This window comes from Apteryx rowi, unplaced genomic scaffold (assembly GCF_003343035.1).
Source record: "Apteryx rowi isolate R43461 unplaced genomic scaffold, aptRow1 scaffold_123, whole genome shotgun sequence".
NCBI lineage: Eukaryota > Metazoa > Chordata > Aves > Apterygiformes > Apterygidae > Apteryx > Apteryx rowi.
In genome coordinates, this window is record NW_020447453.1 from 1,402,764 (window position 1) to 1,474,852 (window position 72,089).

At 41.5% G+C, this 72,089-nt stretch overlaps 2 protein-coding genes across 2 annotated transcripts in view; one reads left to right on the forward strand and one right to left on the reverse strand.

The window, feature by feature from the left end:
• Positions 1 to 8,386: 8,386 nt before the first annotated feature.
• On the forward strand, positions 8,387 to 37,238 carry GAS6 (growth arrest specific 6). The gene is given in 14 exon segments (XM_026055341.1): positions 8,387 to 8,546; positions 15,026 to 15,148; positions 16,702 to 16,821; positions 19,025 to 19,150; positions 20,337 to 20,458; positions 21,240 to 21,358; positions 21,737 to 21,926; positions 27,646 to 27,810; positions 29,359 to 29,526; position 30,548; positions 31,059 to 31,231; positions 32,065 to 32,293; positions 36,353 to 36,496; positions 37,165 to 37,238. Coding segments are annotated over 14 exon segments (1,863 nt in total). The 3' UTR covers positions 37,188 to 37,238.
• Positions 37,239 to 41,232: 3,994 nt separating this feature from the next.
• TMEM255B (transmembrane protein 255B) overlaps positions 41,233 to 72,089 on the reverse strand; it is an 86,112-nt gene continuing 55,255 nt past the window's right edge. The window contains exons 6-10 of the mRNA XM_026055385.1: positions 61,708 to 61,788; positions 57,664 to 57,749; positions 54,180 to 54,339; positions 47,364 to 47,507; positions 41,233 to 41,439 (exon numbers count right to left, since the gene is read on the reverse strand). Coding sequence (XP_025911170.1) covers positions 41,272 to 41,439; positions 47,364 to 47,507; positions 54,180 to 54,339; positions 57,664 to 57,749; positions 61,708 to 61,788 — 639 coding nt within the window. The 3' untranslated portion in view covers positions 41,233 to 41,271. The remainder of the gene's footprint in view (positions 41,440 to 47,363; positions 47,508 to 54,179; positions 54,340 to 57,663; positions 57,750 to 61,707; positions 61,789 to 72,089) is intronic.

Here is a 72,089-nt window from a genome sequence, read left to right on the forward strand (position 1 = left end):
TTCTTCTCTTAACCCGGCCTGCACAGCAGTTTGTGCAACCRCATGGACTTATTTAAGGAACTGATCTAAAGGAAAAGTAACCCAACGAGAAAAATGATTGTTCTGCAGCTGGATCAGTTCCCCTATTCAGTTTGCTACACAGCTTTACAAAGGGTTGTGCCAGCACAGTGGAAAGGAAGGAATGTGGATGGGGTGGAAAGGCCAGGTGCAAAGGGAGAAGCAAAAAGCATTGTCACAGCTCAGGCTGCTGAAGAAATGAATGAAGAAGCAAGGTTTAGAGAATCTGATTGGAGCTTCGGAGCAAGTCTCCCTTCCATATTTCTACCCTTATCACTATTTTGTTATGACTTGTGGTTCTAGAGGCTCTCTAAACAGCCAGCATGCATGCAGGTTGTGAACTTGCCTTTTTAATTGTTGTTTTGGATTTTTTCCCTCTTCTGTTGAGTATCAGCAGTGGAAAGCAGTGGAAGACTAAAGTTGGGAAGTAAGGAGGAGACCCAGGAAGGGGGGCAAGAGTTGATGTTGTCTTCACTCTGTGTCCTTTTGTGCCACCTGCCAGGACAGAAGGACGCATAAATGAGATAAAAGGAGAATGGTCATTGTGGCACTGTACAAAATCACGTGCATCTGGGGAGCTACTGCATTTGGCTCACTCCTGGAACAGTGAGTCCTAGTTCAATTCCAGAAACTGTTCAGGATAGTAACAGAAAAGCAAAAGTTACTTTGTTACTAAAATAGTGGACCAGAATTTTAAGATCAGRTTCTGTCACAAGGTCCTAGTGTTGTCTCTCATATCACTGCTCTGTTCTTCTCTTATCTATCCACCCTGAGGCGAAATCTAGCAATGTCTTAAAATTGCTGAATATTGTGACTATGAGTTCTTTAAAAAAAAAAAAAAAAAGTCTTCACAAAATTGTCAGAAACAATTTACAAATTATCAAGGGAAAGATAAAATCTTTCTTCACTTAAGTGGATAAATTGTTAACCTATGAGAGAAATCACAAACATTTAAATTGCATTAGATGGGATATACAATCTGTTTAAATATGGCCTAAATAAGTGCAAAAAGTAATGACACAATGTATGAGATTGGAGGAAGATAGCCTTTTACACCTAGCATAACTAGGTGTATTTCAGATAGTTTTGCTTAATATACCTGAAATTTCTCAGCAAGTGTTAGTTTAATTGCACTTGCAGTATTGTAATTATTGCAGCCAGTAAGGAGTCAAGCAAGCAACATCGAGTGAAGATATGACATCAGACTGGGATCCTCTTTTCAAAATGCAGATTAATACAGGAGGAAAAGTAGCCTTTAAATCTTGAAGCAATGGAGGAAACCTCAAGGCACTTGTAAATGGATTGGATAAGCATAACTTAAAAACATGCAACCAGCTCATTGGGATCACACTACAAGTGATTTTTGTTGGAATATTTGCGCCTCAGCATCAGTTACATCCATTTCATATTGTTATTGTCCAATCAAGTCCTGCCTTGGACTGCATACAGAAACCAGCTCTCTGTGCTCCCTGTGTCTTCGCAAATGTAAAGTATCTGTGTTTTGCTCAGCCATGACATACAAGAACATGTTTTTTTCCTCTTTCCTTTCATTACATTTTCCCCCTAATTGTGCACTGTAATTTCTGGTGGGTTTTTCTCATCTCAGTGCAAAATTTTTTGATGAAATGACACTCAATATGCTGTTGGGAAATAGTCCAGCCTCTCAGAGGGTGAGGAGAGCTACAATGATAATTACTTCTGTTTTCAGTCTTCAGGATTCTGTGGAGATGCCTAGTCTTCATGAAACAGGGGAACAACTGCTATAAAGGGTGATTTTTAAATGCATCTTCTAGCAAAGATTGTAGCATTTGGAAAGATCAACAACTCAGTGAAAGCAACTCAGTCATAGTCTGTGTGCATCAGAGTAGCTAGACCGTGTGAAATGGATACTCTGCAAATGGACACAAAGTCCAGATACTACCCAAAACAACTATGACTTTGGTGGTAGGAGATGAGACTTCAAGGCTGCTGTTGGATATTGACATGGTCTGCTCAGTTATCGAAAGCCCCACTTGCCAAATTATGGGGAGAAATTCTGTTTGCTCTTTGCTTGTGGGTGCACATTGCCCCTAAACAAAACAGGAAGCAAACAAACTTGGCACTGTAGAAATCCTCACGAGGAGAAGCGAAGCTTGTGCAAGAAACTCTGCATTGAGTTGAGCGGAACTTCTATAACGATAGGTTTAAAATTCTGAATTGTAGGACTATTTAAGAACATTGTATGGGAGGAAGGCCTAATCATTCAAAATGAGACTTGCAGTGCATGAAAAGCCTTGGGCCGAGTTTAAAAAAAAAAGGATAGAAAGCTCTTGAGCGTTAATGTGACTTGCATTCCCAAAGGATAACAGTTAAACAACCCAAATCAAATAGTAAGTTACAGCCAATTAAGATCAGTAGTAGCTATTTCTTTGCTAGGATAGGGCAGGCCTGCAGCGTGGAAACATGAAGTGTATTTGTTAACAAGGTCATGCTATGCCTAAAATGAACATTCAGTCCCTAAGGAAAGAGGRAAAGGGAGAGTCATTGTGTGTCTATGAGAAAAGAGCATCATGTGGGAGTTGTCACTCCACTGTAATAAGTAACAAATTGACATATACATCAATTATGAGTTACTCTGCAGACGCTGTGGATCTACAGAAGCAGCAATTGTGCTGAAGGCAAATGAAATTTTTACTAGTAGGGAAAGCCCTGTGCTCTGACACAAGCTTTGTGTTTCTGTATTTTATTTCTGGAGGGAACTGTTCTATTTCTAAAGCAGAGCTGCAAAGGCAAAGTTAGTTGGACTTGTGCCCGTTTATGCCTCTCCATAGTGTCTGAAGAAGGCCTGAAAGTGTGTGCTACGATGGGGTGTTTGTTGGTTTTGTTTTTGTAACACTATCAACTTGGGTGTTGTCAGAGACTGAGTAGCCTGTCTGCACTAAGAAAATACTTTTTAGAAATTACTGTTACTAATACAAGTCTATTAGATCCTCTGGTGTTAGCGGTATGGCAGCCCTTGCATAGATTACATTTTTTATCAGCTGTCAGTAGAGCTCAAACAAGATGTTGATTAGATTCAGTGCTGATCAGGATTACCTGACCTGGTACTCAAGCAAAACAAACAGAAGCAGTTGGCAGACCCTTTTGGCTGAGGTTTCTAGTGTTGCCAATCACTTTAAGCAACAGTGAGAACATTTTCCTAGTGTAGACAGGGTCTTTGTTATGTTTTTACAAGGGCTATTTATATACAGTGACTCATGTTAGGACTGGCCTGATTTGGTTTTCTTCCATCTTCTCTGAAAATGTGGCAGAACAAATGCATACTCAGTATAATTTCACTAATTTCTGGATTGTACCACTGAGGGTGAGCTTGGCCATAGAGTTTAGAATAGATTGCGAGTGTAGTTACATGATACATTTCCTCTGGCAGGGAAGTTGGTGTAAGAACTTCTGCCCCTTCAACTCTACAGCCCTGTCGTGCATTCTTACCTTTATGTTTCTGTCCTCCTCTGTTGTGTCAATATGGGGTATCATGGGGGTGCCTCCACAGAAATTATTCTTAACTGGCTCACTCAACCATTCATGTTTGAAAGAATAAACAAATCCAAAACCCACAGCCTGGGGGACTGGTTTTTTTTTTGTTTGTTTCGTTTTGTTTTTTATGACACTTTTAAACTTAAGCTCTCTCTTCATTTTAGATATCCACACAAAGTTTTGTAATGACTGTGTTCTAAGGGGTAGGAATGAGCTGTGGGTGGAGGTGGGAGAGAAACTCCTTAACCTCCTGAAAAAGTGTTTTGTTTTTCTTGCTGAGATAAAAGCAAGTACTCTTAGATCTTGCTCTGTTGAATGCTGGAAACCCAGTAATTTTATTTAATGCATCAAAAGACTCACCTAGCATGTGTGTCTGTGTGGAAGGGATGGCAGTTGTAATGCCTTAAATCTTCTCTGTTAAAAGGACAGTTCTGTCTCCTGGACAGCAAAAAAAAGGTCTCTTGAACTGAGCTGAAAGAAGCAAGCAAGGACCTGTCTGGAGGGACTGGCCTCATGCCATATTTTCCACTTCACTGGAAGGGTGGAGACTTGTAGATGCAAGGCACTTCCTGGTCTCTCCTATTTGTCCTTCTCTTCCTGAGTTCTCCACTGAGTTGTACTTCTGATGGCATTTGCCACATTGTATGTAACTTAAAGTGCATGCAGGTCTGTAGTCTTCTGGTTTCCTGATGCCTGATGAAAACTGAGACTTCTGACATCACACAGTCATGCTGGTTGATACGTGGGAACCAGGCAGAGAGAAGGTGTGCTGAGTCACAAGAAGCAGAGATGGAAATGCTTTAAAGTTATTTTGATAGGAGCAGACAGAGAGGTTCAGATTGTCCAAATCAGTTCTCTTGAAGGCTGCTTTCTGGTGGAGGTTGGTGCTCCTGTCAGGTCTAGGCTACAGCGTATTTGTCCTCCTCATTTGCTCTAAGCTGTTATTGCTGGATGGAACGATTATAAAGTTTGGTGACATCAGTGTCTACAAGAGCCTGTCTAGAAGATGTTTATGTCCAATACATATTCATTTATAGCTTTTTATCAAAAAAGCCAGTTTCTTGTACTTTTATTTCCRGCAGTGATTATGATAGTAAATCTAAAGGCGAAGGGTTCACAGCCTGAAGTTTAAGGTGACTAGGTGAGAAATGAGCAAAATAGTAACTGAATATTTTGCCATGCTTTTTGATGTTCTGACCTTTTTGTTAGCAAGCCTCAAAGCATTTCTGTTGGCATTTTTGTTGGATCCTGAAAATGGGATGGAAGACTTCTGATAGAAGGAAGACAAGTCTGAGACTTTTAATAAGGACCTGATCCTGTATAGGGCTGAGGTTTCATCTTCCCCGAGATCTATGTGTCATTAAGACTTAGTAATGCACAGAAATCTGCAAAAAGGCATTGTAGGGTTGAGTGCTCACACTGGAAATCATGCATGTCTGGCTATCTTTCTGTGCAGCCTAGGTGCAACTTGAATTTCTAACTGGGTAAACTTCTGATCAGTGTTTTTTGAAAAGTGGCTGCTACTTTGACTTTAATCAAGTTCCTTTTCTCAAGAAAACCAGAGATATTTCATCTTCATTCTTGATTAATCTGTTTGGCTAAATGGAAATATGTTGGCATTATAGTTTTAGAAGCCTGTTGTAATGAAAATTGGTAAGGGAGAAAAGTGAAAAGTTTATCATACARCAGTGAATAATGTTAGAACCTGTGATTACTGTGTTTTGTTTTAAAATTTACATTAATAGTCTCTTGTTTAAATTGCTCCGTTACCTACCTCATGAAATGAAGCTCATGGTGGTACAGTGTCTTGGAGTTTCACTCTCCTGCTCTTTGAGCAAGTCAGGAGTAATAGCAGAGGCACTATGGGTGTTCTGTTGGCTGACTCCGTAAACTGGCATTATAGGTGTTATACCCCGAGTTTGTGTTTAGAAGGCCGTTTGTGCATGCAACCAAAATAGCTAATTACCTTAATTGTTCATTTAAAAATAAACTTATACAATTTTTCTAGCACTCAGCTCCTTCATCACAGGTAAAAGAGAAAATGGAGTTTTATGTCTTTGCTATCATCAACTTTGAGCAATTAGGTTGGCAGCCATGAATATAAAAGCTCCTGTTTCTTGACCTTTCAGTGCAGAAAAAGTTGTTCTTGCAGTGTTTGGATTAGCCTGGTATTGGTAGTTAAATACATCCGCACATTTTTGGGACATATATTGAATGAAGGGGAAATAATGAAAAAAAAAACCTTTGGAATATTTCATCACGTGCAGCTATCTTTTTCTCCTTAAGTGCTGGCTGAAGTTCAGATTGTGGTTATAGCACAGCTGGATACTCATTTGAGTACTCAGACTGTTTAGATTTACTTTTATTTTGATGKTTTTTTTGCCTTATCCTTTCCAAAGCTAGAAAACAAAAAAAAAAAAAAAAAAGTTGAGGGGGACCTTCACAAGTTCTTTGCTCCTCAGTCAGTTGTTAACCCAAAAAGACATGACAAAACTCAATCTCCAGAAATAGTAAGCCTATTGCCCTCTTGTCAGAACTGAAAATTTGGTTAAGTGTGAACTACATCTTCAGCTTCTTTTTATTGTAGCTGTCATGATTTATGCTGAATGTTTACATGGTGAATTTCAGTTACTGGAGCATATTTGCCAAAAGCAATTGATTTTTTTCTGGAGAATGACAGCAATGCAAAACTATTTTAGGTTGTATGACCTTGTCAACCGGTTGATTGCATTAGACAGTCCAGGGTGAATTGACTCATAGTGTGTGCTTGTCTGTGTGGTATGCACATGTCTGTATCCTATGTGAGCTTATTCACACATTTGTAATAAGACATAGTTTCTAATCTTGCACGTTATACAGCCCAAATTAATTTTGTGGAAGACAGGGTATTTACCATCCCAATCTCATTGCAGATATGCTATTATGTAGGAATTGCTCATGTTGTGCGGAAGAGAATTATAGTATGCATAAACTTTCATAATTAGTTGAGAAATGGTTTAATTTAACAGAAAAGTTAGGCACTGATACAATCCACAAGTTTTCCCTCATTGCACACGTTGTTTTTTTTTTTCAAGAATGTGCTTTAATGGTCAGTTTAGGCCAATCTCCCACCCTTTCATGCATTTTCCTGGCCTTTTTCTGTGTTGGTGCAAGCAACGTGCAGCTGGCAAGATCTCACCTGGCTGAAGATTTTTCTAGTGTGAAAGATTAGATCCATATCGTATCAGCAAACTGTTGGTCTGACCATATGGCTACACTGTGTTGACCCAAGGCGGGAAACAGTAATGAGTGGCTGTGGACCATGAAAAGGGTGGGAATGCCTTTTTCAGTTCAGTTTTAGATCAAGGGAAGGTGGTTGTGAAACTGCACTTTTAATCTTTCTCAGGCAATTTTTGCCCATATAAAACTGTTTTAAGATATAGTTAGACCTTTCTGAAACAAGCAGCTATGATGATCTCTGCTTTCCGCTCACTTGCAAGCTCTCAGTATTCCCTTCTTTGGATRGGCGGTGTTCATAATGTGAGGTAGTGGGCAGTATGGCAGTGGGTACTATTAGAGTTGTAGCGTGCTCGTTGTTACAAAAGCAAAATGTCACCTTCTAGTTTAGTGGTTATGGTGCTGCCAGTGTTCTGCATCAGTAGAAGAACTCCAAGGAGGCACTAGGTGACTAAGTGATTCTGTACTTTCCCTCTAGTTTTGTGTCCCTAGATTCCTCTTCCTTCCTCTACCTCATACCATGATCAGCACCTTTACCTCTTGGATAGTGGGTAAGTGGCTTCATGCTCGGTCACTGCCAGTGCCACTTGACAGGTCAGCTGTCAAAAAAATGCATATTGAGATTGGAGCAAATGTTAACTTTCCTCTCTCATGAGACCGAGTGCATCTGCAATATTGTGTGTCCTCCAGCTCTGAATCAAAGCAATTAAGATTTCTGTGTTTGAATCTTCTTACACAGCCACTGTGGAAGACCACCAAACTAACAACAGCTGTTAAATATTAATAGAATAACAACAGAAACAAATATTATTCCAGTAAATCTTTGTGTTTTTTTTTCTCCTACAGGAATATTTTTACCCGAGATACTTGGGTGAGTTGCAGCTCTTACTTTCCCTTTGTGGCAGTGCTGGTATGTGGCAGTGCCAATGTGTGGTGCCTAATACTGGAGCTTGTTACAGCTAAAGTCTCTTCTAAGGAATGTGATGGAAATTGCAATAAAAATGCATTTCTAACTTCTAAAATAGACTGTATGTTCCGTATGTGATTTTGAGGTGTGGTTTTTTTACTTATGCATAGATTTTCACACAGAGATTCGTTATATGTTTTCTGCATGTTAAAATGTGTATTAATGTTGCATTTATATCTGTAGCTTGCAGCATTTGTGGACAATATGAAGTCTTCTACCTTTTTCCCTTTGTAATCAGCTGAGCTATTGACTAATCTCCTTATTAAAAAATACTTTTACTGATGATTGATCCATTGGCTTATTGTATTGACTATATCACTGTCATGCCACCATAGTTTTCTATTTGTGTTTAATATGTAGGACTTAAGATCGCAAATGTCAACAATTTTAGAAAACTCCATGTGCTTTTTAGATTTAAAAGAGATTGTTGCTATTTTGTGGGTCAAATTTGAGTAGCTACTAACACGCTTTTAGAATCATAGTAGCATCTGGTAAAATGATTGTGCTCTCTGGACGGCTTATAATTCTACTGTATGTCAGAGCTAAAACTTTATATGAGCTGATGAATTTTAAGGCATCTGGGAGACTATGATATTGCAGAGGTTTTGCACCCAGTCTCCAAAACTTTGCTTAATGAAACATCAGCAGGCCAGGTGTCAGTTTATATGCTTTAAACAGCTGCCATGTAATCATAATAATAATAATAATAATTTCATTTTCTGTTCTTCAGCTTGTATTCAGAAATATGGGTCACTGCATTCAAGAAGGACAGATTTCCTTACATGCGTTCATAGTAAGCATTTTTGTATTGTATATTGTAGTTAAATGTATCTGTCATTCTATTTGAAGTAGTGGAACCACCTCAGTCATTTCCATTTTTCATAGTATTTTAGTACTGTCCTTCCTGTTCTCTGTGCTCAAGACTCCATGTTACTTGTCCTATCTAGCTGAGCAACATAACAAGACTTTGTCCTTTTTAGAATGTATTGTCTTCTATCTGTCTTCTTTCAGTGATTTGGTATTTTAGGATGTAAGGCATTTCTTTCCCACCACTTTCCTAAGGTCTGAATGATCTGAGAAGCAAGAGGGACAAGGAATAGGTTTTACCAAAAGGTTGTACAACATACTTGATCCTTCATTTTATTTTTTCTTGAATGCTAACTTCAGCTTGCCCTGTTAAGTAACCTTAAAAAAAGCTTATAGTTATACCCAGGTTTGTGCAGGATTTTGACAGCTTTCTGTAAGGAGGTCAGGTTCACCTATCATGTGATCATGGTTTCAATATTACCACCTTTAAAAATTCGGCTTATAATCACTTTGAAAGTCAGTCTGATGTCTGTGTAGAAGGGGGAGGGGTATTTGTTCATCACTAACACTAGAGATCAGAATTTAGTTAACTCTTTTAATACCTTTGCAGTTCCTTCTTGAAGCTTAGCAGTGCTAAAGATAAAAAGCTTCATAAACATTTCTGTTATTAAAGATGTTATTAAAGACGCTAAATATGTTCTGGGAGCAGATCAGTTAAAATGGGGGGAAAAAATCATGTGTATATATATATATATWTTTTTCATTTTTACCCCTCTGGCTCAATATCTTACCATGATCAAGTTTGATTAGTCATGTGTTCACACCAGTGCTACCAAAACAGGATGAGGATTAGTCATGCTTTCATGTTTAAACTACATTACAGCAACCTTCATTTGAAGAGTGAATTCCAAGGTTAATAAGCAGAATGTCAAGACTTGCCCTCATAATGCAGAAATATCACTTACAGATGTTAGAGTCCTCTGAACTGGGAATTCTCAGACCTGTGGTACTTGTGTCAGCTGTGGTATGCAAGCTACTTCAAAGTGGGAAGTGAGGCTGAATGCTTCCTTTTGCCTGTGGGTGTGGCATGGCAAAGAGGTGTGAGTTGCTGCTGAAAAATGGTGGTATCAACTGGAAACACTTGCTCCGAATAGCTAATCAGTGTTTTAGAAATGCAAGTCTAATGGGTAATGGTGTTCTCTGTGTACTGAAAAAAATAAAAGCTGAATAATAGTTTTTAGGAATTTGGCCCATTGCAGATGCAGTGGTTTGGCAATAAAATGACTATTTTCTCCCATTAAAATATGAAAATATTTTTAAATGGCTGAGTTTTGGCTAGCTGTTGTTAGTTCACAGGAGAAGTAAAGGAGAAGCAGCCTGAAGTGTGCTTGAAAGAATTTCAAACTTTGTGCTTAACCGATTCCTGAGTGTCCCTTAATTTTTCACAGATCCTGCCAAAAGGCTATGTAGCTCTGTGGGGCTGTACCTGCAAGACTCATTTAAGTTTTATATTTCTTAAGAGTCTCCTTCTCCTCTCAAAACAAGGTAGTAGAAGACTTTCTTAATGTGGCATACAAAGACATAGCAGAATCCAAGGACTGGAGGGTGATATGAGCCAAGTTTATACTGGAAATAAGGTACAAATTTTAACCATGATGTTGATCAGAGAGCTTAGTGAGGAATTTGAGAATTCTCTTTTTCATAAGGTCTTTAAGTCAGGGTTGCGCGTAGGATTCAGCTCCAGATTCAGATATCTAGATGCAAATGCCTGCATGAGAAGTAGGTCCCATTACAATCAATGGAGAGCTAGTCTGTATTCAGTGGGTTCTGGAGTGATTCAGTTTATCGAGTTGTATCTGCTTTAGGGAGAACTGAATCGCCTTATGGACCCTATTTATTGTACTGACTAGATCTCCACTGACTGCAGTGAGAGTTTAGACACCCGCTTTAGACATAGATGCCTATGTTTTGGTCTGCAGATCTGGATCTTTTTCTAAAAGAGATGCTGTAGGCCAGATGGAAGTTAGGGATTTGGTTCTGAGAGAGCTTGATAAGTTCTACAGGATTTTTTTGAAATAAAATTGCATGTGGCCTTAAAAAACACAATAGGGTCCTTACGTTGTGTGTCTGTTTTTTTTAATAGTGAGTGTTGTAATCTTCACAACCCACTGTTTTTCCAGTGAAGTTTTAATTTGCCCTGTTCGTGAATATCAAAAAATAAATTCACAATACAGAGTAATGAACTAGAAGCAGCAGTGTGTTCAGGTAAAATCTTGTTCCCGTACAAACTTCAAAATGGATCTGATAGTCCAATTCTCTTGTCTGCATTTATGAGCTATATCCATGCATGTCACATTTTTTATTATTTTTAGTGCTTTTACTGTCATGTAAATGAATGGAAACAAAAGCTACATTTTCTCTTACAGTGGTGTAAATCAGAGCAACTTTAGTGCAGCTGGTGGAATTACACAGTTGTGAAGCCACCAGGAGAGTGTAAGGCTGCCTCCCATATTGTTAAACTCCCATGGTGAGAGGAGCAAACCATTAGCATTGTGTTGATGCAGTAGAAATGCCTGTGGTTATTCCTGCCATCTATCATGGTTTGTGATAGGGTAGTATTCTGCTGGGCAATATTTTTTTTCCATCTCGCTCTGCAAGACACATAAGGATGCAGTCTGAGGAAAAGAATCAGAGGCCTGAGGATCCATCAGATAAGTTGTACATGACCCTGTTGACTTGTTTTGGCTACTGAGTGACTTTGAAAACATTTCCATGTCTGGGAGGCTTAGTTTGTGCTGCTCCAAAAAAGGCTTGGTTTAGTGTACATAAATCATTATTTACTGTATACAAATTGTGGACTGTCTAAAAAAAGAAACACGCCGATCAGACCTGGCCTTCCTCGGCTTATCTCCACCACTACTCCTTCCCCAACCCCCCTGTGTTGTCTCAACTGAGCAGAGATATTTCTGGAGATACGCTGGCAGGTGCATGTTATAGACAGCCCACATAGCTGTGTTTTCTTTTGTGTGGCCAGTCTTCTGCCTTGTCTGTGGCTTTGCCCCAACTCTGCACAGCTGGAATGGTGGGGAAGGAAGATAATTAGGCCTTGTTCATGGTGAGTGGATAGTTATTTCTGTGGGGCTTTTAGTAAGAATTGTGTATCCATGCTTTTCCTACAGAGTTTTCTCAGGCATTAGTTTTTGAGCATCAAGACAAGATACTGAAAATACATATTTCTTTGGCAGGGTGCTGGTCAAATTCCATTCCTGAGCAGCCCTCTAGTTCCATCTTCCCTTGCCCACAATAGAATATTTTGCTGAGGCTCAGGATCTTCCCTGTGGCATAGCACTAGCTAGAGGTTGAAGCTGTGCTAGATACAGAAGACAAAAACCTGAAGTGTGAGAGGAGCTGGAACCATCCTGTGTTTTGGCTGAGGTGGATGAAATCACAACTAGAAATGCAATTTCTTTCACTTGTGGAGATGTTATCTTTTATGACCTTTTATAGAGCTCCTTTCTTCTCTTCCTGCTTTGCCCTCCTTGACTTAGCCCACCATATTCATTGATAGCCATTGCGAATCATCCATTGATTTCTGTCACCCGTTAGTCCTCTTTAGAAAAACAATGAGGTCTTTATTAAAAACATACTCATAGTGGACAAGTGTGTTTGTGATAATTGTTGAACTTGCACTAGACAGTCCTCATGTTAGAAGCTCAATTAAATACCCTACAGAGAAAGGCGTAAACAAAACTTTCATATTGTTTATTGTGATACTCCGTGGTAGGCTGGATAAACTGCAGCACTCTGTACTGCTAACTTCAGTCTTCAGGTACTTCATGGCTGCAAGGATGACAAACAGCATAGGTTCATGTGATTGAGAAAGAGCCATCCACTGTGGGTTGCATTAGTAAGAAATGTACAGTGCAGCCTGAGATTCTTGACTGTTTTTTTTCCTGATAACTATAATACAAATGCTATACAATGTTACCGTATATTCTCTTGCCTTATTTTTATGCCTAACGTAGCACCAGTCTTAGGTGGCACTGCTATCTAGAAATGTTTTTCATGTTCACATCTAAATCAGTAACTGCAAGCAATAGTACTGTAAGCACTATGTAAGTGCATCAAAGGAAGTTGCTTCTCTCTGCACTCACAGAAATGTTAAAGTTTTTTCAAAGCAGCCTGTCATGAAGGTGACTTTCAGGGTCACATAGAGGAAGTTAAGAGAAATGTAGAAATAATATAATCCTGACAAAAGTAGGAGTTAATTCAGGTCTTAACTTTTCTTAATCTGAGAAATCTGACTAGGCTGCTAAGCTAAAAACAATTCCTCTCCTTGCACACCTCCCTGCTGCCCCATATGCCCATCAGTTCACAAATCATGTTTCAGAAAGTAATTAGGAGTGTGAACTGAGTGCTGGTTTCAGCAGAACCACTGTATGAAAAGGCATCCTTCCTGCTGCTCACTTAGTGTGTATCCACTGAGCACCTTCTGCCTGCAGCAAGTGTGGCCTGTGATACTTCATCTAGGTATCCTTGCAGTGATTTTGATTTGCTATGAGCAAAAAATGTGGTGTATTTCTGGGTAAGTTTTCAGTTTTTCCTTTATAATGCGACTAATAATTAGTCAATRCTTAGCAGTATGAAAGAAGTGCATAAAGTTGCCAGTGTAAGTACATAAGGCTGCCAATGTTGCACATACATTAATAACATCTTTTAAATATTGTTTTGACTGTATAGTGTTTTATACTGTATTAGTTTCTCTGATCATTTTACAGCAGGAATGAGTCAGAAGTCTGTGATTATTTTATCATTTAAATCAGTATATTTTGTCTGAGCAGGGAACATAGTTCTTGGTCTGATGCATAGGACTGTTGCTAATCAAGGGCTCTGACTTTACCTGTCTGATCATTTTTTGTAAACTCCTCCTTTTGGACTCCTTCTGGACTGAACTGGGGTTCTGCTGATTTGTGAGGATGTATTGCCGAGATTGTAGGATTGGAGAAGGCATTGTTAATCATCATAATTCTTTCTCCAAAGACTGCTAGCTGCAGCAGCTGCAACAGCTCCTGTATGATGCACCAAAAGGACTGGGTAGAATCATTGCTTTGTGGCTGTGCCATCCCCACTCCAACATAGTTGGCCAGGCAAAATAAACTGCCAGGTGTGTTTATTAGAAGAGAAGCCTGGGCATCATGTGTTTATGTCTTAGGACTTCCTCCTTCAGTGCATCCTGTATGCTGGTGTGCACTGAGAACCATTTGAACCTGATCAGAGCCTTCACAAATTAAATGAATGTAGGGGGCTAAGTTGAGATGTGAAATTACTAGCAAAGAAACCCTAAACCCATCCTGATGTGAAGAGGAAGTCAGTGAAAAGTAACACTTAGCAGTATGTTACCATGTTTTGTATAAGTTGACATTTATGGCAGAATGGACTGTGATTAAAGTTCCCCCAAATATAGAAGGCCTGCAGAAAGCCCCCTCTCTTTCCTGAACCCCACACCTGTATAGCAGCAAACAACATGATAGCTACCAACTCTTTTTTTTTTTTTTTTTTATGGAGAAGAGGGTATTCCCTGATCCTTCATTTGACTATCTCTGCAAAACACTGTCTCTAGAGTTGGATGCGTAAATTCCACTCTCTGAGCAGTTACATAATAGTTTGATGTTTGTTCCCCCAACCATTCCCCAAATCCAGTGACTACTCTCTTGCACTATACTATTGCTGATCTGGGGCACCAAAGTTCACAGTGAAGATGAAGGAGGCATGGGTTGTCCCTTCCCATGGAGAATGCCCATTGCCACCTTTTGGAACTTGGCTTAAAAATCAGTGGCAGAACCTCTGTGCCACTGGAATTTACTCTCTGTTGGCCCAGTAGGGGCCTTGTGCTGTCTGTAAACTGGTCTAGTTGTTTGATTCTTATGCTGTTAACACATTGGTATTTCTTTTTTATTTTCATTCTACATACCAGAAATGACTACATGGACAGCTCTGTCAAAAATATCAAATACAGCCCTTTGCTAACAGCAAACCTATCGACCCTGATGAGATCCTCAGCTAAACTACCAAGAGTAATTGAAAAGAATATCCATCCTTCCTTGAGTACTGAATTGCTGGCTTCTTTCTATTTTCTTCAAAACTGGAGAGAGTTTCATTTTCTTAAAAATTAGCTGCTTTGAGTTGTTTTCAGGATGTTCCCTTCAAATAGGGTGTAGTAGTTCACTCCCTTTTGTAATGATGTGGATTCCAGCACATGTACTGTGCCACATTCTTGGCATAGCTTGTTCAGCATGTGAGTACGATGAATTAGCTCCCAGTTTTGCCAGGTATGAGTATTTTTGATAGTGATTCCATTACTGTTTAAGTGTCTTGACTTTAACAAAAGAGTGGGACATCTGGCTGTCAGTGACTTCAATGTATTACTCTGTTTTGTTTCTTTTTTTTATTGCTTATTTAAATCAGATTTGCCAAACCAGTGTTCTCCTGATCCTTGTCACAAAGAGGGGACTGTCAGATGCGAAGATCTTAAGGGAGACTTCTATTGTGAATGCAAACCTGGCTGGCAGGGAAAAACATGTGAAAAAGGTAATTGAGGTTTTGTTATCTTTGATACTGGTCACAAAGATGTATTATTTTTGCTGTATTTTTAAATGATCACTGATACTGTGCTGAACAATTCAAAAGTCATGGTATTGAATCTGGATTACACAATGCTCATATTTTTACCCTTCTGAGCATCATATAACTATGTAATGTCAACTTAAAAAAAAATAAACTTCATGCATCTCAGCCTGTTTTTGCTGAGGCGATCTAAGAAGTTATGCCCCAACTCTCTGTCCCACCCCTCTGAAAGGGACAGTAGAAATTAAGACGTACTGACTTTTCAAAGGTAATTTCTTCAACTGCTACTGCTAACCCTGATGTAACAGATTACACATTGCAGAGCCTGAGAAGCTGGCCCATGCTCCTTTCTGACACCACTGCAATGGAACAGTAACTTTTAGCAGACAGTTGGGTTCTGACGTTGTTGACACCCAAATAGACAAAATTAGTATGTTAAAGCCTCCTTGCTAGTAAGGCCTTATTCCAAGTCCAGTTATATATTACTGCATGCTCCCATTGATTCCAAAGGGATTTCAGGCAGAAACTACTCATTTGTGCGAGAAGTTTCTGGCCCCAAGAGGACTTTGTGTCCTTTATGGATTATTGAAGTTCTTCCTCTTGTTTAGTATTTTCTGTTTTTCTGTGTGCAAGGCTTCCTACCAGGGCTACTGCTGTTCTGCCTGCCAGAACTAAGTAATTGCCAGAAATCACGTTCAGCCAGTCCAGGATTGTGGCAACCAAGACAGCAGGAGAACCAAAACCTGTATTTCTGCTGTGAAATTGTGGGAAAATGATGGGATCACTCTCAAGCAGCTTATTTAGGCATTTGTGATAGTTGGCTGATCAGTATACGAACAGCTCTGAGAGCTCAGCAACTGATCAGTCTGAAGTATGTCCCCTCTTTTTCTTATAAAATGCCATGAAATTTGCTGTTCTACCAATTAGCTAACTCTAGTTTCCCATATACAAGCAGGATAAAATGACCAGGTAGGGCTCACAGAGGGTGAAATCCAGGCTCTACTGAATTTAACAGACTTTTACTGTTAATTTCAGTGGAGCAGTTTCACTCACAGTGCTCAGTACCTGTGAATTTATTGTTTTTATGTTCTGATGAGCTCTGCAGTAGTAGGGATATTTTGTTCTTGTTTTATTCAAAGCTTTCATCCCAAGCTTACTGGTCTTGGTAGGATTTTAAAAGTTAGTTATAATATCTCTTTCTCTAGAAAAGCAAGAGGTCTGCTTTTGCAGATGGGCTCCTCCTCTTCACCTCCACAGTGACTAAAAATACTCTTCTACATGCTCATAATTGTGAGGGAGATTCTCAGTTCAATTACCTCTTTGACCTTTTTATTATTAAATGAACTAACATACTTGCAGTGATTGAATGAAATCTTTGTACTTTTTTATATTGTTATGTTGCAGATGTAATAATGTTTCTTGTCTGGACTTTTTCCTTCCCAGTTCCTATCCCATTGCCACTCTCCAGATTATTTACAGAGCTGAAAAGCTGACTGTAACACTTTCTTTTGATGTAGATATTGATGAATGCAGTGTGCAACATGGTGGCTGTAACCAGATCTGCCTCAACAAGATAGGCAGCTACCGTTGTTCATGCTACAGCGGTTATGTTCTTAGAGACAGCAAAACATGTGAAGGTAAGCATTCCCCGGCCTCTCAGTTTGTTTCAGCTGATTCAGCAAATTCTTAGTGATCTGGGATTGTATTTCAGAGTGCTGGATTGCACTGAGTGGCCCTGGTCTCCTTCCTGCCTAGCCCTGCTCCTGGTGGTGGTTATTATTAGCTGCACTCTGCTGTGGTTGTAGTCGGTGCTCCAGCCAGCCCTGCATGCCTGGGCTTGTCAGTGGTCACACCGCACTGCTCTCCAACATCATAACACAGGCATGATTCACAGAGGATTTATGGCYTGGATTGGGCTAAATTGGTCCAGCTGATCAGGCCTCATATCCTGACATTGAAAGGAGGAAGGGCTGGCCAGAYGCATTGTTATGATTCTTTCCAGTCTCACTGTGTTGTAGTATATGAGCTGGTTGTTTTTCTTTTGTGCGTTCCTTACTTTAATTTATTTTTTCTAAATTTGGATATGTGCAGCAGCTTATAAATTCAGATGGGTAAAGTGCAGAGAATAGAGCTTTTATTTCTTCTGGAAGACTGTAATTGAATATTAATAGCTGTAGAAAGGCTCTAGTGAAGGGAGGCAACTATTTTACATAACAGTTGAGAACAGAAAGTGAGGATCAGAAGTATCTGATTGAAACTGTGGAGTGAATTTATATCAACAAAACTTAAGCAACTGAGATTTTAAAAATGCTTCTTTTGCATGTTGAGACATAGACTCATTAATGGTCATGGCTGGCTGTTAATGTTATGTGAATCTCATGGAAAAAAAACAAGCAAATCTGCCTATACACCTTTTGCAGATGGTATGATGACATAGTTCTAAACAGCTTAGCCACCTCAGCTGAACAACATATTAATGCTACCAGAAAAAAGGCAAATAGCAGGATTGTATTTCCGTGCCCCTTCCCCTGTTTAAAGTGATAATTGTAAAGTTTATGTGGTGTCCCTTTCTAATGAGAACAGCCACTTAGAAGAGCCAAGAGTGAGGCTGACATCTTCACCTTTGAATGGTCCTCTGGTGTCAGTTGGCACGGATAGGTGGACACTGAATGTGGGTTTGACTCACAATTATATTTATTAGTTGTGGTGTGTACATATATTTGTATAACATTTTAGTACTGTTTATTAGAACACTGTGACACAGGACAAGAGGCAGTGGGCATAAATGGAAACACAGGGAATTCCATCTGAACATAAGGAAAAAACTTTTATACTATGAGTTTGAACACTGGCACAGGTTGTCCAGAGAAGCTGTGGAGTCTCCATCCTTGGAGATATTCAAAATCTGGCTGGACACAGTCCTGCTGTGGCTGACCCTGCTTGAGCAGGGAGATTGAACTAGATGTCTCCAAAGGTCCCTTCCAGCCTCGACTATTCTGTGATTTACATATACACACTAAAAGGTTCATTCTGTCTGTTGGTTTGTAGACTAGGCTTTGTAACCTACTCGGCTACACAGACTAGTTCACTCGTACATGGCAAAATTACCAACTGTAACATATAATTGTAGTATTAACATGTATTAGAAAGCAGAAGTAAATATTAAACTCTCTCGTAATATTCTGCAAATGTTTTGTCAACACCAGGATTTTGCTAGGTATTAGTTAACATGGTAGAAAAACATTTTTTGGTTTTATGGACAGCTAGTGCCAGCCCATCAACTGTCTCTGTAGAGAAATCCCACAATGTATCTCTTACAAGACTTCTTTGTGGCAAATTAGGCTGCTTCAACTCTCCTTTATCACTGCAGATCAGCAGATTTAGGTCTTGATTTAGTAAATGTGAAAAAGGATTGTTTGGTTGTCTGAGGAAGAAGAACAAAATTCTGTGGTTGTTAAGTGTTCCTTTTGTGTTATGTTAAAAATCAGACTGCTTTTGTCATTTCCTGATTTCTGCTCTTTATCCTGGACTTTGTGCCCCTGAACAGAGTGGCTTTTTGGATTTTATTTATTTTATTTTTTTACAGTTTTTCTTCTGGTTCACTTTGCATTGTTTTTTTCTAAAAGTGGTTAATGACTTAAAGAGAGAAACAACTGATTTTGGAAACCTGAAATCGTTTCTTATAGCTAGCTAACACTGAAGGTAGATTCTTAAAGATATTAGTTTTTCAGTTATGAAAATAATAGTCACATCACTTGACCCCGAGCCCACTCCACTGTGTGAACTCTGAAGTGATTATGTTCATCTGAAGGGGTATTGTTTAATTGTTTGGTTTTGCAGACATAGATGAATGCACAGCATCAGCAGACATCTGTGGAGAAGCTCGCTGTAAAAATTTAATAAGCTCATACAAATGTCTTTGTGATGCAGGCTACAAATATGATGAGTTGAGAAAGACTTGTCAAGGTAAGATCATGAAGTAATATCATGTTAGCATTTATCACATGCTTTAAAGCTATAAAAACACAGAAGTTTAACTGTACACTTTATTAAAAGTTTTTTTTCATCTTGCTTAGACACTAGACTTCTGTTGCCTTTCACTAGTTGTGAGCAAATACATTAAGTTTGCAGTCATCTTTTTTGGCTTGAATCAAGCTGTACAAGCTGGAGTCACTGAGATTTCTTGAATTTATGACAAGTACAAGATCTGGTAGAAGCTCAGAAGCATCTGTGCATATTGCTGTCTCTCTTTGTAGGACATGAAAAGTAACAGAGCAGTAGCTGTTGTTCTTTCAAAACCTGTCATATGGTATTTCTCTGAACTAGGAGCTTAATATGCATGGGACTATGTACAGTTCTGCTGGCTACATAGCCTGCAAGCTTTCTCAACTGAGTAAGTTTTGAAAGTATTCCAAAACTAGCATTGCTCCCTGCCTTTTTCTAAGTTAGTGTAATGACTTGAATCACACATCCACCAGCCCTATGGGGCTTGAGGTGTTTATCTGAGCCTGAAGAGATCTCTGTGGGCCATCACAATTTTTTTCCTGCATTTGTTTATAAAGTGGCTGAAAACATGCCAAAGAAAAAGAATGTGCTAAGAAGAAAGAAAAAAAGCAGAAAGAAAAAAGAAGAAAAAAAAAGAAGAAGAAAGAAAAAGAAAAAGAAAATAATGAATGAGAAATTCAGCTATTGCTTGTCTATTAAGGATCCAGTGCTGCTGAGTAGCAATGAAGCAAGCAGCGCAAGCAGTCCCTGCTACCCTGAGTTGAAGGAGCAGGAGCCAGTCAGCATAGGAGTAGCAGAAGGGGTCTGAAGGGAGGAAGTCTTGTCTAGAAGTTAAAGCCTAGGGCTCTGAACCAGCAGACCAGAAGATGAGTTTCTCTTCCAGCCTTCCCACTGACTTGCTGTGTAGCTCTGGACAGCTTAAATCTGTGTGTGAAAACAGATTTGTGCAGATGCTAATACTAGCTCTTCCCTCCTGTAAGGATGTGGTACAGGGTAAGTACTGGCTATGGAGTACTTGGGCACATTCAAATGGAAGGTGCAGCAAAACAGCACCAATAACTTTTTTTTTTTTTTTTGCTACAGATGATTCATGTTTAAACAAACAAAATTTCTGTTTTCTCCTCTCTCCTTTGCTGGTTTTCTGCAGATATAGATGAATGTGAAGAGCAGCTCTGTGAACAGACCTGTGTTAACTTGCCAGGAAGTTACACCTGTCACTGTGATGGCAGAGGGGGAGTAAAACTTTCCCAAGACATGAACACCTGTGAGGTAAGTTAGTCTTTTTCCAGTAACTGCAGAGCAGACCTTTCTTTTATACTGCAATTAAGAATAATTGGTGAAGCTCTGCACCAAAGCCATTCGAGCTGAGTGAGTAGTAGAAGAGAACTGTACTGCTAAGGTCATGCAAGCTGGGAAGGAGGCTCTACTGAGGACAGTAGCTCTCCTGAGAAGGAGGATCTCATTAACATTGTACAGGGGGATGTTCACTTGAAGTTTCTCAAGCTCTTCTCCTATCCTATTCTGAAAAGACCATGGCAGTGATAGCACTGCCTGTCCCCCATTTGGCTGTGAGTTACCCCTGGCTGCACAAGCTTTTCTATATTAGACCCAGTAAGACGGTGCGGAGGTCTCAGGGCATATGGTGTAAGTTACAGAACAGCACTTGCGCTTTACACTTTCATGCTTCAGTCATTTGAGGTGGGTGGGCTTCAGTGGCACAGGCTGCTTCTGCATAAACCAACCAATAGCAGGTTCTTAGCACATTTTTTGTTGCAAGTACTACGCTGCAGTAGAAGATGTGCTGTACCTTATGAGAATGGTTTCATTTTGCAATGGGAAACATTCTTCCATGGTGGATGAATAGGAGTGAGGAGAGAAAGAAGGAGGAAATGTCCTCAGGATTGAAATGACTGTCTTTTGAGAGTATAACCATTAAAGTGCCCTAAACTACTATATGTGTAGCGACTATATGTTTGAAAGAAAAAAAAAAAAGGCATACTGTTCGATTCTCTTCTTTCTGTTGTGTGAGGAAAATATGTTTTGATTATAGAACATTATACCATGTGTGCCTTTTGCTGTTGCAAAAAGTATTAAATCGTTATACCTGGGGAGGATGTTCAGTGGAACCCCTGTTATCAGACTGCGTTTTAAAAGGAAACAACCGACAAGGTGAGGACAATTTTGAATGGCAGCTTTAATGTATGCAATGCAGTTAAGTTGTTAAAATAACACTTACTACTATGATCATCATTATTTGTTTGGATTATGGAGTCCTGTTATGCTAAACATTATCCAAACCAGTAATTGAGAGACTCAGTCTTGACCACAGAGCTCCTAAGATAATTGCTGAAGTACAGTAATGTATTCTTTAGTCATGACTTCATGTTAAAATCCCTCTTCAAGCTGAAGTCTTTCAGAARTGCATTAAAAGCTAGTGCATTTTAACAGTGCTTTATAACTATTAGAATTGATGCTATCTGTATGGAAGTACTTTGTGGTTTCTGAACTCTGCATAACTAATTTATTTCTTGACACCTGTGTGGTCAGACTTGTGGCTGAGTTCGACTTTAGAACGTTTGATCCTGAAGGTATCCTTTTCTTTGCTGGAGGCCATCAAGACAGCACATGGGTAGTCTTGGCTTTGCGCAAAGGACGGTTAGAGCTGCAGCTGAAATACAATGGGATAGGCCGCGTGACCAGCAGTGGACCACTTATCAACCATGGCATGTGGCAAACAGTGAGTATAGACCACTTCTGCGATCTTACGCTTTCTTTGCATGTTCCTGCTGGGCTCTGTCAAGTGTAGCAAGCTTTTGTGTATTTGTATTTTCGAGAAGATGCCTTTTCAACCTATTATTTCAGTGGTCAGAGCTTTTGCTTGCATGCTGGTATAATATACGTTCTATGGTATAAATAACAGTATAGTGTATTTCTTCTAACAAATTGAATTATTCTTTACATCCAGGGTAAACTAGAGTGCATCACTAGTTTGCACAATGCTAGCATAAATAGAGCAGGCACAGTGCCTCCTCTGAGACGGATCGGTGCTAAGTTGGCTTTAACTGTTCAAGAAGACACCCTCTGGGTGGGTGTAGGAAGGGAGGAAGAGGGAAAAAGCTCTTTAGTTTTTCATTTAAGAAAGTTTCCAAGGCTGGTTTGTTTGATGTGTGGTGTGTTTGGTTTGGGTTTTTTTTGTTGTTGGTTTTCTTGTTTTTTGTTTTGTTTTGTTTTTTCACAGGGCTCTGTTCTGGCCTGTGATTTCTTATGCTATAGTATCCTTTCTTAAACTCTGAAGGCTTATTTAAATACAAAATAGTCCATGTAAAGTCCCGTGTAAAGACATAGTCTATTAGAAAATAAATGGATCTCTGCTTACTAGAAACATAATCCCAGCAATCTCACAAGATGTGCTCCATTTTGGAGCTTGTATGGATTCATGTTCTTGACACTCTCTCAGAATGTCTCCTGATGATTAGGGAAGTATCATATACTTGGGTGTTGCCGTTGGTGACAGGATCACTAAAACCTCCTGCAGTATGATCTATAATAGGTTAGGATTTTATATATGCATCTTCTCACTTGTGCCTTTCCCCTCCACACTTTCATTTTTCCATACTTAATTTTTACTATTAGATCTTTTGATCGTTAGTTAAGTTGATGTGTTTTGGGAAATGGATGAGAAGTTCTGAGTTAACTTACATATGAGAGAAACACAGATATTGGTAACTGTGGAATTATTTCTGTTTTAAACCTTTTTTAGTGTAAAAATTTCAGAATTGTATGTTTAAAAAAAAAAGCAAGGTGGAAAATTTTTTTTTCCCTAATGAACAGATAGATTGTCCTTGAGTGCATGTATTGTCAACTGCTGACATTTGGTAATATTTCCAGTACATGAAGTGATGTTTAATTCAGTTCCTTACTGTCAATGAAACAAATAATTTTGGATTTCAAATGCAGAGTGGTAGAGGTTCACCGAAGCTACAGGTAAAATGTATAATGTGCCGTATCTTTACAGGTAGGAATAGCCTCAAGCCAGTTCTTACTAAATTAAAGATTCTTTCTGCTAATCTGAAATACAGTGATCTCTAATTGCCTGCAGGGGGAGGATGGTATGGCCTGGCCTTTAGAGTTGTGCAGGAAGAAGTAAAAACTGGAATTGATGCCACTGGGCTGATTTGGCAGTCACATAAAACAGTTATTGTCTGGTTAAACCATTTAACATAGGAGTGTAACATAATTATTAAGTGCCAGACCTTTCTGTGAAGTAATTGCAAACTTTCCTGTATCAGTTTTGGGGGAGATGTCTGGAATTTGTTTTCTTTCTTTAAGTAATACAGGCATGTTCAAACGCATAGGAGTTACAGGGTAAACAGTGCAAAGGCTGTGTTCGCTTCCTGCAGGCAGAGAAGGCAATATGATAAAAGTGCTTATTGCCTAAAGGTGATATTTACAATTGCCAGTCTCCTGCCATTCAACTAGGGGTCTTATCCCCGTGTACCACTGTCACCAAGAAATTGCCTGTTTGAGATCAGACTGCTTGCTGCAGCAGGTACTGTCTGTGCATGGTTTTTTTAGACATTGTATAAATCCACTGGAAACTCTTTTCAAGACTCTGTGCAGCTTCTGGGGACAGTGCAGACCAAGCTGCAGATGCTGTGACAGCAGCACCTGCCCTGAGTGGTGTTAGAAGAGAGCAGCCACACCGAAGGGGGGCAGAGGTGCCGCATTGCTGCCACTGCCATCAGCAGTGCTGCCATCAGCATAGGCTGGGCAGGGCCTCGCAGCTGCCAAAAGATGTAGTATGGTATGAGCAGAGGAGGGAGAATCATGCAGTGCTGGCACAGGAGTGCTTGCTTGGCACTGAAGTCAATGGCTGTAGCTCTGGTGGTGCAGCTGTCTCCCAAAGTTAAATTATTAATGTTGTGCCTGATGCTTGCTGAAGGCAGAAGGATTTAACTACAGAGGAAAAGCAGTAATGGGAAGGAACCTTCAGTCTCTTGACTTCATGGTTCACTCACCTCTGAGATTTGGGATGCTGCTTGTGTCACTGGGGTCCTGTTAGTCCTTGGTTTCTCCTTTCCCTGCTTCATTTTCTCCCCTTGCCTCCACCCTGCCAGTGTTTTCTTTATTGCTTAACAGTCAATGTCGCCCCTATCTCTAAATACCCTCTAATCTGTATGGATGAGCCATGCAACTATAAACATGATCCTCTCATTCTTCCCTTCCTTGATTTCTCCTCTTTCCTCTGTCTGGCATGGTTTTTAATTTTGGAAATCCTTTCAAGGAAGGGTTATGCATTTTTATGTGGCTCCTTTTATGAAACATGTAGCCACACATGTTATTTTAAGTATGGACCTCTGTGTACTTTTCAGCCTCATATTCTGTGAAGTGCAACCCAAACAACCTTCAGAGGTCATAACTCGGGCTCATTAAATGCAGTTTCAGGGCTTTACTCTGGACTTCAGTGTGCGTAGGATCAAGCCCTTAGTTTTGGTAAGGCCTGGAACAGTGAATTTTGGATCCTTGTGGGAACTTTATAAGGATTGTGAGAAAATAGTAATTTTACTATTTAACTTTCAGCAAATGAAAAGACAGTTGCTATTTAAAAGCAGAACATATCAAAAAGCCACCAGCATCGTATGTCTTTTGGTCTCTTGAACAAAAATTGCACAATTTTATGGAAATATTAAGACATCGTCAAAACTTAAGGCCAACATTCTTACCTAGGTGTATTCTCTGATGTTGATGTCTTCTAATTTATTTTTAGCTGATCATTCCCAGCATTGAAAACACAAACAATCAAACCTCAGGAAAAACTGTTCATACAGTTATTTATGTGTAATGCAGCTGAACGAAGTGGCATGTGTGAATTGATGATGGTACATTTGCCTTCTGTTTGTGTTGCATTTCCAAAAAAACAATCAGCATTTTGTGTTATTTTCAATGTTTAGTTTAGTGCTGATATGAGGACAATATAGTTAGCAAAAATAATCAACTACCTGCACTGTTAAATGTCAGAGCTGAAAGTTAAGCAGTCATAAGCAGATTCATATTTGGCTTTAACCCTGCAGCTGTCTCTAGTCTAATCCCTTTTCAGTGCTGTCCACTTGCTTTCCAGCACAAAGCAGACAGGCTGGCTGTGCACCATGAGTTATACAGAGCATGAAATTGAAACACAAAACTGACTGTCCTTATGGCTAAACTGTATGGGAGCACTTAGCTACTAGAACCAACCACCTGAAAGTCTGAGCATACTATCCGCCAGCAGTAACTAGTTAAGCCTTACAACAGTAGGAGTGAATTAGAGCAGTCTGCTCACTACTAAAATGCTTCCCCTTTTGGTTTGTAGGTGATGGTGGTGCACCAGCAATTAAGCTTTGAATATAAGGAACCACAGCTGAAACTGCCTGAGGGCAGTGCGAAGTAGGCAGAATGTAATTTCCTAAATTGGAATTCCTCAAGAACTTCCATGGGGATTAACCCCTTCTGCTATGAAAGTTTCCACTGATTTGTTTTTTTTTATTTTAATGATCAGAAGCAGCTAAGAACTCAGACTAATTTTTAAAAGAATATAATTAAGATCTATATGTTAATACTTCTTATATCATTTAATAAAATTTTAGAAGCACTCGTCGCCCCGGAAGTTGAAGGTTTTCTTCATAGAGGAAACACAGCGGGGGCATTGCTTCAGCCAGCTTTTCCACATCCTCCACTCCTGTTTGTTCCATGGCTGCCTGTGGTCTCTGCTAGGAGCAGGGAGACGGTCCATGCCAGCAACTTGTGGCGTTCTGTACCCCTGTGCAGTGGGATAGCGGTGACCACAGCACAGGGTAGAGACACCCAAATGAGGTTTTAGCTAGACAGCTATCATACCTAAACTGGTTTGGCTGTGGCTGCCAGGACCTGATCACACACTAATGTTCCCAGCTTATCGAGTGGACTTCACAGCCTTTCAGTACCCAAAAAAGACTATTTAAAACTGGCTCATGTGTCTCCACTGAACACAGTGAGGTAGTGTAGATGCTACTTTAAACAGGCAAATTTAAGACAAGTAAATTCATGTCCTACAGGATACAGCATGGAGCAACCTTCAGATGTAAACAGTGTTTTAACAATATAAACCAGGCTGTACTGGAATGAGAAGGAAAGAGTTTGATATTCTGTTAATAATCTTTTCAACTATCAAATCCCCTTAATCTTCATTACTTAAGACGACGATCCAAGGGGAGTGTCCAAGTATAAACATGCTCAACCCTGTCRTTCTTTACGTTACATCCACAGACAAGGAGCTCAGCTTGGCTGATCGAAACAATCTTTGGACAGGTATTCTCAAAATGCGAAGAGAAAGATACTCATGACCTGACCTACTTAGCAGGGTGAAGGAAGAACAAGTCTAAATAACTGCTAAACTTGTTGATGAGATATTTGGTTCTATACAGTGATTGACTGGCAGAGGGTTTTAAATCAAGTATCTGGATGTCCCAGGGAATAGACYTTTACAGATGAAGAATGAGCATCTGTCATGTAGTGGGAAGGAGGAGTGCTGTGGTAAAGATTATGAAATAGCTACTACTTTCTTCTGCCCTACAAGAAGAAAGAGGTTGCCTTCCTCTGTAGCCCCAGAATGTCCTGTGTGTAACAGAATCCATGTCACTGTTAAGCAGGGTGTTACAGATCAGGTTTGTGCCTGACTTCCTCCTCTCCCTCCCCAGAGGTGGCTGCTTTATAGTGTTTCTCTGTGCAGCCTGGGCTCTTGTTTTGCAATGAGGCACCTTGTGGCACTTCTTTGTGCCAATGCGATACCCCAAGTATAGCAGTTCAATAAAAATTATGGCAGATTTTTGAAATTTCAGTGGTGACAGACTCTTCCTAAAAGTAGCTCTTCAGAGAAGTGGAGGTAAAACTTTCATAGACCTTTCAAAACAAAAATTATTGCCTATTTCAGATTTTTATTACCCTTTCAGATATGCCATCTTCTGTTGTTCTTTTTTTCAGCAGTCATATTTAAAGATTAGACTTGCTATGGCTGGAAAGCTTCTGTGTTATCCTTCACTGGTCCAACAAAAGACATCCTCTTATCTGTCTTCCCAGCTTTTCCTTTCGCATGCAGCTGCAATGGGAAGTTACTAATTAATAACTCATTATTGCATTTAAACTTTGCATGGACTGTTATTTAGCAGCTTACAAATGTCAAGTAGTTGATCCACTTATATATTTTCATCTAGCTGTTTTGAAGTAGCTGGGCTCTCTTTGCCTAGGCAACTCCAGGTTTCTTTATAGAGTAAAGATTTATGTATCAAGGTGGAATTTAACTTGACGGTAAATAAAGAGGCTCAGGGACAGAAAATATTTCTCCATCTTGGTGATTTCACTAGTGGTATCTGTCTTTAGTTGAGACTGCAGATATTAAATTCTTTTTATACTGAATTTTTCTATTTACAATTTTACTTCTTCAGATCTCTGTCGAAGAACTCGAAAGAAGTTTGGTTATAAAGGTCAACAGGGATGCAGTTATGAAAATAGCTGTCTCAGGTGACCTGTTTACTCTAGACAAAGGACTGTATCAGCTGAATTTGACAGTAGGAGGCATTCCTTTCAAAACAAAGGACCTTATTCTACCTGTAAGTATAGCATGATCATTTGGGTTGTGTTGCATGTGTGAAGGGCTTGATTTCATCTTCTTTTGGGGTAATGTAGGTCCTTCCTGAGAGCAGTTCAGCCTGCCCTGAAATGGGTGGAGTTATCACCTTCTGGATACGCATTTCTCTCCATTGACTATAGAGGGAGCCTAAGCCAGTAGGGAAGGTGAGACTCCTGATTTTTTTTGAAGRATAAGCTTGGGTGAGATCTATTCCACCCTTGGCCTGCAGAATTAGGACACAGCAAAATTGGGGCATGTGGTAAAGCCCTGAGAACTAATAGTGATCCCGCTGGCTTTGAAGTGGCCCAGGTGTATCAGTGGGTGTGTTGTGGCTGTGCGAGGAGATGGTTGTGCCCGCTGGGTTTTGGAGCAGTTTTGGGGCACTTTTTGCACTGTGACTGAAATTTGTGCTTCATGTATATCATACCATACTTTTGCCACTGCTTGCTTTTGCTGTCTCTGTTTAGTAAGACCCAAGGAAAAACAGGGCTCTTTTCTCTTTATTTCCCCCCAGTTGAAGTAAGTGGAGTGTAGAAATAAAAGGCACTCTTTGGGTGAGATTGGCTGATTGCTATATTTCTGAAATAGCTACTGCTCAATTTGTTTTGAATGTCTACCACACACACAGCTGGCACCTTGAAGCCAAGATTGGCATCTCTTTATTTTTAAATGAGGTGACAAGCTTGTGGCTCCATGACTGGGAATGCAGCAGGCTGAGGGAGGCTTCTGTTCCTTACAAGAAGTCATTCAGGGCCACTGCTTGTCTGAAACATTAAACTAGGGGTGTGGTCTGAACATAGGACTGAGAGCCAAAAACTCCTGAGATTTTTATCCTGCCTTGGACACTTATTCTCTCCCTGCCTCAGTTAATTGGGGATAATATTGCTGATTTAGAGGCTTTACAAGGAGCCTTCTCCTTAGCTACTGTCTCACTTTTAGTGCTAACATTTGGGTACAGGATAACATAACTAGAAGCTGGAGCGAACAAGGTGTGTACAGAGTACTGTGCACATCTTGTGGCTTAGGCATCCCTCCCTAAAGCCAGAATATAGCAATTTATACCATGGCCAGGTCCAACATGCTGTGTGTCATGAAGGCTGTTTGCAATGGCACAAAGTATGATCTTTTTACCTCAAGTTAGCATCCAGTATTTGCAATGCAGAATTATGGGTGTTAAAAAGCTTTGGCTTCAGAGCTTTAGAAGTAAATGCCATAATGATGTTTAGCATGTAGAAATGGCTAACAGAATCAATACAACCAAGTTGGGGCCTGCGTTAGCTACTAGTGCCCTTCAATTCTGTGGAGGCAAGTTGATCTTGGGAGGTCCCTGGGGAATACTGCTTATTTACTTGGGGCTGCAGGGTTGGGCTTGCAGCCAATTGGGTTACATACTGGTAACATGTTGAAATGATTTCTTTTTGCATTTGATATCATAATACACTTCAGTCTTATATGATTCCTCTGCACCTGGAATCAGTTATTCACTGAATAGCAATTTAAGCTGCAAGATACTGTTTTATCTTCCTAGATAAACCCTCGGCTGGATGGTTGCATGCGGGCATGGAACTGGCTGAATGGGGAGGATACCACTATCCAAGAGACCATAAAGATGAATGACAAGATGCAGTGCTTTTCTGTAGCAGGACGAGGGTCCTTCTATCCTGGCCGAGGTTTTGCTGCATTTAATCTCTAAGCTGTTGTTCTGTCATATGAGACATACTTGGTAGAGCAAAAATAAAGTTTAGAACTTGCATGTATGCCAGCCTGGATGGAAAAAGAATAGCTGAACTTGTGGTTCACAACGAAGGAAGGCCTATATATGCTAGTTAGAACCAGTGCGAATATGGTCAGCACTGATTGGGTTCTCTCTGTGTGGCTTCAGCAATTTGACATCTGGGCTGGCATATGCTCCAGCTCATCTGCATTGTTAGTGGCTTCACAGTCCCTCCATCAACACTGTAGCTGGTTCCAGGCCTTTCCAGTGTTTTCTCCTAAGTAAGGAGAACTGCAAGCCGTAATGCTGCATCTTGGGTTTATGATGGACAGAAAATCAATATTGTCTGTAGCAAAATACCCAAGATCAAATTTACTTTTAATCATTGGGTGATACTTGTTACGCCTGGGACAAACACCCTAAGCTTTTCATGGATACGAGCTGGGTGAAATTGGCCTAGATACAGTAATAGCAAGTTTCAAACCAAGCTTGACCGTACTAATTTAGCGTTCAGAAGGACACCTTTTCTTTGTCTGGATTATTCTGTTTGTTTATATGTGTGATATACTGTCAGTACTTTTAAACCATTACAAGTGCCAACCATCTATTTTAGTTCTGTGTACAAGTCCTCCTCTCCAGAAGCCTTCTGTGCAGCGTTATGTGGGTTTTTCTGCTGTGCCACTGTAACTTAGGGAGTATCAGGTGTCTGTCATCTTGTTTACTGCATAGATTCAAAAGCTGCAAAGTAGAGACAATGCAGCGTCTGAAGTGCAGTTGAGAACATTCAGCAGAAAAGTGTCCTCAGCACCTGCATATTTATATTCTTTTTTTTCCTACAAACAATAATCCTCTTTTGGGGGGGTTCTGTAGCAGTCAGCTTTATAAAGAACTTGTTTATTGGTCACAGAAACAGTACTGAAATCTTTCTTCGTAGCCAGCATCACTTTTTAAATTACAAGGGTGCTGGCTCAGTAAGAAAGATTCCAACAAGTTTTTAATTCAGAGTTGAACAAGTGAGATAAAACATCCCAAGCATTGGATAATTGATTATTAGGTAGTGACTAGGTGATCAATATGGGCTGCTTATATCCTTTTTCAGTTTAATACAGGCTTTTGTAGAAGTGTTTCTTGTGTGTCAGATTTGGACTTAGATCCCTCAATCATCTTTTGACAGTCAAGAAAGATGTAAAAATTGGGTGTCCTATCTTGCAGCAGTTCTTTGAATATGATGGATTGGCAGCCGTGGGAATATGAATCTCTTTGTGATTAAAAAGCTTAACCTTGTCATTTTTGACTTGAAAGGCAGCAGAATGTGGAAGGTAACAAGACAAAGCTGATGTCATTTTCTTTTCTGATTATATGTTCATATGCCCTGGCGTTTTTGTATAAAAGAAATGTAGCAATCTCTCCATATGCTCATCCCATCTATCCTCTTCTCCAGGCAGAAATTACACTGACTACCATTTGAGCTGTTAGTCCTATGTTTGTCTTGCCACGCATTTCTTTTCCTGTAGTGCAACCTTCTTCTGGAAATGAAACCAAGACAAATTGGAAAATAGAAGTAAATGCTGTAATTCAACCAGCGACAGATACTGGTGTACTCTTTGCTCTGGTTACAGAAGAAGCATCTGTCCCTTTATCACTATCTTTGATTGACTATCACTCCACAAAGAAACTTAAACAACAGGTACAGACTTAAGTGTTTTTTCCAAAAAAGACACCTTGCTGTTTCCCAGGAACTCAGACTTATTTTCCAAAAACAGGCATCAGGTTTGCTGCCTGCCACTCTGTGTGCCTATTTGCGCTATCCAATTCAGAACATGGGTGGAGACTGAGATACTTGGCTAACACTGAAGTTCTGCTTCTAATGGGTACATACTAAGGACTACTAGGGAGCTCTTTGAAGATGTGGTCTGGGTAAAAGATGTAACTGGTCTCTTGAATCCAAGCATATTTTGTTACCTTTTTCTGGCATATAAGCTATTAATGCCATAAGCAAAGAATTTGCAATCTCTGGAACCCGTCAGTAATAGTCCCAAGGTAGTCAAGGAACAGGCTTAGATGTTACTTCACATGCTGTGAAAGGCCAGTTATAACAGAGTACAAGCTACTCATTTACTGATATTCATAAAATAGGGCTAGATTCTGCCATTACATGAGTGTAAATCAGGAGTAATTCCACTAAAGCCCATGAGCCAACTTTCACTTACACGAAAGCAGCTCAGACTCACTCTGTTTAGTTCCAGTGCAATATAACAAGCTCTTTAAGACCCACTAAGAACTCCCTTTGAGAGGAAAGTGGTCTTACTGTAACTAAGAAGCAGTCCCACTGGTTCAGTGGTTTTGCCTCTATGCAAATGAGCTCAGAGCATGATCAGCAATAATAATAAGGCCAGTTCTCTGGTGGCTCTGCAAAATCTTTGTAAACAAGGCCACAGTGGGCTCATCCTGGCCCTGGGTAGCTGTGGCTAGATATGTGTTTCAGCTCACTCCCTTTTTTTTCTTTCTCCTGCTGTTCAGTTTATCATCTTGGCCTTGGAGAACACGGTTGTGTCCAGATTGGCAATAAATCTCTGCGATGAGAGGGAACACTCTGTGGACATCCTCCTCAAGAAGGATCAGTTATCCTTGAGTGTAGATGGGAAAGCTGGAGAGAGTGAATTAAGTACCTCAGAGCTAGAGGACAGCCTGTCCATCTTGGAGAATTCTTTGCAGTCAATGGTGAAGACCTACATGGGAGGATTGCCAGGTGAGCATCCAGGTTTGCAGCATAGAATACAGACTCCAACTCACCTTGCTGAGCTGACAGTCAGGAAATAGTCTCTGTGTTCATTAAACCTAGGAGCCTCTTTCTCTGTTTCTGCTTGAGCAGGCTTACCCTTGACAATTTTTTTTTTTTTTTTTTTTTGAATGATTGTGTCCTCCTGAGGACAGCTGGAGGCAAAAATAGAAAGAGGGGGTTTTGTTTGGTCAGCAATAGGAAATGATTTTTCTGAAGGGTAGCTATAAGCAGAGTCACTGTCTTAAACCTGTAAAATCCATAGGAGCTGTGCCATAGGCTTCTGCAGGGAGACATAAATGTTCATTACGTGAGAACGCATGGGAATTATGTCCTTAGCTTAAGCACTCCTCCTGAGGCGATCTCAGTTCTCATCTATGCTCCACTAAAGTCTTTGTATATGCCTTCAGTTTTGATAGGAAGTCTCAGAGTTGGCCCAGGAAGCTGTTTTGAGTGCTAAATGTTTCATGCCATAGTGCACAACACCTGCTCCCCAGACTCTCAAACACGCACATAAGGTTTTCTGCCCTTTTATCTCTGAAATCTTGCAGTCTGACTCCTAGATCTACATGATCTCCTAGTATATAGGTTCTTCGATGAAATGGCTAGTTCCAGTGACTTCAGGCAGTTTTGACTGAAGCTTGGGAAGCCCAGTGTGGTGATTTTCCCCAGCTGACATTCTCTTTGAACTGATCACACCAGTCCACAATTAATAACATGTTTCTTCCCAACAGGGGTATTTAGTGCACAAGCAAGGGGCTACCACAATTTTTAGTTTTTCACAGAATCACAGAATGGTTGAGGTTGGAAGGGACCTCTGGAGATCATCTAAGTCCAACCACCCTGCTCAAGCASGGTCACCTAGAGCACGTTGCACAGGATCGCATCCAGGCGGGTTTTGAATATCTCCAGAGAAGGAGACTCCACAACCTCTCTGGGCAACCTGTTCCAGTGCTCTGTCACCCTCACAGTGAAAAAAGTATTTCCTCATGTTCAGACAGAACTTCCTGTGTTTCAGTTTGTGCCCGTTGCCTCTTGTGCTGTCGCTGGGCACCACTGAAAAGAATCTGGCCCCATCCTCTTGATACCTTCCCTTCAGATACTTATACACATTGATAAGATCCCCCTCAGCCTTCTCTTCTCCGTGCGGAACAGGCCCAGCTCTCTCAGCCTCTCCTCATAGGAGAGATGCTCCACTCCCTTCATCATCTTAGTAGCCCTCTGCTGGACTCGCTCCAGTAGCTCCATGTCTCTCTTGTACTGGGGAGCCCAGAACTGGAAACAGTATTCCAGGTGTGGCCTCACCAGGGCTGAGTAGAGGAGGAGCATCACCTCCCTCGACCTGCTGGCAACACTCTTCCTGATGCACGCCAGGATACGATGGGCTGCATTGGCCACAAGGGCACATTGCTGGCTCACGGTCAACTTGTTGTCCACCAGCACTCCCAGCTCTGCAGAGCTGCTTTCGAGCAGGTCAGCTCCCAGCCTGTACTGGTGCATGCGGTTATTCCTCCCTGCCCCAGGTGCAGGACCCTGCACTTCCCTTTCTTGAACTTCATGAGGTTCCCCTCTGCCCTTCTCTCCAGCCTGTCGAGGTCCCTCTGAATAGCAGCACAGCCCTCTGGTGTGTCAGCCATTCCTCCCAGTTTTGTATCATCAGCAAACTTGCTGAGGGTTACATTGTCTGAGCAGGCCATTGTACAAGCAAGAGATGTAAACTGCTTTCTTTTAAGTAGCTCTCAAACACACAACAGAGACCTTCACAGCTCAAAAATCAGCCCCATTCTGTAACTCTGAGTTCTCTATGGTTAGCTTTGACAGTAGCTAGAACTAAATGTGAGCTATTGTAGTTATGGCCATTTAGACCAGGTTGGCTTCTCTAGATTTAGCTCCTTTCCCCCTTTGATCTGATCCACTCAGCAACAGAAATTTCTGCCTGTGGTCTGCTTTTGCCATTGAGAGGAACTCAATGCTTGCATTGAGAAACCTTGCCAATTCGCCAAATGAATAAACATTTTAGCACTTCAATTGAATTCTTCACTCTGGGTTAAATAGCTATACCAAAAAGTCAGATCGAATTAAGTGGGGGGAATCCTTGTTGGCTTATTCAGATTTTGATAACATTAGGTTATTTTTGTTTTTTCCCTGCTTTCTTACCCTTTGGAAAAAATAAAGTCACACTTAATCTCTTATTTCCATTTGCCATGAATAAGAAAGAATCCAGGGTTGAAATATGCAATATGTCCTTAAGTGTAGATAATATTGCAGACATGGAAGAAATATGTAGAGTTTTAAGAGATAAGAGGGAACATGTATACATTTGCTACCTTTTCTGTTGTATTTTCAGTCCAGGTTAATCCTAAATTACTTAATTTTACATGATGCGTAGGTATTTCTCCAGGTAATGTGTATACCAACCAGGTGAATGAGACTTTAAACAAGACTTTTGAGTCTTTACAGAACCACATTTCTGAGACAAATCCATTCCTAGTCATAATAGAAAAATAAATACTTGACCTGATTTGCAATTATAATACAAAGAAAATTTTTTTTTTTGATAGTATCTTACAAATCCATCTCAAAGCCCACACACTTCAGTAATTCCTGTAACACATGTAACAACAATCTGCATGATCCCTTAGACGAGTGTTCAAGCCATTAAGTCAACACTGCCAACTTCTGAGGTCAAAGTTTAGTTTACATTCATGTGAGGTACTAAAACATTGATGCCCACTTCTTCAGTCTGAGCCCAGTTCTCTTAAGTAGGTAAAATTCGGTAAACAGAGGAGGGAATATGAAAGAGAGGAAATCATTTGTTTAAGCAAGTACGAGCCATTCCTGTAAGATATTAAGGAAGCTGAAGAAGTTAAAATTTCTTATTGTGGCTTACAAATCCCACACAAACACTCTTTCTCTGTCTGCAGTCCCAGAGTCTGTCTGTCCTCAGTGTGAGCTGTGTTTGCTTACATTAGCTTTGAATTTGGCCCTGCATGTCTCCAGGCAGGACCCTTTAAATTACATAAATTCTCAGGCTAACAGAAGAACCTATTGTTCAATTTGTCCTTGCTTCAATGTAGAGATAAAGGGTTTATTTAGCTACCTGAATCACTCTGAGATTAAATAATCATGAGATGTTCATTGCTTTCCATTGCACAACCAGCTTGACTGGGTTGGCTTTGGGCTGTAAATAAGCTAATAGCTTTTGGAGAAGGTTAAAGGACAGACAGTTCATTTAAATGTTCCTGTTATGTTTTACTACATGCATTTTTGTTTCTTTAAGGTCAGTGTGTTTTTGATGTTACAGAAGTTAGTAATAAGATTGACTAATTTCTTCCAAGTCTTCTCATTGCTATTTGTTTTCTGCCCTTGAAACTGGTTAGAAGGATGTCATCAGTGGATTTCCCTAGAAAAAAATTATTCTCATTGGTCTTGTCAACTCAGTTGAAGTCTTTCAGCACCTTTCTGATGAATGCCAGCAACTGCCTTGTGCTGATATATAGCATAATAAAGGTGACTGCAGCAAGTGGTAAATTCTGTGTATGGAGAGGGCCTTCCTGTCATTAAGTTCTTGCTGTAATCTTTCAGCAAATATTTGAAAGAATAAGACTGATCATTAGAGGAAGGTTTAGCAGCTCCACTAAAGACAAAATAGAGGGTTCAGATATGGAGGGGGAGAAAACAGTGGGATGGAAAAGCAGTGTGAACACAGTGTTCATAGTGTGACGGGTGTAAAGCTGTGCTGCTGTGCAGCAGCGCAGTTTCATCACTGCTGGAGGCCTTGCACAGATGCAGAGCAGCCAAGGGTTCAGCTTGGGAGAATGGGTTGCTGTGTGGGAAAGCAGAAGGCATTCTTCCTATCTCTGGAAGTATGCTCCTGCATTCTTGTGAGAGGGGTCAGGGGAAGGAAGAAATCCTAGAGTGGAAAAGAGGGGAATTTGAATTTATCAAAGTTCTGATCATCTGAGTATGGTGGGGCAGATGTTTATTCAAAACAGGCCCTCAGAAATGTTTGTCTCCCCTTTTGCCCAGACGTTCCTGTCACTTCAACTCCAGTCACTGCGTTCTACCATGGTTGCATGACTGTGAAGCTGAGTAACAAGGCACTGGACTTAGATGAGGCTCTTTACAAGCACAGTGACATCACATCACATTCTTGTCCTCCAGTTGAGGCAGGTCAGTAGGTACCACTGCAATGCGAAAGTTTTATATTCAGAAACTTTCAATGCTTTTCTTTTTTTTTTTTTAAAGATATAAATTATTCAGACCTACTGCACTGCGTGTATAGTTTCTCTAAAACACTGAAGTTATGTAGGAGCTACTGATCCTTATGTCAGATTGATTATTGAAATACTCCTTTGCTTTGATGTTTAAAGGTTGTAATATATTTGTAAATATTTCAGAAGACTAATGTTAAATAAGCCAAAAGTACAGAATATACCTAAAGTGAATGTTATGTTCAGGCTGTAAGAGACAGTTTTATCTGTAATGTGGAAAACCTGGTAATATATGAGTGTGGACTGGAAGAAAAATAATAATGCTGTATTATTTTTTATTACCAAACACTGCTTTCTGATTTACAAAATATGAGAGAATAAAATATTTACATACAACTTTTTAATTTACCTGTGCTGAGATTATTCTTTATTCTGAAATTTGGGGATAATGAGGCAGGCTGTGCCTGAGGTGGAGATAATACTGATGGGAGGGTTTTTTTCCTGTTTTCTTTTTGTTTGGAGATTATTTTTATATACTTATGCCAGTATTGTATATCCTCCAGACTAGAGAGCAAATGGTTGCTGCTATTATTATTACTATTACAGTTTCTTTTCTTGGTACCACAGATGGACTCAGTTGTGACCTTTAGAAAAGCTCTTGGTTGACAGAAAATGGAAAACAAACTTGGATCAGCAGGAAACAATTAGAGGACTCAATAAGTTGAAAGCCATATGGGTCTTGCATCAATAACCACTGAAGCAAATGATGAGGTGTCAAGAATTGGGGAATATTATGCGGTGATGACATTTTTTTGCTGCTTAACTTTTGCTTTGGCTCACTCACTGTGAGCCTAAGGGGAGCACTGAGGTTTGAGACCGTGCACATTAGCTAGCCTGAATTGCAGTGTGGTGAGAATATGCACATAGGTTTACTCAGGAGAGGCTGTAGAACCGTAAAGTGCATTTAACTTTTGAGCTAATAGTGTGAGTTTCCTTGTGAAGCTGGGGTGGGCTTTGCTTATCCTGCTTAGAGGCACTTAAAATTTTGCTTTATTTGGTCCTTATCTTGCATCAAAATAGAGTAATGAACTGAGAGACACATATATTCTTGTGGTATATTCTTGTGGTGGAAATCCYGATACTGAGTGGCTAAGGATATCCCGTGCTTCAGATGATTAATATGGAAAAGGTCTAATTCTGCAAGGTCTTTTATAAATTGTTCCTAGTCATTCTATATAATTTTTTTGCCTAGTTAAATACAGAGATCACAGATTAATTTAATAATCTGCACATAAGCCAACACCTGTGACCAAGCTGTGGAGATGGAACTGTCCCAGAGGAAAGGATGGAAGATGGGGAATAATACCCCAAACATCTTTGCTGGTAAGGATCACTGCTTTTTTAGCAGAGAAAAGGCAGCTACTGTCTTAGCCAGTAGACAGCATGACATCTTGGCTCCATATCATGACCAAACCAGTCAGCAGTAACACTGTAGGGCAGAAAAGACCAGAGCGCCCTGTCACTTTCAGCCACCCCACTCTTATACACTTGCGGAAGGACCTCTCAGAAGACTCTTCACACTCAGGTATGACCAGATATAAAGTTTGAAGGGATATTTGCTAACTAGACAGTAATATAAAGGGACAGGCTCACTGGTGGAGTGTGTACCCAGGAGAAACCCAGGAGTATGGGGTTTTCCTTTCTATGTTTTTTCTTTCTTTTACTTTTCTTTTTTCTTTTCTTCCATCTGAACATGAGGAAAAGCTTTTTCACTGTGAGGGTGACAGAGCACTGGAACAGGTTGCCCAGAGRGGTTGTGGAGTCTCCTTCTCTGGAGATATTCAAAACCCGCCTGGATGCAATCCTGTGCAATGTGCTCTAGGTGACCCTGCTTGAGCAGGGGGGTTGGACTAGATGATCTCCAGAGATCCCTTCCAACCTCAGCGATTCTGTGATTCTGTGATTCTTTTTTTTAGCAAGGGAAGTCAAGTTATCACTGAGAATGCTTTCTGTTAGAGTCGATGACTCTGGATCAACTTGTGATATGATGGAGAACCTAGAAAATGTCAGTTTAATATTTTCAGTGAGAGCAGAAATAGAAGGTATGTGGTTAACAGTACTTCCCCACTGTAGTGCTTCGTTTTCTGTTTGTTTTTCCTTGTTATTGTAGTTCTTTTCTAAAATACATCTCCCATCTTTTCAGCCTGGAGTAGGTCTAATGAAAACAGCACAAGCTTGGAAGCACTTAGTATTTTTTAAACCAAGTAGATGAAACAAACCCTATGTTAGACTTTGTTCTTTGCAGAGGAGGCATGCTAGCAAAATAGTCTTATGTCTGGCATTTTTGTGTAATTTCTGTGGTAGTTCCCCAAAAAATACTATGTGGCATAAATGAATCACAAATATGTCTGACCTTTGTGTTAATGTAAGTGGTATTATTTATGAGGCCAGAATTATTTTGGATACTGGAAATGTGAATCCTGTGGTACAATGTAGTACTCTGCAGTTTCAGACTTAATATTATGTGAATTAAATTGTTTAAAGAAATGGAATTATAGTTCTTTCAGAGCAAAAATTGCTCTAGGACTGTGCACATGTGTGCTTGTATGCATAAATACTTCGTACAGACCAWATACTTTGTACAGACCACAAAGAACCCTAACCCAAAATGTAATTTAGAAGAGAAGTCCAGAGTTTGTAAATCTGGAGAATTACAGAAAGGGGGGGCTTGTTTTGCATCAAACTTGATTGTTCTTAATACACTACAGCAGTGGCACACTGGAGGCAGCTGCTTCTATATACCATTTTGAGAAGATGAAAAAATTGATAAACATTAGCCCCTCCATTCCTCCTCAATCACTATGCTTCAGTCCAAGGGAAATGTTGGTTTTATTTTTGTTTTGGAAATAGTCTAGGTGGTCAACTCAAAGGGAGCAAGTCTGTTCCAGGCTTTGAGTCACTAAAGTGAATGCGGGTGGTTCCCCTGGTAGTATTCATAGTAAGCAAAAAGAAATAAGTGCGCATTTCCATTAAGTACATGATCAGGGTGATGTGTACTGTTTACAGCATACACTTGCACAGAACTAAGCATATTGGATTGATTAAATTCATGTTTAAACCAAAAATATGATGGCTCCTCTCTGACTTTTGTTTCTCTTACCAGATTCATATGTCACCTTTTTGATATCAGTGGCCTAAAACTTAGCATCCCAGAAAAATTTTTTTAATTGAACAGAGATTTTTATAGTCCATATAAACTAACCTCTGATTTTTATGTGTATTAGTACTGAATCTGCTTTTTATAAATAGGGGTACAGCACATTAATTAAAAGAAATTTCTTGAAAGGTGGAAAGTATTATGTAAACGGACAATCATTCCAATCATTGCTCTATTTTCAGCTGGTTTGATGGTGTCACTTCCTTTCAAAGGAAACTGTCAAGTAGGTTGGTTTTGTTTATATAGGCTTTTATTATTTCATAATATGAAGTAGCTGCTTAAAAAGTAAATGAGAAATATGTTCCTTTCCCTGTTTTGCTCTTTGGCCTTTTAAGAAATGTCTATAGCTTCATTGCTGTCTAGACTGCGAGATGTATAGGGCAAGCAGCTCCACCCTTCCTCTGGGAGCAGAAAGTAGTGAAGGGATGCAGTGATCTGACGCATTTTCATCCTTGTGTAGCCACTCCTGCCACGAAATACGGCAGCCCCATGCTAAGAGGGATGCCCGCTAATGCGATGCACAATGGGGAGGGCATGCCGGAGATGACACTTCATTCCTGTAGATGATACTTTTGAAGGGGTTTCTGCTTAGCCTTGTCAAAGTATTTTTTAACTCTCAGTAATAGGAGAAAATTTAAAAAAAAAAATGTGAAAAAGAATTCTGACCACTCATCAGTTCTGTTTCAGTGGTTATAAAATTACTGGACCAGGTCCTGATCAGTTTAAATAAATAACTGGGATCAACATGCAGTGGTTTTGACTGGACAGGAATAAGTTCCAACACTAAAAAGTATAGATTAAATCTCTGTTTGGAAATTGCACCTTTAGCACACTGATGTGACACACTTCAGATAAAATAGTCCCAATAAAATTAACCTCTGTGTTTGGAACTTGAAGGAGGGGAATACTCGGTAGGATACTTTTCCTCTGTTCTTCAGTTTTCCTGTCTTTACACAGCCTTAGATACAATACAAATATACACAGTAAATTTTATTGTAAAATAGTTGCCACACTTTTTTTTTTTTATTGGTACAACACTTTCACCGAAAAAGGGTTATTAAATAAATACTACAAGGAAACAAACATCTGGTCTTTTCCTATGCAGAGTGATTGACTCAGAGCTCCAAACTACCTACTCAGACAACACAGACTAAAACCCCTCTATATTGGCTTATGAAAACAGAGCACGTATGCAGAGTGTTTTCTTCCTTTCTCCTCATGAAGAAAAGTTGCTCTGCAGTATATGGAGAAGGAAAAAAGTCACTCATGTTAGCCAGAAAGCAATACTGCAGTTGACTGCAGGCAAACTGAGTGGTGACTGGTAACCCCCGCAGTGATGTGCCTGCCCTTGTATTTCCAGGATTCTGCTCAGCTCCCAGTGAGATATGGGTTAAAGCAGAGTGGCTGTAACACACTCTGTGGCAGGATCCTTGATCAGTCTGGCGCCTGCACTGCACAGAGTTTCCAAAACTTAAAAACAAAAGGAGCCTACCAACTACTTAAAATAACCCTTTGTTCTACGGTGCATACGGTGGAGGCTTTTCTCCAGGCAAGAAGTAAGTCGGTGCATAGAGGGGTGGAGCATTGGGGGGAAGACCGTAGCTGGAGCTGGATTGAGATGAAGGCTGAGTTTCTTCTGATAAAGAAATGTCAGTAGATGATGTTCCTGGAAAATTGCTGGCAGGCTGTATATAGACAAAGAAAAATACCTTCTTCAATAAAGGATTACAACCCCATTTGCAGCTCTGAGTTAAGTGTCTACCATGTACATATTATATAATAAGCCAGATGATAGTTAAATTTCGCATGCATTGCAGCACAACACTCACTGGAGTATTAAAGCATGTGCTTAAGTATAGTAGTTACAGTGTGTAGTGAAACAAGACAGATTACATCTGTAACCAAGTAATTTTTAATAGGCATTGTGCATACAGCTAGGCAATAGAACAGAAGAGGAATTTCTGCAACAAGGGATGCTCTGGCTTCCCAGGTGACTCACTGTACCTGTCTGGCTGATTAGGTTACATGTAGCTGCTAGTTTCCAGGCATCACTGTGAAGCTTAAATTATCTCAGTTACAGTACTTGCATAAATGCAAGGTCTTATTGCTGTGCCAAATGCAGACTCCTCTTAAGAGAAAATTTTACATGTAGGCATGTGTCCCCTTGTAAGTCTTTCACTTTGGCTGTCTCAGTTATAATGGGGTTTGGCTGAAAGAAGCACAAAAATAGACAGACTTAAGGAAGCAGCCCATGTTCAGTAACAAGCAGAGTTTGTTAAAAGGATGCATCTAGGGACTAATGTTCTGGATAAAATCCCACCACTACTTTAAACCAAGTTTTGCCATTGATTTCAGAGGGCCAGGATTTTTCACTCCTCCCCTCATATGCCAACACATGCCAGTCCATGGGCTTCATCAGAAGAGTTGTGTGCTCAGCTCCCCTCAGGTTCAGGCCTAAAGAGCCTGGAATTTAAAAAAAAAACAAAGAATAGTAATCATGGATCTATTTCAAGGGAAATGAAAAATCTGGGTAAGTAAACACGGCTGTCTTGGGTACTTACCATGCAAAAAAAAAATAGTAGTCCTCATCTAGAGCGCCAGTACCAAGGCTGGTACTTAGCCTGTGGCCTCTCAGGCTGGCGTTCCCCATGCCGTGGTGCCAGCTTCTCCATGGGACTCTGGGTGAGCGGGGCGCAGCCCCGGGAGTGAAACCCCCACAGAGAAGAGACTGTTGTCCTGCGTTTGCGCCGCAGGATGACTGACTGCAGGGTTACTGTGTGAGAATGGGGACTTTGTGACAGGAAGGTTGTTCATGCCCTTTAACTCTCCTGGAGGCAGTGCAGGTATACTTAAGGACCTGCTATATAGATCATCTCCAAGAGTAGTAGCTGGGGCTTGGGGTTTTTTCTGGCTGTTGCTTCCCTACCCTCCCCACCACAAACTGCAGCCACCATTTCCATCTGTCTGTCTGGAATTGCTTCTGTAATGTGTTCTTCTTTGGCAGGAAGGACTGGCACCACCTTTACTACTGGCATCACCAGCAGCCCCTGCACAGCTATTCATTTACCCGAGCAGTTGGCAGGCTCATTACCAAGACTAGTTACAACTGAACTGTACCAGTAAAGGAAAAGTAGTAGTGTTAGCACATGCCATGGTAAATAAAAGAAATGCTGGCTTACATCTTTGTCAAAATGAATTCCTGTTGTCACTTTTTTCTTTTTTGCATTTTTCTGATTTCTGTTTGTGTACAAGGAAGTATGAAGTAAACTAAGGCGCTCCTACCAGCAGCTATGTGATTTTTTTTTCTTTTAAGGCTTTCTTCACCCTGTTCCAGAAAACAGTTATTCAGTGAGATACTGGATTCAGCAGGGCACCAGGAACCAGTCTGGTCCATGGTGGGAGCGTCAGGTGAATATTAAGGTTCATACTCTGAGCTAATGCAACTTGGGGCAGCATGTATCCTGGGAGTGCTACAAGCCAGACTAACCCAGACCTGGGCGGGGGGATACATTCCCGGGAGGAGCAACTATGGCCCTTTACTGGCCCAAGGGAACACTGGCCAGAGAGCGAGGTGCATCTTAGGGTCCATTCTGCTGTACAATTAGGTTAAAAAAGAGCTGAGGCCTGAAGGTGAGAGGCCAGACTCCACATGGGCGTCACATGCACATGGTGCACACTGCCATGCTTGTGGCATTGTGTGCTGAGACTGGCCAACAGCATGTGCAGCACCACCCCCGCCTGTACAGGGCCTGTGCTGGAAGGGCTGCTCTGAGAGTGCCCTGGGAGCTGAGGCTCTGGCACACCTCTGGGGATCAACACAGGTTTAAGTGACTCAGCACTGCCAAGGCACAGGTGGCTCTTGGCCTACCTGAAAGCAAAACCTTTATGCTTTTGAGATGCCTGAGGGTGCCCTGCCAGACCTCTGTGACCAGGGATATGTGTCAGTCTGGTGTAGACCTTGGGTCCTGTGTGCATAGCTTGGAAACATGAGGCCATCTCAGATGCCCTAGCTTTAGGCAACTGAATTGCATTCCAGGATAGGGTTCAGCTTCAGATTTTGATGTCTAAATTAAGGGCTCAACAGCACAGCTATTTAAGCTCACAGCAGAGTGACATGTAGGAACTGAATCCCACCCCAGTGGGTCAGTGGAAAGGCCTTTTGGGGTGCATTTGTGCTGCTCACTTCATAGATCTTCTTTAGGCTGAGATTATCCGTGTGTGAGAATTGCCTAGCTTGCTCTGTGGACTTGAAGGGTAGACCAGCACAGGTGGAGACACCTACACTGCAGACACCTAGAGCTCCATTCAGCTGCCCTTGTTTAAGTTCTAGTCTTTTTAGGATGCTATCGGGTATCCCAGGTGTCCACACAGACATGACACAGAGGCTGCAGGACCTGGGCCCTCCCAGGGCAGCAGCAGGGTCCAGGTGTGACCAGATGTCATGTCACACAGCATTAGATACCTAAATGCCAACAGCATTTACAGTTAGCCAGCATTTACGTCTAGCCAGGTGAATCCCAGGCCCTAAAGTCTGCAGTTGCCTTAAGGATCAGGAACAGCTGAGCAGGGGTTGTGAAGGCCTACATTATGCAGTTGTGCACTGCTTGGAGCATTTGGGTGGGTTATGAAAGCCTCCAGCCCTGTGGATTCAGTCCACAGCTCTCAAGTAATAGAAGTGGATGACATTTAAGGATCTGGCTGGTCCAAATCAGGCATGCTTCTTAGTTGAAATTACAAAAGGGTAAATGTAAGTTTATTATGATGGATTTTTTTTCTACTTATATAACTATTCCATTATACTGATGCAGTAATTATTTCTCTCTGAAATGCATGCAGGAATACAAGCTCATGCAGGAAGGCTGTTTACTCTTTTTTTTTTTTTTTTTTTTCCCCAGGAAAAGGATTAAGAGCTTTCCCTTTTGGAACCCAGTGCTTCTTGCTAACCTTTCCTGGCTTGGGGACAGCTGGTGATGTCTTCCTCTGACTGTTATGAAGGGGAGAGAAGACAAATGAACACACTTCTTAGAAAAAGTAAAAATCTAGAAAAAGAACTGAGTTTATTTTGGAATGCAAAAGAATTTTAAGAAGAAAAGAATGTTAAGAATTTGGGGTGAATATAATGATGTATTTCTGTTTCTCAGTGGATGCAAGCCTAAACAAACAGTTACAATTGATCCTTACGATTACTTACATGCATCTCTTCAGCTTAATTCTTTCTTTCCTCTGTTTTTAATCCCCTTTTCTCTCTACTCTTGGCTATGTGCTAATCGAACTCTGCAGAACAGCACAGCTTTTCAGCTAAAAGTAAACAAAAAAAGATCCCTGAGTGTGCCTTTTTCTCCTCTCAACCAGTGATCTCYAAAAGTGCCTGGCCCAATTTATATTAATAAATAAGATGCACCAAGGACTGTTCTCTAGCCCTGAGACCAGCTGACACAGCACGTACCAGTTCCCTACAGGTAAACTCTTGCCACCAAGCCAGTGTGACTGTACGTAAATGACCTATTGGGAATGGTCCATCATCCTTGCTGTCTCCTGACCTGGGTGCTGCTGGAAGACTGTTAGATGGTCGGGGCCAAACCCACATCAGGCACGTGCTAACAATCCCTGGTGTGGATGATCAGTTATTTACCCAGAATAGATATAGTCCAGATACAGATGTGGGTAGGTGGTCCACAGCTAGTCCACGTTAAATGTGCAGTGTTTTCAATTAAAAAGGGTTACAAAACATGCAGTACCTGTTGGTCTAGCACTACACAGTCAAAGAGAAACAAGTCATTAGGTTGAATTAAACATCATTACTGTGCTTTAAAAATCTGAGAACTCTTATGATTGCTCTAGAGTTTCAGTGTATTTAGTTATTTACAGCTCATCCCTATGTTCTTCACTTCAATTTGTCCACTTTTTGCTGCACCAGCCAAACAGAGTCATGAAGGTCACTGATGTCAGCTGTGCCAGGCACAATGCCCTGGCATGGCACAGGAACACTGTTGGCCTTCTAGCTGGGCGAGGGAGGGAAGAGGGTCCACTCAGGCCTGCAGAACATATGTGTGCCAACACCTGGTGCAGAATCCAGACTCTGATTAGGTGCAGACACCTAAGTATTGTGCAGGAGGAGAGCTAGGTGAACAACGGTTCAAGGGACAGAGCAGGGCTTACTCTTTGGTATGAGTTGGGGGTGGCAGTGGTGCTGACCCTGCAGGTTAGAGCACTTGTCTGTGTTTGTGCTCTGTCTCAGTCCAAAGACTTACAAACCCACCTGCCAGGAGACTGCCCTACTGTCTGGCCAGGCTGGATGCAGGCATGGGAACTCTCTTTCTCTTGCCTGTTGCAGTGCATCACGGTGCAGAAACGAATGCAAAAGGGCCAGGAAGAGAAACCATATGAAGAACCCTGATCTTGTAAACGAAGAGGTAGAGAACTTGAACACAGTCTTCCTCCTGTATAGGCAAGTCCCTCCTCCTGGGGCTGCCCCTGTGTTTTCTGTGATTAACACTGAAAACAGCCCTTAGGTCACCCCCCTCCCAGACAAGTACCCTGCCACAGAGACTGCAGAGTCTTAGCATTTGGTGTAACCACCATAACACAACTCCAATGAGACTGGTGGTGGGAATGGTGCTTTCTCCACTGGAGCTATTCCAGACCCTGCTGGGATAGGAACAGGAGATGAAGGTTTGAATCTCTCTGGCAAAGGAGGGTTAAGAGCCCTCTCGTCACCTACGTACCTTCCCCCATCACCAGGCTACTGGGGTGAAGAAAGCAAACACCATCCTCAGCACGACTCATTGCCCTTTCCAGTCCAGCTGGAGTCAGTGCAAGCTCAGAGTACAGCTTGCACTTTATCCTTCTGAAGGAAGCAAAGCAGAGTTGACTCAATTCATGTTCTATCCCCTCCCACAAGGGAAGAGAAATGTAAATCTGGCAACTTTCCATCCTGCCTTTAGGCCAGCCTCAACTGTAAGGCTGACCAGACTCTGTCAACTGCCACAGCAGATCAGGCCAAGGTCTAGCCAGCTCCGTACCTCTGTCTCAGCAGTAGTCAGTAATAGATGCCTAAGGGAAGACTAAAAGAAGGGCTCTATCTTCTGTCAAGCCCCTGTTGGTACTTGTGGCAGGCAGCCATTTGGAGATTTCCTGGGCTGCAGGTAATATCTGAAGCACTGTTTTAAATAGCAACTGATGGACTAAGTCCCCAACCTCTCATTTATATTCTTCCACAACATCTTGTGGCATTTGAGTCCTCCTTGGTGTGTAAAAGCCCTTCCTATTTCTGGCTTATCTTGCTATCTTGTAGCTTTACTGGGGCTACCAAAATTTTGTGCAATGAAAACCATCAGTGATATACAGCCACAATCCTTTCCATATCACTTATGACTTCATAGACCCCTTATTTCCTCCCCTCTCTTGTCTTCTTTCTACCTGAAGAGTCCTAATCTGTTTATGTCTCTCCATATAAAGAGTAAGGCGTGTAAACTTTTCTGCCAAATTCTGTATGACCCTGCCTCTTGTCAAACTCCACAGGAGCCAAGATCTACCACTGCAGACTTTGTACTGAGGAGCAGCTCATGGTTTTCTGATGGAGTAAGAACGGTGCCATTTTGTACTATACCTGAAGAGGTAACGGGTAGGATGGATACGTAGAAATAGTTGCTGCAGAAGGACAAAACCCAGCGTATGTCAGGATCTGCTGAGCAGGGTTGTACAGGATCTGAGGAGGAGGCGCAGCACTGAAAGCAATTTGGGACAGCGGTACCTGTTGAGCACAAAAGACAACAATATATTAGCACAGTGTAGAGAGAGCTGGAGCAGAAACTGGTTCTAATATAAGTGACTTGACAATTTAGTAGCTTTCTGTTTTCCAATATAATACAATACTACAAAAATCAAGTAGCAGACAGAATGAGAGCAGAGCGTATCTGGATTGACCTTTTTGGCCAGAATTACAGAGCTATTTTAATCTTCTTCCCTTGGAAAAAGACTGCTGGTGCTTCCCTAGCATCAGTTACAGCAGCACTGGCAGGACTCCAGAACAGAGATACCCTGAAGAGCAGAACATACAGCTTTGACCTCCTCTTCTTCCACTTGAACACCAAACACCCTAGTCCTTCACATTTTGCTGCAGTCTCTTTGCATTAGCAACTAGCTGATGCCCTTCTGTCTTTTCCTCTGCTTTTCTAGACAGATCTACGAAGACCTCCTCCCCATCTGGAGCACTTGCTCTTTCACAGGCTCCCTCTCACTTGTGAAGTGGATTCTCCTGCTGGCCCTTATCTTATTCCTATTGCATGAAATCAAGGAGGGATTCTCATTTCCATCATAGTTGAACTGACTCCTTGATCATATCCTGTGGCTCTACTGGCATGTCCCTTAACTGCCACGCAAGGTAAATTCTGCAGGAAGACGTAATGGCTCATATTAAAGCAAGTGATAGAACTGGGGAAAAAACAAACAGAATAAAAACCTGGATGTAACAGAGGACTTGTGTGCCTAAAATCCTGTGCTATGTAACCGTTTGTGAAGGACAGTGGAGCTGTGTAAAAGATTTTCAGGGCCATCTGCTTTGCAAATCGAGAGAATCTCAGCGGTTTCTTTTCTCTCCTTTGTTTTTATTAGCAGATTCCCGTATATGAGAGCAYGGAATTTGCTTTTTACTGAAATAATAAAACATGGTGATTGTAAGACAAATACTGAGAGAAGAGGCCAGGACTTTTTTGGCATTTCCTTTCAGATTTATCAGTGAGAGACATGAACAACTGTACCCTTCAGAGATAGGATGCAGGCTGTGGTTGAGTAAGGGGTGTATTAATTGTGTCCATACATGGAAAATGTATTGTAGGACACTGGTATGCCACATGAGGGTATCTGACAATCTAGGCCTGAGCTCTGCAGAGAAAATTGGCACCCCAGGAACTGGCACAGAGAAAGGCTTACCCCAAAAGTAGAAACCTATTTCATGGTAGAAGGCAAGTCTCTCACCTTCAAGGTACCCTCCTCAAAACACCTCCAGTCTCCCTGCCCTGCTGGGTGAATACAATGGGGAGGAACAGAGAAAAACTTCCTTGTGGAGAGCAGTAGCAAGAAACAGTTAATGAGATGATTGCCTTAGATCCAGCAGCTATACAAGCCAAAATGTGGCTCACCCTGATGAGGGCTGCATCAGGGTCCAGCACGTGCCCTTCCACAGCGAAGGCTCTGTCACTTCAGATCCATCTGACTACAGACATAAGCAAAGCAAGAAACAGTCTTTTTGCACAACATGAAACAGAGATATCTGTTCTGAATTTGTCACCACTGTTCTGCTGTGGCTCATCATAGGTGTCTCTGTCCCAACCCCAAGAATCTCTCTATATCCTGTTATGTCCTCTGCACCAGCAGCAGCCATATTCTCCAACTGCTAAGGACAAACATTGCAACAGTCCTGGCAGACAGGTTTGGGGAGTCACCCATCCCAAATCCACTGATAAAAGCGCTTCATTATCAGGCCATSTGGTCTCAGCCAGGAGCCAGTAATGATTCACAGGTATGATTTGTGTATATTTAAGCTAGTTAGATGCTAATATCAAGTATTCTGGTAATGACACTATGTTAAATTAGTCACATAAAACACAAGGGTAGGTAGAGACATTTTAAACAGGAGCAGGCACCCAAGTCAGAGCGGTAAGGAGCTGTTAACTGGCCAGTCGAGCACTGGCAGTGCCACTTGGGCATCTCAAAGGAGAGGCGACAGTGCTTATTTCCAGAGCAGCTCCATGTGACACCCAGCGGGGAAAGCAGGGCTGTGGCTTGTGGCCTTCCTTGCACCCAGCCACACATGCTGCTGCTCCCTATGTGCTACAGTTGTGCAGTGGCAGAATGAGAAAGTTCAGCTTGCTGATCTCACAGAGAACTGCCAAAACATGTATTTTTGAGCTAGGATTATTTATAACATCAGACTGCACCTTTAGTTATAGGAATGCCAAGACACGAATATGTGAAAAGTAGCTAAGTAGTTCAGGGTCCGTTTTGCTGGGGGTTTTTTGAGGACAGTGAGGGAAGAAGGGGAGAGAAAAGGGAATGATATTTAATCTGTCTACATTCCCTTCAGAAGTCCAAGAAGGTGTTTGAAAAAAAAAGCTGGCATACTCCAGCASGATCAGAGGTCTTTCTGATTAATGCAACCCTAAACACAGGTCAGGCAGATTCCTTGGCAAGGTGTGTCAGAAAAACATCAACAAGTCAACATGTAAATACTGGGGGCATGGAAGAGACCTTCTACATTCACTCTTGGTACTAGCAAGTTAAGTTCTTCATTCATTCCTTTACCTCTCTCTTGCAAAAGAAATGACCATGGTGTGTCACCATTTTGGGTACTGTAGGTATGTACTTCTATTTGCATTATATCTTAACCTGCTGTTTGTTAAAGGTGATTATGCTACAGACGCTCACCAGCATTCTGTAGCCCAGCACRCGGTAGATCTGAAAACAAGATCCCGTCATACCCTAAGAACAGCTCTAGCTCCCCTTGCACCCAGCTGGTTACAGGGGACAGCCCCGCAGATGACACAGGGGACACTGACACCTCAGGGTGAGGAGAGGACAAAGTGATTCCCACTGAGCCAGCAGGGCTCTCTGGCATGCAGCAAAACCAGGGGGAGCATGCCAGGGTCCAGAGGGAATTTGTCACAAGAAAGAAAACCCACAGGCACCAAAACAACACTATTACTTTTTTCTGTTCAGGAAATGTGATGGGTTTAGAGGCAACTGCACTGTGTTTCGCAAACTCTTTCCTCTGTAACATGTTTTGGCAGCCAGAATTCCCCAGAGATAAACATGATGTTTTTTCTTTGACTAGTCAGCCTAGCCCTGTCTTTTCTGGAAGTCAACCTTAGAGCAATGCCCTGAGGCATTTCAATGGGCTTTAGAGCTCTCCGTGGAAAATACCAATGGGCATTTCTGTGGGAAGATAACATCTTGAAAGAGAGAAAACTGTTCTCACATTTCTAATTTCAATTTTAATTGCTTTTCTTATTTCAGTCCTCTTCTTTCTCCCCCTCTTCTATTTGATGTTTTCTTGGCCCCCCACTTCTCCCAAGAGTTATGCCTTTCATAATGAAGGAAAACAGGAGATCAGCAAGCCAGTTTTGGTAGGTAACGCAAAAGGACCCTGAAAAAGCACAGGCCAGAGCAAGAAACAGTCATTTCGTTTTGGATTGCTTCTTTAGTAGCACTCTCACAAACATAGCATGGTTCCTGTGYTGAGGTAATTGACACAAACTCATCTTTCCCCTTAAGCTAGTGAGGGTTTTTTTTCCACTCCCGCTGCAGAGCAGACATTAAACAGCTTATTCAGATCAGGTTTGTTAGCTGGAGCCTCCACAGACTTGCTCCAGAACAGCGTCTTGGGGGGGAAGCTGCACGGTCGCTATTGCTGCCTTTTCCTTGTGTGGCGTTTTGCTGCCTGGTCGCAGGGCTCAGAGCTCAAAGCAGGCGCTGCCTTCCAGCCCAGGGAACGTGCCAGGCCATGGAAACTCCAGTTCTCCCAGGAAGGTCTCCACAGCTTGGCACCTGCCAGCTCTCTGCACCCCTCGAGTCAACATCTCAAGGAAGCACTGGCAACTCCTGCAGCGGCCCTTAGCAGAAGCAGTTGCAGCAGTCTGCTGCAGCCCAGATCCCCCTGCAAGAGGGAGCACTGAGAAAGCTTCTTTGTACCTGCCTGCACAAGGCTTTAGAGGCTGAAGGTGATAGTGGCAGGGCAGGACACTGCTCTAAACCAAACCCTTGCTTTCCTTTTTTCTTATCTAATTAGAGCTTGGCCCCTACTCTAGGGGACCCACATCTCAGGGACACAGAATAAACAACATTTTGATCACCTTAAAGCTAAAGAAGAAAAGAGAAAAACAAAAAAAAAAAGGTGGTGGGGGGGACACAGCAGCACCAGAAAACTTCACAGCCCAGTTAAAGCCTTGTGGATGATAGCTGTCTTTCCCTCCTCTTGTCACTGCTCTTCCCCTCTTTTCCCACTGTAGCTTTTTCTGTTCCCCTTCTGCTATTACTCATCTCAGAGGGAGGTGATGAATTAAGCTGAGAAAGCTGCTTCCAATCCCTCCTGTCAAGCAGCCACAGCTGTTCATTACTAGCTGACTGCAGTTTGCTATCCACTCCTTGCATCAGTCCTCTTGCAGTTAGGCATAAAGGATCGGTCAGCTGCACATTTTTTACATGCGGGGACTAAGTGTGGTTGTTTGCCTTATGCTGGAGAAAGGCAAGTTTCCAGCAGATGTTTTGCAACTCTTAACAAAGGCAAATTTCAGATAATTCACATGGCCCTGCTCTAATGTGTCATTTTTAAAAGCCCTGACACATGCTGTAGATAGCCTGGACACGCTTGCTAAGGGAAACGCACAAGATTGGTTGCATATAAGAAAGGAGATATGTTTTAGGAAGGCCAGGAAGGCCAAAGTCCCTTCCCAGCATACTTCCAGGCCTTTTGCTGTCAGCTGCTGCTCACTCCTCTCTTTTCCAGTAAGCCTCTGTAAGCTCCCATGTAAGCTGTCATCCCAGGGACACTCTGGGTGAATCTCTCCCAGGCTTCACCACTGATTGGACCAATCATTTGTATCCACAGAAGTGAGGAGGTTTTTTAAACATCTGGCACCATGCAAGATCTTAACAAAAGCCACCAAGCCAAGGCGGCCAGATGAGGGCTGTGCTTTTGCCCTGTTTAGCTGCATGTTTGCGGATTAGCTACTCCTGGCCCCAAGGCCCAGCAGCTGGGCTGCCACAGAGGCCGTGCTGCAGCCAGTGCCCAGCCAGGCTGTGCTCTGCCAGAAGCACAACAGGGCCAAAACCTCCCGAAGAAGCTTCCTGAGGTTTGCCAGCTGGCAGCAAGGCTGCAGGTAGCCTGCAACATTACCCCATCCTGTCCCTTTCCTCTCAATCTTCTCTGGCATCCCTGTATCAAAGAAGGGAAGGATTTGGCCTACAGACAGGGAAGCATAGCTATTAATTCGGGCAGAGCGATGAAAGGGGAGCAATCACAATGTCCAGGCCAAGGAGATTCAGTTGCTACAGCTCCTGAGCTCCTAGTTAGCTCATACCCCATACGATACAGCTGCAGAACATCCCAGACATGTCCTTCCTGTGCCTTGGCCAGCACTTGAGGTGCAYTTTCCAGGGCTGCCTCAATTTCTCCTGCTACCTGAGGACTGATAGAGGGGGCAACACCAGGAATTAATGCACCAGCATGAACCAGTAACTTGTTGCTGTTACGGGAAGATATTCCCCCTCGAGCATTAAGCCCTCCTGTCACTTTTGGCAAGTGATGCTCCAGAAATGTAGGAAAGGTGTGAAATGGGCACTACTCTCTGCTTGGAGGAGAAGGAGCCAACTGAGCAGTCAGAGCAGGGCCTGGATGCCCTCCAGTTCTGACTGGGTCCTTGGCTTACTGGCTCCCAGCTCTGAGCAGCCCCACAGTCTGTTCCCCCCAGTGCAAATCACACCTGGAACTCTTATTTTCTCCTCCTTGCTCCATCTCTCTCTCTTTCCTTTCACTTTTCTTTCTATTTAGTTTATCTTCTCCTGAATAGCCACCAGAAACATCATGGAACTAATGAGGCATTTGATGCTATCACAGCTCCCTTCTGCTCAGGCATTTCATCCCTGTCCCCACACCTCTGCCCACTTAGGTTGGAAGCTCTTCAGGGCAGGGGTCATCTTCTGCTCTGTGTGCTCAGAAAAATGAGAGCCACTTGGTTGATCTTTAGGCACTGCTGTAGCAAGCATGACCAATGACAGTGATAATCCAGGAACAGGTACTTCACCCTTTTTACATGTCAGAAAATCTAGGCATATAAGGCAATATTCTACAAAATCACACTGTGCCCTGCATTCAGTCTCCTCTGAATGCAGCAGTGCATATCAGCACAAAATAATGGTGTGGCACAGGAAGCAGTGAGGAATGGCATTTCTTAGTGAAACAACAGAGAAGATTAATGTGACCTGAATGCAACTGTTTAAATAAAAACTTAACTGGTACATCAGAGTTAATCCCTGTTCTTGGGGAATGAACTACATAAGCTTCAGTTGTCACGGCTAGGACTTGAGTTTTACATGTAATCTATATACTAGCATCCTCCAACTCTGTGCTAGCCCACATGTTCACTGCTGAATTAGAAAAAAAAAAAGATACTACCAAGTAAATCACTAGCATGAGTCATACGGACGTCTGCTTTTTCCCATCCATTCATGTATTGACCAGACCTGACCTACTTAACTGTGAGCAGCTGGCAGTGGATCAGCCTAAAGCTGTGACTCCAGACTACCAGATCATGCAAGAAATATGTTTAAAGCGCTTCCTTTGTACACTTATGCTTCCTTTGTTTGTAACCCATTTGATAATACCAGTAAGCACACAAGTCATCACAGAAGGCAAAACTGTGAGCCTTACCATGTCTTTAAATGCACCAAGAATGGCTGCCGTAATAATTCCCAGAAACAACCCGATAATATTCAGGACTGTGGAGGACCACAGCAGCCTATACAGGTGAACCACATCTTGACAGCTGCTCACTCCGAGAAATTCATAGTAGCTGGAGGACTGTTCTGAACTGAAAGGGAATGGAAACAACATCATTACTGTGGGAATGAGTTTGCACGTAATACAGAGCACCAGACGACCTGAATCCCTCCTGCTTACTTTCTTCTTTGGCGAAGTACTTGATCCATACTCCCACTTACAGGTGCAAATACTGCTCAGATRAACCAGAAAAAGTCACTGTAGACAAAAACTGGCTCAGCTAACGCCAGCGTTAGCCCCAGCAATAAGACTAACAGTTTGGCTGATCAGTGTTGGCGCCAGCAGGGATTCTTTTCTTTTGCTAAGGATCTCTGAACACAGACATAGTCCTAATAAATGGATGCTGCCCTTGCCATTGTATGCACTAGAGAGCAGCTACCAGCAGAAACATGCTTAGCACAGCTTTTTTCACAACTCGCCTGGAAATCTGCTGCCATCTCTAATGATGGGGAAGACAAACTGCTTAAGCATTAATGATACCAAAGGAAAGGAGATTTTGCCAGCTGGCTACATTTGTTTATGGTGTCTGTGGTTTGAAATTAACAGATGTCACAGAGTAGAGTATTAACGGACAGCTAAATGATGTGCCTTTAAAATGGATTGTACTATCCAGAAACCTTTGTTTATATTTCTGCACTGGTTATTGTAAATAATGCAATGGATTTTGTAAATCAGGCATGCTGTGAAGTCAATCCTCATCTTGCTGAAACTGAGAAACATCCTACTACAAAACTTGAAAACAGTATTTCCTGCACTTCTTCCCAGTATCTTCTTTAATGCTGGCCCACTACTGAGCTCCTATAGCAGCTATTTAAGATGGAAAGATTTTTTTTACATGCCAGCTCTGTTTTTGCAATTGCTAGGAAATTGCCATCAGATTATGTTGGAAAGCAGAGTGAGCATTTTGTGAAATGTTCTTCTGTTCCCCTCTCTCCAGCACATGGGACACTAGTGGAGATGGTGGGTAGGGAAAGCACTTCAGGGAAAGGCAGCATGGAGAAGCCCACAAGGCTTCTGAGAAGAACCAAGCCAAACACAGTAATTTCTGGAAATGTCAAGTCATTTACTGTGGGGCATGGTCCTGGCACTGTGGTTTAGCTATTGCTGGATTCACTTGGACCCTACTATATGAGCCCAGATGTTGCTTGACTAAATAAACTCGTAGCTTCAGCTGCCATCAGGCTGATGAATTCTGACTTCTGATCCTGACTGCGCACGGGTCTATTGTATGGCTGGCACCAAGTCACTTCACATGACCGTGTCTCCTCCTCCTTCTCTTTGGCCATCCTGTGTACTGAAATTGCCAAGTCTGTAGGTCAGAAAGATGGCTTCTTTACTTTGGATTTGTCCATGCGAGTCCCATAAGCTCTTGCTCTTCCCTGTGTATTCCTGACCCTGGCAGAACACACATATTTAATTATATCACTAAATACTGTCACAGCAGTGATCAGTCCCAGATGTTTCAGACAAAATGCTTGTCTTAGAAAACCAGCACTGGAGACATGGAGAGGGAGCTTTTTCCTGATCTCTTCTTGTTATTACCATATGCTTTAAGCAACAGAGTTTCAGTCACTTTATTTGATAACTCTGGATGCTTTCATTCCTTTAAGAATCCTGTGCTTTTCTGCATTGAGCTGAGCTGTTCAATTCAGTGTTAACTCAGCTGATAATTGTGTACTGTGGAAGAAAGCATTCAGTGTAAATGCACTGCCTTGCAATTAAGATGCCCCCTCATTTGTCTATCATAGAAAAGGTACCAATGTGTAGGTGTTTACCTTTCCCATGTCATTTGTTTTGTATACCTCCATCATGACCAGATATAACACCTCTTACACAAGCAAAAGACTAACATTTATATGGGATTTTAATCCATTCCATATACCCGCACTCACTTTGTGTCTGTGTGCATGAGAAATACAAGTGCATAGATGTCTTCCCTCTAGTCCCAAAGTTCACTTTATTTCTTTAGTATAAAGAGGATCTGGGCAAGATCTACTCTTCTATGCAGAAGCCACATGTATTTACTTCACTGTGCCAGCCTCGTTCTCCTAAACCTAAACCTTTATGTCTGGCAGCATACTAGCCAAAACTTACAGAGGTCTAGGTCATTCAAGGCTGCTGACATGTGAGGAGAAGAAGAAAACAAAACAAAACCACCCAGAAGAGGTAGGAAGGAAAAAAGAGGGAAAAAGAGGGAAAGAAAGCAGAGGGAGTGTGAGTGAACTGTAGAGAGTTATGGAGGTTGCATGATGAGATGGAAGTGAGGTGTGCAGAGAGCAAGTTGGGCAGAAGCTCCGTTCTGGGAAATTCTCCCCAGCATCTTATATGTGGCAAGACATGATGCTGCTTGCAGTTGAATTCTGTATGTGTCAGGTGTGCAGTCAGTTCTGTGAGTTTGTTTTATCTGTCTTCCACATTATAAACCCTTGAGCTTGGCTATGATGTGGTGTTCCTAATGACCCTTTTATTCCTGTTAAATTGCTGCATGGCAACCCTGTGTTAACCTTTCAGCTGACCTTCAAAAGCATATCCAGACAATTCCTCCCTTCTTATCCTCCCTCATCCCATGCTTTGTAATGATGAAGTCAAGTGGAAAGCTTCAGGAGACATTCACAAGCCCCTCTGTATCTATTGTATGGCAATTTAGTAAAATTTTTTGCAGACAGAGGCTGATACTAACAAAAGAGTTCTGCGTTTGTCTACAACATAATCTCTACTCATGGCCACCTATGTTCCTATTTATTTTGTTTCCCACAGTTTGGTAGAAAAAAAAACGGTTTAATTAAATCTCATGAGAAAATTGCATTGCATAAACAACAGCAAATCTTGATGGGGCTAAGACTGAGTGATCGATTTTAGTCACACAGCAAAGAGCTTATGGGCACGTTTAAAAAAAAAAGGAAACTGAAATAATGACAATACTAACATGTAACCTCTGAGCTATTCTCCATTGACCTCTGGACTCCATCCACAGTGGAACTGTTTTGCTCAGCATACAAACTCCTGGAGGAGAAATGGGCAGGGTCTGGGGAAGGCATCCACATGCAGTGCAGAACTGAGACATAAAAACCTGTTGTGCAGCTGAGTGCAGGAATAAATGATGTCAGGACCTTCTGCCTTCCCAGACCAGCACTGATGGCAAGTCAGGAAGCAAATCTACTGGCTTTGCAATGGTCTTATAGCCAGTGGCTGAAAAGCGCTTTGCTCTCCCAGCAAGTACCCATCAGCGCATAGCCAGGTAGCCTGTTGTGTGGTACTTCTCTTGGACTAAAGGCAAAAAGCTCCATCATTTAGAAGGAGGGACAAAGAACCAAGGATTTCTCAGAGAACATATTAACTACACACAGGTACTTACTTCTCACAGTTGTACAGGTCACAGCAGTAGCATGTGTTACTCTTTATTTTCAGCTGGCACTTGCTGTTTAAGGTATAACACATCACCTGCCAAAAAAGAAGAGACTGACAATTATTCTCCGTGTTTCAGTGTAATTTTCAAGTCACCCTACTCATCCAAACTAAGCAGCTGCTGCAGTGGCAAGTTTTATTTACTGTTGTGCAGAAAGGATCCTGAGAGTCCAAAACCCACAACTGCTGGGCAGAAGGACCTGCTGGCGCTTCCAGGAGTTTCATTTGGGACAGCAGTACCGGAGTCTTGAGGCATCTGCGCCATGGACCCTGGAGCCCCAAGAGCTTAGCTGCAGCCAGAGCTGCCAGGGTTTTCAAGCCCTTTGCTGCCATGCTCAGTGCTATTTTGCTAAGACCCAGAGTCCATAGTTGTAGGATGGGGATCCTGACGGCTGTGACACAGGGAACACAAGTCTTACGAGATACATCACGGCAAGCCACTGAAGTGGATAACCACACCACTGCGTAACAGTGGGGAAATGGGCAAGAATGCCAACTTCTCTGAACGGCTTCCTAGTACAAGTGAGCTCTTTCTTTTTGGAAACACCCTCCTGAAGAAGCAAATAATTAATAACAGCAACAATCCCCAAACACACAAACAAAACCATTCAGAAAAGATCCAAGCACTTCAACAAATAAGTACCATTTACAGCAGGCTCTCAAATATAAAACTGAAAAGGTTATTTGTGTGAGCAGGAATTCCAGGGCTTGGACAGATGTTAGAACAATAAATGTAAGCATACGCAAGCCACTCTCCATCCAGACAAGAAACTGTTTTAATGACACTTAAAGYGTGGTGAGCATATATCTTTTCTGTCTATTATAGCAGGCTAATTGAAATATTTAGTATGAAAGCCTTTCTTCTGAGATCTTTAGCTTATTGAATCTGAAATCCTGCAGAAGTGTCAGGTTTTAAAAGCTAGCAGGATAGGAAAAACATTCTTTCTATATTTTTTATTTTGATAGAAAAAATATGCTGTAACCACTGAGAAATATTCTGTTTGCAAATGAAAATAAAATGCTTTATTGAATAGAAAATTCCTCCTAGTGAAAGAATAAAAACAGCATGCCTGCTTTTGAAAAACCTTCCTTCAGATAGTCTTTCTCACTCTTGCTTAGTCATGAATGTTTTAGTCCGTGAGGCAGTCTCCACAGAAGACGTTAAAGCATGTTTCTCAGCTCATAAGTTCTGGCTCTGTGCATCCTTTTTGTGTGAAAACTTGTCGATGATTCTGTACTCCACATGTGTTTGTTCCCAATAGAAATGAGAGCCTTACACACACACACACACACTCAATATCAGACAAAGTTCATCTCACTGCTAGTCTCACGCCTGCCACACTCATTGCTTTAGCAGGATTTGCTTGAGCAGCGGAAGTTAAAAGGGTGTTAGAAGTTAAAAGGAAGTTAAAATGATGGCTCTGGATTGCTTTATTGCCCACAGCAAGGCTGTAGGTTAGTCTCTAATACAAATCAGCTATTCTAATCCAAAATGGAAGTTAAGTTGTAAAAGGAGTGTCTCAGTCTAAGTTGCAATCCAGAAACGGAGTTCTCAGTTTGATACAGACACATCCCACCTGTCACAAGAGTATCTCGTCCTGAGATATGACATCATTTTGTTAACCTTGTTCTGTTGTGTTTGAACTCACTGGAATTTCACACAGAAGGGCTTTGCTGACCTGAAATCAGCTGTAGTCTTCCTCAGCCTGAGCTGCAATTTACTGTAGAAGAAGTATGTAACTGTCAATGAAAGCATCAGCTTAATCAAGGTCCAGCTTGGAAGTGACTGAAACATCACATGTGGCTACTTCTCAAAGCAGATGATTGAAAACTGATCCTGGAGCCAGTGTGTCTATTATCAAGTGCATTTTGTTGGAAAGCACTAAGACTTTTGCACTGAGTAGATCTTAAGACTCTGATTTTGACCCCCTGCATGTGATCAGCGTGGCCTGGGATTCACGTATCTCAGAGACCCCTCTCTTCTCTTGTTACACATGCATGGCTGGGATCAGACTGCTTCATAAGATGGAGTGGACTGCTAAAAAAGGTGGTTCTTCATGATACATTGGCTTTGGGGCACGCTTTTGATTTGAAAAAAAAGTAGTTTTCCACTTTCCAACTGGCAATAAGGCCAGTTTGTTTGCCCCTTTTTACTGTAGAAGGAGAGGAAGACAGAAGAGGGAGATCAGCGAGATCTTAAATATGTTTTAAACCTATTCTAGGCTACAAAGCATTAAAATATTGGCCAAGGAAATTACTATATTTGTCTATTTTTTATCACTACATTTTTAAAACATGCAAAAAGGAAGACATCAAGACACTCCTTTTTAGGAGATGAGTGAATAAATCAAAATAAACAAATAACTGTCTGGTGTGAGTAAGGGTGGTGGAAATAGGCCATTCGTGGGTATTCTGCATGTCAAATCCTATTTTTTCATTTCAGTGACCAGATATTTAGCCTTTTCATGTTCTGGCTGTTTGTGCCTTTCTATCCTCTTAGCACCAATCATTTTGATATTCTCACCTCATAGTAATTGCAAGAAAATCAAATTCCTTCTGCTTTGAGCAAAGGGAAGAACTGAAGCCAGCAAACTCCATGAGCTGGAGACCATTCACAGGCTAGTGATGGCAACTGAAAGGAAACTCACACTCAGTAAACAATCTGTCTTCCTGGTTAGGTGTTCGCCTCGAATGCAGAGCATGTCCCCTGGTCACTACTTGGCTAACTTCAAAAAAGAGAAAGCCAAGTTCAAATGCTGTGGATCATTAACTCTGAATTAGCACATGCTGACTCTAGATCCAGAAAAACACTTCAGTGGACAAGCAGACAAGAATGTTATTACAAGCTAAATACTTTTAAAAGATACACTTTTTTTGCTAGAACAGAGTGAGGAGTTCAGGGTGGCCCAACTTTAAATATTCCCAGAATTTGCAGAGCTGGAGAAACGTATGTCACCAGAATCAAATGGCTGGGGCTTACCTGCAGGGAGGTGTAGTCAGTGTGACCCCAGCAAAGAGAGAGTACTACATGCTTATTAGAGGAATCAGAAGCATTTTTTGGACCATATCTGTGTCTGAGTGTGCATGCACACTTCAGAAGAGGATGGAATAAAACTTATAGGAAAGGGTGTTGTCACAAGTCATAGGTTTGTTTGGGTAGGTCTTTAAGCAAGGAGGTTAATTAAATATTTTGTCATGCTTTTTTTCTGGAATCAACAGCAGGGTGCCCTAGCAGCAAGATTTAAGCAGTATTAGCTTTTTAACCTGATAAAATACTTAGCTAAGCTCTCTAAAATTATTAACAGCAACATTCCTCATACACTTTTTCACAGCCATGGGAGGAATGGTAGTGAAGGACATCTGGCTTCTTGTAAGTTACACCACTCTTTGTCTGTTTTCAATCCTGCTCTGGCTGATTTCCTCTTTACTCCCACCAATTTACCATAATAATAAAATGAAAAATAGGAAAAGAAACTAAATTTGGACTTCTCAGCAGGCTAGCCATTTGGGTATGGGCACTTTTCCAACCATGTTAATGTCATTGAGATAATAAAAAAGCTGAATACAGACCACTGACATTCTTGGCATGTGCTCGATAAATACAGAGATTTGAAGTCCTCTGGGCAATGCAGATGGATTCATTTAGATATTTCCTATACCACTTGAAGTCAAGAAAAACCTTCTTAGAGAAAGATGCCAATGTGACAAATACATTCCAGACAGCTATTATACAATCTAGATAGGCTAGGAATCATTTCAGTCCCAGAGTAAATACCCTGGATATAAATAGTGAAGCTGACTCAAAACTTCATTGGGTTTTATGATTTGCAATGATGGGAGGCTTGGACATGTGAGGAATCACTTGTGGAAGAAAAAACATTTGGGTTTCTATCAGTGCCCAACATATGCAGAGATCCTCTCAAACATTTGTCCCTCTGCCCCAGCTCCCCAAATCACAACGGAAATGAACATGTGATGATGTTACTTTGTTTACCTCTGTCTGGTAGGCATCATATAGGAATCCTATTCCACTTGAATAAAACTGGCACCTTCTGTTATACAAAGGTCTGGGTTCCTATAAAGAGAAAAAAACAGTCAAAAAAGCACTCCGTCTGTAAGAAGTGTGAAGTCATCATGTCCCATGTCCCCATGCTTACATCTCTGTGGAGCTGGAGCCAAAACAGATGGTTGGATAAGCAGTTCACATACTCCCTTGCTGGCTTTTTCCAGAATGGATCTCCTCAGGGTTATATTTTCCTCCCTCATTTTGCCACTAATCTATGTGAGTATATTAATTTTTCTTTGCCCTAGTTACCTCATTTGAGAGGACATTACCCTTGGCATTTAATAACTTCCTTTCCCAGTGTTGAATAGTGCTGTTCTGTGAGAATGGTCCAGTCACTCTCTTTCCTGGTACAGTTTCTTACCTAACCTTACTTTGCTATTCACCTTGAAGATATAGGAGTTCCTTTTTAAAGGATTTCAGCAGTGTCCACAGTGAAAACAGACAAGGTAAAATAGCTAATGTTTTAAGCATTTGACTTACTACATATACTTCAAAAGCCAAAAGCAAGACAAAGAATAATTGAGAAATGAAGGCATTAAGGAGAAGCAAGTCACAGTAAGTTTGCTTTTGCCTTCTTTTCTATTTAAGCTTATTGCAAAAGATGCATTCACCGCTCTTAATTCATATTTTGTTTGTGACAGTTCCCACAAGATATATAAAGGAAGAACACAATAAAATATCCTTGGCCAGAAGGAAGACGTGTGTTTCCGAACTTGGCAAATGGCCACTTGAAGGCTATAGGATGCATACCTCAGCCAATTTCAGGACTAGACCATATTTGCCTAGGGAGGATTTGATGACTGAAGAGTTCTCTGTGACCAAGCATATATCCCAAAGCAAAGGGTGGGAACAACTTTTTTTGGCAACGAAGTCTTTTCTCAACATTTTGGCATTTTTAAATCTAGTCCTAAGTGACGATCTGTGCCAGCAAAAGCACTCAAGTGCCCTCCAGTATGTCAAACCACTTCCAGGAGAGAAGATGGAAACACACTATCTGTCAGCCCCTCTTTCCATGCTAATTTACAAGCAAAGGAATCCTGAATTGTTAGCAGAAATCTGTGTCAATTAAGTTTCACTGTGGCACCATGGGTTTCAAAACTCTACGGCCCATCTAGGAAAAAACCCCAAACTGCAGGAAGAGCTGCACTGCCTAAGATCATTTCTCACTATTCTGTATTTGTTGGATAATGAAGTGTGAACTGTATAAATCTGCTGAGCCAAACTAGATACTCATTAAAAATGCAGAGCTAGGCAGGAATGCAGATAGGTCAATGAATAAAACTCATGCATCAACTTGCCTGACTTTCCGATTACCCTGGCGAACCCAAGTGTTTGGACACCAGCTACTAAGGGTTGGGAAAGGTTAACTTCCTGCATCCAAAAATATTTACTTATATCACAGAAGCAGAAGAAAAAAATGCTCAGTAACTCTTTCTCTAGAGGGAAAGCGAATACCACACAAACAGCACGCCATGTCTTGAACTAGGACAGAGTTCTTCTGTAGGTCTGGGAAAGTATTGTTACCAATTTGTTGCATCCAAGTTACAGAGTAGATTAGCAAAACTCAAAACAAGCCTTTAGTCATGACTTCCAGGGACAGATCTGGTGGGAGGACTAACAGGTTGTAGYTTCTCTACTAGCAGAGCAAGAGTAGGACCAGCCAAAGGCTGGACCGCCCTTCTTTCAGATATTAGCATCCTCCAGCCCTGATTTCATCTGTTGCATGGGGGTTAAATAGSAAAGAAGGAGAGTGAGGAGAGCAGAAGGGACTCAAGACAACAGCAGAAATGGCTTTTTCTGCCATGAGGAGCAAATCCATAAAAAACTGCTGTCCATCATATGCACAGCAGTAACAAGCTTCACTCTGATCCTGGAAAATTCTGGAAGGGGGCAATGGTCAAGGGCATGGGGACCCAGGTGGTTTTCTCCTCAGTCCTGCTGGTGAGGGGGAAGGGCTTGAGGAGGAGTGGACAGACCCTGCGATTCCACAAGTGGTTGTGCAGCTAATGTCAGCAACAGGGATTTGGCTTTTATGTTCATGGGACCCTCTTTGAGGATCAAGGACTGCTTGGAAGAGATGTGATCCACTTAATCGGAGCAAAAACATTTTTGCCAGCAGGCTGGCCAACCTGGTGAGGACAGTTTTAAACTAGGAAAGACAGGGGAGGGAGATGAGGATCTACAATCAAGTGAGGAAGTAGTGGACTGATTTGGCAAGTGAAGTGAGCAGGATGATGTGGACAGGAGTGACCTCATGACCAACATGACAGGGCTAACTGGGGCCTGCTTCAAGTATATGGACATAAATAAGGAAGCACCTACAGGACAGCACGGAAACAGCTCTCATACCTTTTCCGGGAAATCAGCACGACTGGGTGCCCCTCTGAAGTGCCTGTACACTAACACATTCACCATGGAGAACAAAAAAGAAATGTTAGAGGTCTGCATGCAGTTGCAGAGCTGTGATCTCACTGGGATCATGGAGAYGTGGTGGCTCACAAGACTGGAAGGCTGCCATGGACAGATATAGGATGTTTATGAAGAACAGGTTGGGCAGCAAGAAGGGCAACAAGAAGAGCTTCTACAGGCATATCAGCAGCAAAAGGAAGACTAGGGAAAATGTGAGCCTGCTGCTGAATGGGGCAGGGAAACTGGTGACAAAGGACATGGAAAAAGCTGAGGTACTCAGTGCCTTCTTTGCCTCAGTCTTTAACGGAAGGACTGGCCTTCAGGAGTCCCAGGTCCCTGTGACCAGTGGAAAAGTCAGGAGCAAAGACAACACCCTTGGTGCAGGAGGATCAGGTTAGAAAACATTTAAACAGACTGGTCATACGCAAGTCCAAGGGACCTGATGGGATGCACCCATGAAGACTGAGGAAGCTGACTGATGTCATTGTAAAGGCACACTCAGTCACCTTTGAAAGGTTATGGTAATCAGAAGAGGTTCCTGAGGACTTGAAGAAAGCAAATGTCATCCCAGTCTTCAAGAACTGCAAGAAAGAGGATCTGAGGAACTACAAACTGGTCAGCCTCACCTCTATCCCTTGGAAGGAGATGGAGCAAATAATCCTGGAAGCCACTTCCAAACATATGAAAGACAAGAAGCTGATTGGGAGTAGTCAGCATGTATTTACAAAGGGGAAATCATGTCTGACCAACTTGACAGCCTTCTACAATGAAATGAGTGTTGTGGTGGATGAGGGGAGAGCAGTGCATGTTGTTTATCTTGACTTTAGTAAGGCTTTTGACACTGTAACCTATAATATCCTCATAGACAAGTTGATAAAGTATGGGGTAGATAAATGGACAGTGAGGTGGACTGAAAACTGACTGAACTGCTGGGCTTATAGGGTTGGGGTAAGTGACATGAAGTCCAGCTGGAGGCCAGTCATCAATGGTGTACCCTAGGGGTCAATACTGGGGCTAGTGTTGTTTAACATCACAACATTGACAAACATGGGTTTGATCAGACTTTGTTTGTGACTGGAAGCAGCACTACTCCTGGGGGGGGGACGGGGACTGATTAAGCCATACCAGCTATTATTGCTTTATATTGCTTTGCAGGAAAAGGGTGAGAGCTGTGACACTGAAGCAACCACTGTGAAGGCAGTGAATGCATCTGCATGCATGATCATGGTAAATGTGTACACTTCTTCATGCAACTAGTTTTGAAAATAAAGCCCACTGTGCTAATAAAACCAGCTTTCTATATTCATTTTGTTCTTCTAAATGTATCCATATGYGCAGTCAGTCTGGTGAACCCAAGTCAAACAAATGTATGGTGATCTAGAGTATAAAGATAACAAAGATTAGATAATGACTACATTCAGACACCCACAGAACTTAACACTTCAAGCATACAGGTTTTAGGTACATGTACACTGGGGATGCTGAAAGGCTGAATTGGTATAAGCTTCAATTCAAATTTGATTTACATGCCACAGAGATGCTGTGGTTTGTCTGACTACTAAGGCATTTTTGTGAATAAGGCGCCACGCAGACATTAAAAAGTGTTTAAAAATTATCCAGCAACATGTTACACTGCATTAGCACCCATTGTATTTTATTGGCCTGTCTGATAACAAGGAAAATAAGACATATTTCAAAGCTATGAAAGTATTCCTGGTGGGCTGCTCATAAAATACTCCATATTTTTATATTATTTGCYGCAGACTGTGTATGAATATAGGCTACTGTGGGAACAAGAGAGAATTCAGGGAGAAAGATAAGGGGGCACACGGGAAAAACAGTACGTGGCAGCCAAAGCACATCACCCTTTTGCAACATGAGTAACGAACTAGCTGGTGAAGGCCAGACAGATTGTTCCAGCTGCACGGCGGAGGAGGGAGCGATACGGAGGTATCACGGTCCGCCCCTGACCACAAAGGGTTGCATCCCAAAAATAATTGCTGCTCACAGACTAACTGTTGACCTATGGTGCCCCCAGCCTCATTATCCCTGCTTACCATATTAAAAATCACGCCCTTTGCTGCATAACGACATGTAAATAAGGGGGGGGGCATACCCCCAACAACCGCGCAAATGGCAATCTGGCCAATGAAGTATGTCTGCCGCGCTTCCACATCCCACCGTCAGCAACTATAAAACAAAGGATAATTCACTAAAGTTTTTGGAAGGGAAGAAGACTGAACCGCCGACCTGTTCACTGGAGATTGCTGACGAGCGAGCCTCCTTCTCCCCTCCCCCAAACAGGGACACCACCTCTTTGGTAAGACTTGCGCCTCTGACAAACGTTGGACGTTACCCAGGAAAATATATTATTATTGAAAGCGCTTAATCGTTAGTTTGAGCTCATAGAAAGAAAATTTGTAGCAGCARGTGCATTTATCAACAGCAATTCCGAACCTGTTGTATCTGTCGCTTTAATAAAATCTAATTCTTTTTACTTTGCGAAACTGTCTCAGGGAAAGTCCTCAAACAGGGGGGCTCTGGCAGGCAAACGTAAATTATAAAGATAAGGAAGGGCCTTCCGTCCCTCCCTTTCATGTGACAGCTACCCAGCAGTCCTTGATTCTACTGCTTATAGACTGCTTATAGGCTTCTACTGCCTCTACTGCCTCTACTGCTTACTGGTAGAGGCAGAACTACTTTTATATACTAGATATATGTGTTTTTTCCAGCTATTAACAGTGGCTTTAAAATATATATCAACAATATTCTGTTATATCCCTTCTTATTACTGCATATAAATAAATAAGGTCATATTAAACAACATTTTCTAAACTTAGACTTATGGCACTTTGACTGTATCTGCACATTATACACAAACACACTCATACATAAAGTAAAAATGTCATCAGAATATAATAAAAAGACCTGAATATACACACACAAGGCAGAAAAGATGACTACCACTCCTAAGCTCTGTGTAACACGGATGCCAAACAACAACAAAGCCAAGCACAATTAGCTAAGAACTCATCTTTTCCAGCTCTCAGAAGGATTGAACAAAACCCAACCATTCTTCCTTTACACCAGTAAATAAACCTAAGCATGCAACTACATTTCTATACATAATTCTTCATCATTTTGCCAGCCTACCAGTGTTTGTCCTCCACATTTATCAGCACAGCTGTAGCTAGCAGACCTTTCCCACCTGCCCATCTCCAGTTAAAGGCAGTTAATCAAAGAAGCACAAAAGGGGAGTACATTGTTTATTATTTATTGTTTATTAATATATTTATATATTAATGGGAGGTATCACATAGCTCTGCTCCAACAACAGGGGTTGTTCCTGGTAATATCTGGTCTTGTAATGGGCTGTGTTGGGAAATGCTTTTGAACTTGTGGCACTCCATGCAAGCTTGATGCACTGAAGCCAAAGGAAGGCATGCTGAATTCAGCCAAAACAGGACTTCACTTCAGTGCCTTCTAAGATTAGGCTACTGAAGAACATTTGTGAGCTTTTGGGGTTTGACTAGCATTGCTCCTACAGGGCTTATTGTTAGTGACACTAGAATTTGGGTTATAATTTTCAGAGGTGTCAAAAAAATCTGGACACCCAGATACCTTTAACTTCATGCAAATCACAATCGTCTTGAAACTGGCAGAGCAAGCTGCAGCTCTCCCTGATCTTACTCCATGGTTTTTATTWCAATATTTTATTTGCATGTGTATTAGAACCTGGAAATTATAAACAGAGAGCTAAGAGGGAAGGCTTTATGCCATGAAAGAGAAGAATTTGGTCCAAATATGGAGGATTTTGGTTTCATTGGTTGCTTTCTTTTCAGAGCATACAGCAAAAAAAAAAAAACAAAACTCCTTGACAGTGGGAGCACTGCAATGCATTATTTTTGTAAGGAAAACATTCTTTGAACAGTATCTTCAGTGGATTTGGTATAACATCTTTGGGGGAGGGAGCTGTGTGGCTTTTAACTGAGGTATGGAAAGTAGATTTTTCTATTCCAGTTCTTGTTCCCTTGGAGAATGCATATATTTTGGATAACATAGGGAAAATTCCATTTCCCTTATGTTTAAGTCCACTTTCTGAAAACTGAGGTATAGCATAAACTATATTGACTGAATTTTATCCCATACTTTACAGATGCAGAATATTACTAATTATTTATTAAAATAATTATAGACTAAAGGTTATTTTTTTCCAGTGATAGTATTTATTTAGTTTTAGCTTCCATGGCTGCATCAGTACAAGCAGATTAATCAGTGCCAGGGAATGTTCCCAGGCCTGAAACTTGATCGTCTATCCCATTAAATTGTTAGAACAGTGCCTGTGATAGCTTTGGCCAGAGTGAACTATCACTCTTCCAAAATAATTCCTGGGCATGATTTGGGAATTAGCATGGGCCAAGGACCATTCCCAATGAGCAATTTGCACACTGCCATGCTATTTGTGACTCTAAGAGACTTAGACAGTAAGGACGTGGGCCATCCCATGCCAGCTGGCCTGGGGACCACAGAACAGTCCTGAGCACATGTAAAAGACTAATATAGATAAAACTGAGAAGTCCAAAACCAGACTCATGGTTACGGTGGCTCATTAACTTGAAATATTTCATTTTCTATTTGTGTCTTACTACTACATTTTTCCAGCTCTTTTTCATCTATAGCATAGCTAGCAGTGAGTAGGAAAGGGAGGCGCCAAAATTTTTCAAGTTTAATTTTAAAAGCAAACCAAAACATCGTTCTTTAGTGCCAGCTCAGCCATGTGCCAAAAGCTGTGTGTTCCTGGAGATTATCGCTCCCTTCGAGATCAGGCTGTCTGGTAACGTCTTGAAAGCAGACATGTAAATATGAACAAATAGATGTTAATACAACTTGCTTTTAGGCTTTTCTTGAGAGCTAGTTGAAGCACAGCTATCTGTCTACTTAACACTGATTGTCCCTGCAGCTGGAGGCATGAGAGGGTGCCTGTGTCTGCACAACAGGCACAGGGGAGCACACAGCCCTGAGAGATTTCAGACCAAAGAGAGAAGAATCTCATGAAAGAAGGTGCCAAAATCTGAGGAGTCCGGGAAAGCAGACAGATTGGGTCACTGTGTGGGGACCTGAGCTCAAGCTGATTGTATCCCACCCCATAAAATAATGAGGAGAAGTGTTCCAGATTTTTGGTCATTCTTACATCTCCCTGTGCAAGGACCATTTCACAATCTTTTTCAACAACATTCCCAATGAGATAGATGGGTGTCTCCTGAGAAACACCACTCCTAAGAGATCCCAGGGATTCTTAAAGAGTGATCAGTACAAGCACCTTTGTGCTTTCACTCATAAACAAGAATATTTTTGTGCATTTTTTAAAATGTTAYGAACAACTTCCATGTTGGCTGTGACAAGCTCATTAATGAATATTTGGGTAAAAGGTACAGGACAGTATTCTCAATACTGCGGTGAGGAGCTATCAGCTGTAAGAAACAAAACATCTTATACTTCTGTGTGCCCCTGTGCCTTGCAACTCTCACATAAAGCATAAGATTATACCTTCTGGAATCAGAAGCAAGTTTTTTTTTTTTGACAATTGTTTTCAGCTTTTACTGCTTCACAGCTGAATATGCAATTTGGTTTTCAGTTTCCAATTTCAGGAGCAGAAGAGGCTTTCTGAAAAAAAATTATTTTGCATAAATTCACTATTTTAAGAAAAGGGCAGAAATAGTAACCTCCTGAACTCTCCCATTCCAGATTTCCAAATACTGACCCCACATCAGCTGATGGAAAACAATGTAAACTAATCATAATAACCGTTTTAAACTGGCTAGATTCTTACAGACCTGTATCTTCCCCCGTGCTTGATAAAGAACCTTTGATCTCCTGGTAGACCAACAGAACACCTTACCGATAATTCATGCAAAGTTAAATTTTTGTATACATAGTTTATACACACACAGATAATTGTTAAAATGCTACTCATGGAATGTTATGTGTCTAAGTAATGGAGTTATTTTAAAAACCTCTGCATTTCACAGAGCAGTTATGAAAAGAGGGGTCAGACAGAGCATGCCTGTCCCCAGCACCCGGCTCCATGGGCTTCTCTTCTCACCCATCAACGTCAGGGACTGCTCTTACAGGAGTGCCAAGCAGCAGCTCTGGGCCTTTGCTGCACTGTGTTGAGCAGATACGCTCCTTCAGTCAGTGCCATGGATGTTAAAAGGGCAGGGACTTGAACCAATCACTGCACCTCCATCTCTCTCTCAATCACTAAAACATCCAAAATGCTTAATAAATTGGTGAGCATGTGGCTGACAATAATCTGGAATACTGTGGTTGCTGCAAACCCCATGTTTTAAAAAAGCAACATTGTGATAGGTAGTCCAGATGCTAGAAAATAAAGCCCTGAATTCTGCAGACAGCAATTAAAAAAAAAAAAAAAAGTGTATGTTACTTGAAATGAAATTGGGAAGTTGGGAAAGAATAATCAATTATGGGAAAAAAAATAACTGTACTGATAATTCTTATTTGCTTTGCATTTTGACCATCTACCAAGAGAGCCTTTTCTAGAGTTATCAACAGCTGTTACCTCATTGCCTCTAACGCTCAGAACATCAGCAGTTTTTGAACCTGAACGTCACTCTTGTTTTYATTCATCAAGTGGGCCTCCAAGTCTAGTCACGTTTGCATTTCAGCAATTTTCCTCCCCAGTAATACCATTACCCTTTCTCTGCTTGTTCCCTAATTTTTGCTCTGTAGTTTGTCCCCTTAGGAGCATGATCTTGACTCACAATGTACAAAGTCACAGGCTGTCAGGGGGAGTACAGTGCATGGTGGTTGGGGGCTGGAAGGGTCAGTGCAAAAAACAAGGAGCAAGTCATTATTGGACTCCTGCAGTCCTACTTCTGGTTGGCCCTGAGGTTATGCTACTGCCAAGGGGCTGCAATAGACTGGACTGTCGGGAACTGAAGGTTTTCAAAATTTTTGCCAATTTTTCAAAATTCAGCATTCACCAGGGAGAGAGGCCTACAATTAACAAAGTATTAAGAGTCTCTAAGCCTTRCAAACAGATTTTTACTCGCTCTTTTGACCTAAGCTGCGCACTTGACTATTGTGTGTTGATTCAATGTCTACAAGTATTGTCCCTGCCTTACAAGTCAGGGCTCCCAAACTTACGGTGGAGCAAACCTTTCAACAGCCAAGCTGTCCATGTTGTACTCCCTACTGCAACTAGGAGACATTAGTGATCTCCTGGTGCAAACAAGTTGTTTTCAGCTTTGTTTAAATACTTAGGATGTAGTCAGTATGTATTTATTTAAAATTCTCTGGGTGATGTCATGCCATGAGAGCAGTGATGTGAGAATCACTGTGACTGCAGTCACTGCTTATCTTTTCTTGTGCTTCCCTGTACACCCTGCATGAACAGAAGCTAGAAGCTAATCTTCTTCCAGTTTATGGACCTCATCTGTCTTGTCTGCTATTATGAAATAATCTAAATCCAGTGCTGAAAATAGGAAAAGCAGCTGGTATGGCTTAAACACTTCTTTTCTCTCACAGACCAGCTTTATTTTGTGCTGTGCTATCCATGAGCTCTTTTTAGAATTTCTATTTAATTTGAAAGACCAAGTCCTACAGTATTTTCTTCTCTTAATGCTTAGAAGCAGTAGACAATTGTTTCAGGTCCTTCTAAGCACCAAACACTCAAAAAGCACCTGCATACTGTCACAGTTGAAAGGCCACATATATTGATCTGTCCCACTTCATATTTCCTAACAGATTTTTCTTCCATTTAAAATATTTCATAGTGGTAGCCTCAGCCTCATCCTCCTTTATTTGGGGAAGATTTCTGGGCTGGTTGTACCACTGCAGCCAAATGAAAAGTCTCCAGATACTGGAGAGGACCCATTGCT